The following is a 72,089-nucleotide window of genomic DNA, read 5'->3' on the forward strand; positions in this document are numbered from 1 at the left end:
CGTCCAAGTCAACGACCTGGTGGTAGTTCGTGATGAAAATGTACCTCCAAATGAATGGAGAGTAGGCAGCATCATCAAAGTACATCCAGGGTTGGACCAACGAGTTCGGGTGGTGGACATCCAAACTCAACGTGGCTTAATTTCTAGGCCGATAACAAAAATTATAATTTTACCCAATCAATGTTAATTTTATATTATAAATTCACACCTTAATAATCTTCCTTTTCGTTTAGGAAATTATTAAAAATGACGACAATCAACTGCCCCCTATGCGTAGATAGCCATTTACTTCGCTGGTGCCCAAAGTTCCGGCAGATGCCCCAAAAGTTAGGCAGAGGACCACATCGATCCACCGCTATTGCAGCAACTGCCTCGCCTCAAACCTTCAAAGAATGAATGCGACAGCGAATACGCTGCAAACGTCGCGGCAACCCACACCACACGATGTTTCATGGCATCAGTTCAGACGCCGAAGAACAAGGCGACGATGTCATTGAATTGTCATGGGCACAGCAAGTCGAGGCAGCGGAAATGGAGGAAAATTCGTTGACAATTGGCACGACGGATTCGGAGCCCTATCAGCCACGTCAACCGACGTCAACAGTCAAGCATCCGCAAAGCTCTGACCAACGACGTCTCTCCCGCATACCACACGCCCAAGATCGAGCCAGACTCGAGTCGTCTCGCCGACTTCGGCGTGATGGTTACTTTCTTTCGGATTGGCGGCATGGCAACGATCGACTGAGACTCGATTCGTCTCAGCGACATTGTCCGGACCGAGCGGAACGCCATTCATTCCGCCGGCCACCCCATCCGAAGCGAAGGCGTGGACGAGACGCTCGTCGTCAAGCCGATGCACGTCGTATCATCACGCACAGGCACGCAACACTACCTTGGCAACAAAGACATGCGCAGTCACCAACCGCATTAATAAGTGTTCGAACCGCAACGAGCTTCATAACAGTGCGGGTCATGATTAGCCCAGTCAGTCCAGCCACTGTTATCCTCGCCTCCACGATTGCACGATTGCGACTGCGTACGCATGCACGTGGAGACAGCCGAGTGTGCGAACTAATGTTTCGGGACAACCTTGGGGGAGAAACAGAAATCTCCGTGAGTGCCCAAATAGAGCGTCGCCAGTAAGGTCTCTGGAAGACCATTTATTTCAACAATTTCGCAACCTAAGAATGGCAGATAACGAATTCCACAGGGCAGCGCCAGTCGAAGTAATCTTGGGAGCGGACGTTTACTCCCGGCACATGTTGCCTGGGTTACAGCCAGCGGCAATGGGCCAACTCATCGCCCAAAATACGACACTAGGATATGTAATCTCTAATAATATATGCAGAGAAATCTTTTCTTTTCTTCCTTTTCGAAGTGTTTTCGAAGTTTTAATTAGCGCGCAACTAAACGCTAACTAAAAAATAGTTGTGCGCGCTCTCTTCTTTTGCGACCGCTCACCGATCCAGACGTGGTAAGTGCATTTCCAAATTTTTATAATTAAATATATGTATTATAAGAAACTTTTTGGTTTTTTATTTAACATCTGTGGAATAATTTGCGCCGACCGTTTCCCCAAGGCCAACCACAACTATGGAACGAGCCACACCGTGCTCCACCATCGAATTATCATTTCCTGAAAACACTACAATTTACCTTGACTTACTAGGAAAAATGGATGTAATCACATCTACCTGGGATTTGCTTATATATTATGATCTTAATTCATAATTCGAACAGTATAATATGTTGCCAAACTGCATTCAAAGAATAAAAAATCATTGCCAGCTATTATCCCAGTTTGAAAAGGCATGTAATGTCATATCATTATCACTAGGCAAATGTTACGAAGATTTAAGTCACAATCATAATTTGTTGTTGATTGTTTACAATAAAAGGCAAAAAAGAGCTCCATTAGAATGGGTCGGTTCAATTTACAACATGCCGTTTGGGTAATGGATACAGATGATCAAGAAGTAATAGAAAGTAAGTAAAACGTTACTTTCTAATCAACATCAGATCAAGAACAGGCTAAAATCTCAAATCTCTTTAATAAACTCTACAGCCAACATTATAAATAAAAATTTGAATGAAGTCAATTCGCTGTTCTTTAAAATCCAAACAGAAATAAACAAATATCAATCCAAAATTATAAAAGACATAAATCGTGATGAAATGGCGATTCAATTTCAAATGTTAGTTACTCAAATTACCATATTATTGAGTGAATGTGAAAAGATACAAAATGCAGTAATAGAATTGCTGATAGATTCAAACCAAGGAAGAATAAATCCAACACTTTTGACTCCAATACAATTACAAACAGAACTGATGTCAATAAAAAACAAACTGGCAGCAAAGTTGTTAATACCTGGACAACAAACCAACACACAACTAAGAGATGAATACAATTTGATGAAAACACGAGGATTAATTGTGGACAATAAATTAGTCATAAAGGCAGAACTACCTTTAATTCAAAGTGAATCATCGGAAATATACAAATTAATAGTAATTTCGCATGAATATAATGGAAGAATATTAAAAGCAAAACTAAGAAACAAGTTTTTAGTTTACAACTTTGGACTTAACTCATATTTTTTGATGTCACAAGCAGAATTAAATAAGTGTACAAAAAGCCTCAACAACGATTTAATATGCAGAGGAAAATCTCCATGGCAACCTGCTTTAGATCAAACATGCGAACTTTCAGCGTTGTTAAAAAGCGGGCACACCAACTGTAAATATAAGGAAGTGACTACATCAATATTTGGTCGGAACTCTTTGAAGAAAATACATGGATCTTTAAAGTGTTCAAAAATTCTACGAATGATCTAGACTGTCAAGGAATTCTTGCAATCAAAGCTGGCTGTACTGCAGGATATGAAAGTATCACCTTACTCGGCATGCAAATATTTAAAATGCAGAGCGACATCAAACCGACGTTGGGCCCTATCGTGACAACTATAAAGGAAATAGCGGAGGACCCAGGGGCGTCGCGAGGGGTGGTGTGGGGGGTGTGACACCCCCCAGCTATGAACGAGTCGGCATTTTCGGCCGTTTTAATATCATAACTAACAAGTAAGGAAGGGCTAAGTTCGGGTGTCACCGAACATTTTATACTCTCGCATGGTAAAGTGATAATCGAGATTTCATAATACGTCATTTACATATTTTTCAAATACCGTATTTTTGTAAAGTTTTATTCCGCTATCATCATTGGTTCCAGTAATATATATAATATATTATACAGAGAAGGCATCAGATATGGAAATTCAAAATAGCTTTATATTGGAAAGAAGGCGTGGTTGTGAACCGATTTCACCCATATTTCGTACATGTCATCAGGGTGTTAAGAAAATATTATATACCGAATTTCATTGAAATCGGTCTATTAGCTCCTAAGATATGGTTCTTGGTCCATAAGTGGGCGGTGCCACGCCCATTTTCAATTTTTAAAAAAAGCCTGGGTGCAGCTTCCTTCTGCCACTTCTTCCGTAAAATTTAGTGTTTCTGACGTTTTTTGTTAGTCGGTTAACGCACTTTTAGTGATTTTGAACATAACCTTTGTATGGGAGGTGGGCGTGGTTATTATCCGATTTCTTCCATTTTTGAACTGTATATGGAAATGCCTGAAGAAAACTTTGTAGACTGTGGTTGACATAGCTATAGTAGTTTCCGAGATCTGTACCAAAAACTTAGTAGGGGGCGGGGCCACGCCCACTTTTCCAAAACAATTGCGTCCAAATATGCCCCTCCCTAATGCGATCCTTTGTGCCAAATTTCACTTTAATATCTTTATTTATGGCTTAGTTATGACACTTTATAGGTTTTCGGCTTCCGCCATTTTGTGGGCGTGGCAGTGGGCCGATTTTGCCCATATTCGAACTTAACCTTCTTATGGAGCCAAGGAATACGTGTACCGTGTAAGTTTCATCATGATATCTCAATTTTTACTCAAGTTACAGCTTGCACGGACGAACGGACGGACAGACGGACGGACGGACAGACAGACATCCGGATTTCGACTCTACTCGTCGCCCTGACCACTTTGGTATATATAACCCTGTATCTGACTCTTTTAGTTTTAGGACTTACAAACAACCGTTATGTGAACAAAACTATAATACTCTCGTTAGCAACATTGTTGCGAGAGTATAAAAATTTGAAAGTTCATTTCGGCAATTCCAGTAAGAATTGCCAAGTACCCGGAAATTTGTTGTCAAAACTTATTGAATATTTTTAAGATTTTCATCAAATATATTATTGCACATTAATTTTTACGTCATATCCATTGCGAATTCACTAGCCGGCATTAACTTCAGTAAAACGCAACAAATATGTAGCTTTATAATTGCGGAAGCAAGCTTAAAAAGACACATTTTCGCAATTTCCACGAGGATTATTAAAACAATACAATGTTCGAATAACAGTGGTTGAATATATATTTTTTTAAGTTCGAAGAATTAATTTACTATCGATCGTCATTTACTTTTATATCAATTTACTTTTATATGTGCAATATAATAATATACATATAAAAAAAATCGGGCGAAGAGTTGGCTAAAAAAATTGTAGAAGCTCTTAATTCAATGGGGATTTCGATCAAAAAATTGTTTTCCAGTCCTACGATTTTGCAAAAAACATGTCTGGCAAGTATAAAGGAACCCAGCGAAAATTGTCAGAAAAATGTGAGAAAACTATCCCTTATATACCATGTCATGAACATCGGATCAACATATTTGTTGAAACATCATGCAATGCAAGTGTTTTGATTAAAGGATTCTTTAACGTTTTAGAAACACTGTACGTTTTTTTTCTTTAAGTACGAAACGTTTTCTTAGTTTGCGAAAAGAATTAAATGATATTGAGAATGCATTGCAACTGAAAAACCTGTCAATAACACGATGGACTGCTCGGGCTGAAACAGTAAAAGCTGTGTGGATTTCTTTCGAAGGTATTGTTAACGCTTTGGAAGTCATTCAAAAAGATTCAGAAAATTTCGATAACAATACACGTACATTAGCTTCTGGTCTGCTTAAAAAAATTCTGGATTTTGATTTTATAAGCTCGTTATTTTTTTGTAAAAATGTATTGTTTAAAGTAAAAAATTTGACAGAAAGTTTGGAAGCCGAGAAATTGAACGTCATTGACGCATTATTGCTGATTGAAAGCACATCAGCGTCATTCCAACAAATGAATGACGATTCACAAATTAACGCATTGCTAGCGAGTTCAGTTGCATTTGCTGAGAAGTGTCAGATCAACCCCGAAAATGACTTTTCGAAACACCACAGAACACGCCGTGCTCCGAAGAAATATGACGATAATCCCCGCAACTGCTTGTAATTTTGATTTCCAGACATTTTATAGAAAAAAATTCAAAATTGTCCTCGAAAATTTCACAAATTGTATTCAAGATAATTTGCAAGAAACTATGTCAACCTTCAAACCCATTCAAGAGATGTTCAGGATTCCAGCTAACAGAAGTACTATTACAATAGAATCTATACAATTTGTTGTGCAATTGGAACCTAAGTTCTTCAGTGAAGATCAAGATTGTATTTTTGCTGAAACACAAATTCTTTCTGATTCATGTAAAGAGTATAAATCTTTCGATGACATTTCTATAGTAGCGTACAAATTGAGAAAGGTCATTCTTTCTGCGTACAAAATTGTTCATTACATAATAACTGCTTAGTAAATTGAAATTTTTTTTCAACGATTTGCGTACAACAATGGGGGATGAGCGTTTGAATTCTTTGATGCTGCTTTCTTCTTCAAAGGCTAAAGTAGACGAAATCGATCTGCGCGCTGTTGTTAGAAAATGGTCAATGTTGAAACATCGCAGAGTGAAAATGTAACTCAGAAATTTATATTTTTTGCAATTCAATTCTTAAGAAAATCTTGTTTTTTCCCGCGTAACACGTCGCTGAACAATATATGTATTTTATATTAAGAGAAACATATTAAATGATGACTATACTAATATGTACAATACTTATTAATGCTATTATGTTGTCAAACTTCTCCGTTATACCTTATCAGAATTGAAGATATCCTTATTTTATATATATTTATAAACATATACATTAAATCGGCAAATTCTTGAAATGAGTCGGCATTTCAAAGGGACTCACCCCCCCATGATCTGGATCCTCGCGACGCCCCTGCGGAGGACCATATAACTACTCTTCAAATAAGTAGAATTGACGACAACGAACAGCAGAGAAAGCTACGAGAAGGCATTGACAAGATCAGCAACAACGAATTAAAATTAAGTGAGTTAAATTTAAGAAACCATAGCGGACATGTGTCTTTAGTGTTAGTAGTAATTGTAATATTATGCCTTTTAATACTATATATTCGTTATGAATGTAAAGCGAATCATGCTGATAGAATCATTGTCAATATTCCCAACCGGTAGAATATTAATAACATAAAAAACAGTCAAAAACTAATTTTCAATAATCATTTCTTTCCCTCGGCAATATGTTCAAATATCATTGAACATGCTTACTTATCAGCAAAGCCGAAATTCTACTAAATATAAATATCTATTTATATATTAATATACATACGTACATACATACATATATACATAATTCATTTACATGCAATACACATCTAATAGTAAAAAAAATGCATGGGGGCACAAGTCATAAATTTACAGAAGAGATAACATCACACACACACACACATGTATTAAATTGTACACTTGAAAACAACCCCATGTCAAGCAGCAATAAACAATACGGTGCAATACATATAAACATTCTCATATACACATATATTTAGTTATTTAAGATAGTTTTTAAAATTTGTATATAAGCAAGGAAAATACTAAATAAAAACCAGAATGAAAGATTTCTCACTTGATATAAGAAGTTTAATTTCCCCCCACCAGTGGTAAGGAATGATAAATCTTTGTTGAGTTTAAACAATGGGTAAAGTGTAAAAAAATATAATAAGAAACCGCTTGGAGTAAACAATCCGCAAGGACGGCGGATTATCAGAGAGCCAATACGGCTTTATAAAAAATTGATTCCCTGTTGACGCATTACGAGAAGTCGTCGATACTGCGAAAAGAGCAGTAAGTGTCAAAAGATGGAAAGGTGGCACCAAAAAATTACTGCGCGCTGATAACCCTAGATGTCAAAAATGCGTTCAACATGGCAAAATGGGCAGACGTAATCAAAGTTTTGGCTGAAATACGGGCCCTTGAATACATCATAAACAATATAGAAGGCTGATTTTTGATACGGACGAAGGTACCAGTTACTCTATCTCGAGTGAAGTACCCAAAAGCTCAGTGTTAGGCCCACTATTATGGAACCTTATGAATGACGGGGTGCTAAGAAGACAGCACCCAACAGACGTGAAACTAGTAGCGATGCGGATGATCTCATGGTGAATGCAGTGGCTAAACAATTAGCAAACCTAAGATATAAATGCAATTAGTGCTTAAAGGGACTACGCCAATGACCGTAAACGGCACCAGTATGGATACAGGCAATATATATAAAAGCGTATGCTAAACAAATAATTGCATTGCTTAGACTTTCTGCAATTCGGGTAATAAGTATTTCCGGACTATATGGAGGCTGCTATTTATATTTCTGGCCTAGGCAACACTAACTGTTGCCAGGTGCAATCTGACGTTTCCATTGGAAAGTTTGACATTTTTTAGCATAACATCTCTCAGAACGTTTTGTCATTTAATGGTGAATTGTTTTATTTACAGGGAATTAAAAAATTCATCTAGGCCAAAAAATGGAATTAACTCGTGAACATTTTCGTGCGATCATTTTTCACAACTTTCGACGTGTATTATCACGACAAGAGTGCATCGGTGAACTAAAATCTTTGTATGGCTATGAAGCACCATGCTATAGCACTGTGAAAAACTGGTACAACGAAGTCAATCGTGGCCGACGCTCGCTCAAAGACGAATTCCGTGAAGGTCGTCCAAAAACAGCCGTTGTGCCAGAAAACAACGATGCCGTACGTGAACTGATAATGCAAGACCGTCATGTAACATACCTTCAGATAGAGGCATGCCTATGCATTTCTCCCACCAGCATACATTCGATATTGCATGAACACCTGGCCGTAAAAAAGGTTTGTTCTCGTTGGATCCCGCACAATTTGACAATCGCTTAAAAAAAGGCTCGGGTGGATTGGTGTAAAGAAATGCTGAAAAAATACAATCGCGGTGCTTCAAAAGACGTTTATAAGATCGTCGTGACGAATCATGGATCTATGCGTATGAGCCCGAAACAAAACAGCAATCGACCGTGTGGGTCTTCCAAGACGAGCTAAATCCAACGAAAGTTGTTCGTGGAAGAAGCACTTCGGAGCAAATGGTCGCCTGTTTCTTCGGCAAAACTGGTCATGTGTCGACTGTTCCGCTTGAGCAACGTAGGAGGTCAATTCTGAGTGGTACACTACCATTTGTTTGCCTGAAGTCTTCGGAGAAATTCGAAAAACGAACAAGAGAAGACGAATCATTGTGCACCATGACAATGCGAGCTCTCACACATCGGCTCAAACCAGCGCCTTTTTGACCTGCCAAAACGTCGAATTGATGGGTTATCCGCCGTACAACCCTGACTTGGCACCCAATGACTTCTTTTTATTCCCACACATCAAGAAAATAATGCATGGTCAACGATTTTCGTCGCCAGAAGATGCTGTTGAAGCATTCAAAAACCATGTTTTGGAGGTGTCTCAATCGGAGTGAAAAAGTGCTTCGAAAATTGGTTTGAGCGCATGCAAAAGTGTATAAATCTTGATGGTGAACATTTTGAAAAAAAAAATAAAACCATTTTCGTTGATAAATATTCCTATTTTCATTATTAGGCCAGAAATATATATAGCAGCTCTCGTAGCAAACATCGCTTCTGAAGTATTAGCCAATGAACTTGAGCGTTTATATCAGCTGTCGGCGTCGTACACTGTATCGGCAAGGACAGAGGAGAGAAACAAGAGCACTAAAATGTGGCAGAAGCTGTAGGATTCCTCATTCAAAGGGCGCTGGACCCATCGACTTTTACCGGACATCCACTGGTAGGTAGACAGACGACATGGGGACCTAGATTTTGTTAGCGAAGCGTCAGCATTCACGATGACAAAACTGAGACTTTTTCAATAGAGTAGACGTCAGTTAGTCCGCGCAATAGAGGAGACTTAAATGTCTTATTCCTCCAACGAAGTACTACTAACCCGGTGGTTCCTTAGGAGAGTCTTGAGTTGGGAGTAAGTTAGATGCTTAGATGCTTAAGATGCTTCCTCCTACTATAAAAAAAGAAAAAGAAAGATTCATACATAAGTACATAAACAGACATATGCATTTAGTACATGCAATGCGCATACATTAATAATAAAATTGCATATAGGAATTGTAAACTGAACGGGTACACAAGTCATAGATTTACACTTTAGAAACCCAAATCAGATAATATAAAACACACACACATGTACTGAATTGTACCCTTGAAAACAACCGTGCTTTATAATGCAGCATAAACCATATGCTGCAATACATACTAACATACACATCTAAGATAAGATTCGATAAATAGTATATAAGCAATGATAATACAAAATAAAAATTGGAATGAAAATATTTCTCAACTCAGCAAGGTCTTTACTTTTCCTCCACCAGCGGTAAGAATTTAAAGAATCTTTATTGAGTTTAACGTTTTATCTTGCAAATCAAACAAAGCGCTTATATAAAAAAACTACGGGTTTAATTGCACCGGCAAATCCCGAAAACTAGAATCCTAAAAACTGCCCAGAGACACCATAATGCACAAAGGCATAAGAATCTCACACGCTACACAGCGAAACTTAAAATAGCATATTACCAGAAAACGAAGGTATATGATTGGAAATGTTCACGGTTCAGAGAACGTAACTTTTCGAGAAGCTGCTCGTCCGAGATGAGCGAGTTTCCAACAGACAAATTAAAAGCGTGTTTCACCACAGTTTTGCATGATGGGACTCGAAAATAACAGAATGTTAAATGAGAACAAGTAAGAAAGGGCTAAGTTCGGGTGCTCTCGAACATTTTATACTCTTGCAATTTGCAAGAAACAAAGCCAGGGAAATACTTTAAGGTGGCAAACCAATCAGTTAGAGCAGTGTTTCCCAAAGTGGGCCATAACGCCCCCTTGTAGGCGCTGCAGGTGTCAATGGGGGCGGTAAGAGACCCAGAAAGAAAATGGGGGCGTTGTGTAGAGGTCTAGGGGGTTATTTGTAATTTTATATTGCTAGGAGGCCTCTTAGACAACGACTACATGAGCTCTCGACTCTCAACAACAACTTGTGAACATCAACTAATATGAATTAAAAGATTGCTCAAACTCGGTTCTATATTTCTCTCCGCGTAGTTCATATATCTGTCCTATTTTATTGAATATAGAAAAAATTAAAATCATGTCAATCGGTCGCTCCGTTTCATAACGGGGCATCTCGACAGGATAGAATTTATAGAATACTAACCATGGTATAGAGGAGTAAGGAAAGTCCCATTCACCGTAGAAAAAAGAGCCATTCACAGTCCTTAACCTACCCCTCAAGTGTACGTTCACAATAAAACATCATGGCCACCTCTGGTGAATAAGGGTGGCGAGAGGTCAAAACGGGTTGCAGAAAGCGAAAATGCTATAATATAAAATTATAAATTTATAGTACTATATTTGTACATGTATAAATACTATTTTCAATTTTTGTTATAGAATGAAGTTTAATGCTGTTATCAAAAGATTTAATTATATCTTCTTGATATAAATAAATATGTTATAAATTTTTAAGCGTTGTAGTTAATTTATTCATGGACAAATTGAAAATTATTTTTGATAATGAGTGTACCAAAAGAGATAACTATTGTGGAAAAATTTGGTATTACATATCATAATAATTCGTCTGAACAGTAAAACACAATTTTTTACTGTAAGATAATTCAAGAGATAATTATAATAGCCATGTTTTGTGAATTTTAAGTATACATTTTTGTAATCACAAACTACATATACGTTTTATATGTTAGAACTTAGCTATATGCCGGCGATCAGGAATCCTACTCGTTCCCAAATGGAGTGTTTGATTATCCTAACTGATTTACCACATTGTTTTATAGTTCTAAGCTAAGTTTTTAAATAAAAAGGATTCTTAAAGAATTTTTTTTTTTAATTTGCAATATCTATATAGTAGTAAAAAGTAGTTTAAATTAGCTTACGCAACACTATTTTGCCATGCTCAGTAGCAATACTGGCATAATATTTAAAAAAATAAATGATTGTTCGAAATATATTCCCTTTGAAATTATTCAAATCGATAATAACTTGTTTGACCCAATTCAAAATACAACTCAAATTCCTTAATTTTTAATAGCGGTTCATTATTAGTCAAATTACATTTATTTGTTTTTTTTTTAAGTTTAAATATCAACTTCCACACCATTCATAATCGACCATAATTCACTAGATGTAAAGACGAATTGTAATTCGCGTAGATGCAAATGTTTCTTTTACAAATCGCTGCTTAGTCACCAACGCTGCCAACTTTCATTTGATGAGTGTTGTTTATAATTTGCGTAGTTCTTCCCGGTGTTCTATCGGTTTTGGTGGAGCTGGTTCCCCCACTCTCCCAATTCGGCATCATAATATTGCGCAGCACGATATGGTCACAATTCCCATGGTACTTGCTCTTCCATGGAGGTCAATTGTACACCCAAATTCTTCAACCACGGTATTTCCGAGGGAACGGCATCGGTAATACATTCGCGATCGATACGTTCCATATGTAGCTCACCAATAGGTTGTCCAGGACAGATAAGCTCAGTGAACTTGGCTTTCAATAAGAAGGTAGGATAGGATTTTTGTGCATAACACGATGAAACCAGCCAATTAATTCGCTCAACTGGTAACGCTTTGGTCTGCAAGGTGGGTGTTTAGTATATTAGAAAGTATGTAAATTCAATTTTGCTCAAAACCTACCCAACAGCTTGATAAACCTGACCAGCAGTATCGGGATCCTAAACGCAATTGACAATAGCTTGTATAACATCCGAATGTGCTCACCGGAGTATTTGCTCTTCAAAAAGTTACTTCCACCCTCAAACACAAAGCTCATTGGTTTGGGACTAGCGTTTAAAGCAGACAAATAATCAAACGTTCTACATCAGCTTCTTTGCTGATTCTATAAAAAAAAATAAAAATTACATGGTAAATCTTTTGAAATAAAGTTTAATTTTAGCTTACCTAGCAATGCGACGTGCACCTTCCACAAGCACGTCATTGAATTTAAAATTTTGTTTCGAATTCACGACCAACTAAGTTCGTAAATACATTTGAGTACTTCACAGCATCGCATATCGCTTTTACATCTCTTAAACCATAAAATTGGAACAGCACCTGACCCATTACGCAGCAGTATTAACGAGGCCATGTTTAGTTATTCCGTACTTTTATTGGAATAAAATCCCAACCCGATCTGTTATTTACCGTCTCAAGGGAAATTTGCACACTTCTTCCAGATTCAAATAACTAAATAAACCACCGTAAAGCATTTAACCATGAAATAAACTCAAACAAATTTCCTTGCGAAAACCTTCGTTACGATGGCAAAAATGTAAATATGGCTGTGAATGAGTATAATCTGGACCCCACTATTCGGCATGGTTGCTTATTTGTTCGTAACATTTTTCTGTGGTGAACATTTATTAACTTACCACAGTTAAAAAGAGGCATAAATAAAAAACTTAATTTTTCATGTATTAGCTCATATTGTTCTCATCTTTAAGAATATATATTAAAATAAAACGATTTTCTTTTGAAAATATATTAAACTTTTATATATAACCAATATTTTTGGGACAACTTTTCCATAAATTTTAAGAAAATAACACAATGCAACCATTTTCCGGTGAAAAGTCGGCCATCTTTGTTAAAAGTCGGCCATCTTGGATTCAAATAGAAACTCAACCTCGGACTACACTTGACGTTTCTACAGTGGCACCTCTCAGCTGTGCCTTTGTTTACATAAAATCAGCTGATAGTGACCTTACTCCTATTCTACCGTGATACTAACTGTCAAACGTATTGCTATTGCCATTTTCAAATCTGTATGCGGGCATTTGCTATCATAATATAATCATTTGCGCAAAGGTGTAGGGTAGGTAGGTTCGAGCTGATGTAGCGCATGCTTTGAGCTCTTGAATAATCTATTTTATCACTTGCGAAATGACGTCGGGTAGGTAGCTGATTTAACGCACGTTTTGAGCTTTTGAACTCCTTAAATCTTTTATGTGGAAAATAAAAAAAGGATCTTTATCCTTTCTTACAAATGTATTTCTGGGAAAAATAAGATAATACGAAAAGGATAAGATCCTTTTTTTACAAATGTGTTTCTAGGAAGAATAAGAATTCATATGTTTGGACTACTATATAATAATTGTGCTTAACCATTCCTATATAAATAACGTAATATTTATTTTATATTCATTTGTGGTTTTGCGCGCAATAGATGAGCATTACTTCCGCCTCCTTTACACTACTCGCAAAGTTAAACGTATTTCTCAAAGCAAAACAATGTCGGAAGTAAAAAAGAAGATACGGAAATGCTGCGCGGAATACATTAAATTCGGATTCATTGAAAATCCCACAAGCCCATCCTCGCCTTTGTGTCTTCTATATCTAAAAACATTTTCGAATGAAGCCTTCAAGACTGGAAGATCATTTGAATAAAATGCATCCAGATAGGGGAGACAAGAATGTAGCATATTTTCAAGACCTAGAGAAGAAGCATAATACTCAGCCAAGTGTAGCAAAACTATTTTCGGCGGCTGCTAAGCAAGATGACGACGGACTTCGAGCTTCGTACAATATCTCTTTGTTAAGTGGTCAAAAAGGCAAACCACATAACATCGGAGAAGAGTTAATATTGCCAGCAATAAATGAAGTAATAACTACCGTGCTTCATAAACCGGCCGCAGATATTATCCGAAAAATTCCTTTGAGTAATAATTCTGTGCAAAGACGAATTGATGAAATGGCTGAAAACATTGAAGAATCATTGTACGATCACCTGAGGTCAAGTCAATTTTCAATTCAGCTGGATGAGTCCACTTTACCAACTAATGAAGCATTGTTGTTGTCTTACGTGAGGTTTATTAAAGATGAGAAAATATGTGAAGAACTATTATTTGATAGAAATTTAGAGACCAATACAAAAGGCGAAACCATATTCAATATATTGGAAAAGTTTTGCGATGAGAAAGAAATTCCTTTGAAAAATATTATTTTCGTTGCTACGGATGGCGCTCCGGCTATGACAGGGTGCCATAAAGGCTTCATAGCGTACTTAAAAAATAAAATTCCAGATGTCCTTGGTGTACATTGCGTTATCCATAGACGACATTAAGTTGCTAGAAACTTAAGTGAAAAACTGTTGCAATCACTGCAATATGTCATCAAAGCAGCCAATAAAATCCGCAACAGCTCTTTGAATGATAGATTATTTCATCAGCTTTGTGTTACTAATGACGAGGATTTGTTGTTTCATACTGAAGTTCGTTGGCTATCAAGAGGCAATTGTCTGACTCGATTCTACAACCTGTTTGACTCTGTTATAGAGTTCTTGGAAACTAAAGATACAGAATTTCAAGACAAGCTCATAACATTAAAGAATGATATAGCTTACATGACAGACCTGTATAAATTGTTCAACGACATGAATCTCCAACTGCAAGGCGATAAACCAAATTTAATTAAAACAAAAAACGTCGTTGCTGCTTTCGCAGCCAAACTGCTTCTACACAAAAAGAATCTGGGCAGACGTGAGTTTCACAATTTTCCGAATTTATCAGTATCATGCAGTAACGACGAATTGTTTGCCTACTGCCAACATTTGGAAAACCTCCACATAGACTTCACCGAACGATACCAGGACATTTTGAACTTGGAAATACCAGACTGGGTGTTGGATCCATTTTGAAATGTCAACACGGCAATGTCACTTCAGTTGGAAGAAGAACTTATAGAACTGACAAGAAACGAGGAAATAAAAATCAAGTTCAAAAATGGTTACCAAGAATTTTGGCTAGAAAAACCGATTCTTGATAGCATTTCCATCGTCATATTTATGTGAACGTGGATTTAGTGCTGTGACAACACTGCTTACTAAAAATAGAAATCGTTTGCTTGTTACCGAACGTGGCGACTGGCGACTGTTCTTGAGTAAATTGGAACCTGATATTAACAAACTTATTAAACAGCATCAGATTCATCCTTCACATTAGTTTTTATATATGGATCGATTATTGCAACGAAGTTCCTTACGGCAGGCTTGGAGAAGATAGGAATTTCGCTGCGGGACCTAACTGAAAAAAAGTGATAGTAAAACCAGAGAACGTAAATTTATAGAGAAGGTCCAACAACGGACAGGCGTGTAAACTGTCAAAAGCTAACAAAATGCGATGAGTGCATTTCACCACAGCTAGGCTAAGAAGGAGAAATCTTAACAGTGGCGTGTGAACAGAGCTGAGCATTTAATGAAAATTGTGCTCAGAAACATGCATTGCTATTACAGACGTATGTTGGCCTTTTGCTTATATTTTTATATGCTCATATGCCATCTTGTTAATTGATGTGATTATCATTTTGCGTATTTCAATGAATATATGCATAATTTATGCCATTCTAATTAAATTATGCTATTTTCAAAACAATATTTGTAGTTAATGTGCAATTAAGAGTTATTTATTAAAATATTTCTTATGTTTGAGAATATATTATAATTTCATATGTATATGAATATGTTTGTAAATATAATATACATATGTATGTATATGTATATGAGATACTGTCATAATATCATAAAAACTTAATATACATATTACAATAGTATGCCATTTAATTTTCATACGCATCTACATATCAGCGCATACATAATTACATATGCACATACTTATGTATGTAAGTGCAATTCAAATTCAAATCGTAATATCATTTATCAGTAAAAAGTGTGCGCGCACAGCTCTATATGTATGTATATATGTATGTACATGCATATGTGTACGACATTGCCGAACAAATAATGTATACCAACCAACATACAAATATGAGTACACATGTAAATATGTGCGCATGACATTCCCACACAAATAATGCATACACAACATACATACTTATACATACGTTCACATGTAGATATGTCACCCGCAAAAACTACGAATATTGTTCTACAAAAACAACAATGGTTTCAAGTAGCATCAGCAGCGTCACAAGTCAATATGGCAGCCAAGTCGATGCCCAACTTTGTAGAAAAACACACAGCAACAATATTTTCATTCATGAACGCAAGCACACTTTCAACAGGCAAACTTGCTTCATTCATAAAAACAAATACCATTACATCTCCCCGAACATGCCTTTGCCAACAAGCGTCTTTTCGCGACGATGGCAAAAGCTAAAAATCATAAATTGAACAATTTCTGATATTTGTATGAGAAGGAAAAAGCGACAACCCCGCAAATATAAGTATAGAATAAAATTGACAACGTAGTTTATTTGTCGATTTTCAAGTCAAGAAATGTGCTAAAATATATAAAATATTCAATATTCCTCTGATTTATGTGTACAGTGGATCCGGGTTAAGTAGTACTCGTAGCTTATGTGAAAGCTGTAGCTTATATGAAAATCATCCCTCTTAACTGCCTATATCTTGCTGCATCTCACGGTTTGTTTTTTAAAATACATAGAAATTATTGTTTTAAGTACCACTCGATTAAGTATCCGCACTCGCTTATGTGCCATATTAAATTTTTTTTAACAAACCACAAAAAGCTGTATCTTTGATTGTGGCACATAACCGGGATTGACTGTATTTGTCAAGGAATGTACAAAATATTGTTACGCGGCTTGCAAAAATCTGCGTCGATATGTATGCAAGCTCACACACAAGCATACATATATACGCTGGTTTGCTGGTGAAGCTGGTACAGCGGCAAGGGAAGCAGTAGCAATTGGCGATCGTTCGTTTGTGTTTTCGGCACAGCTCGGATTTTCTACCAACAACACAATGTTGTGAAGCTTTGTCGTCGCGTCATTCTTTCGACACATTGATTCTTTGACATGAAAGCAAAAAATATGAGCTTCGCCATTGGTTGTCCGTGTCAACGTAGATTTCGCATGAAGCATTGAGTGTACATATGTTGCATGTAGACAAATTTACAAACATTATGCGTATGGTTTGTCATATTTGTTTACATGCACACATAATTATATATGGACAAATGTGCGACCGCTTGGTCTTTTAACATGATATCGAAAAGTTTAATGACCAAAGCAAATATTTATTTAAGTATATAAATATACATATGTATGTATGTCGTACCAAACCTATATAAAAAGCATATTTAGGTAGTAATACAAATCTTATTGAATTATATATTTGCAAAGATTATATGCAATTCATCATAAAATAGCTCAATCTTAAAATATATACATACATACATATGTATGTACACACGTATGTGCTTTCATAACAAATATATGTACATACATACATATGTATACCGATCTATAAATTATATGCAGCATCGTTTGCGCATAGTAGAAAAGGGAATCTGTAAGCGTACATTTCTAAACCTTGAAATTAACATATTTTTTCCCATTGGCTCTAATAACTACTCAGTTCTGTTATTGTCGTACCCCTGATGTTAAATGGTGAAATGCGCTAATAATTTTTCTGTGGTGAAATGCACCCATCCAAAACAGGTAATATCCCAAAATTGAAATATCCCTAAATTCTCGGCGTCGTGAACCTTCTCTATAAATATACGTTCTCTGGTAAAACCGTAAGAAAAAACCCGTAAGAAATAACCCGTAAGAAAAAGACTGTAAGATCGCTAGTTATAGCCTACCTTTAGGTATTGCAAAATAATTAGGCATGAAAATCTGTAACATTATTGTGTATGCAAATTAGTTTTGAGTGAAGTGCGGAACACATAGAGCGCGACAGACTGCAAACTACATCTGTCAAATATTAAAATACAGACGTTCTTATGGACACTGTTATTTTGACAGCTGCACGACTACACGACTGCAGGCCGACAGTTGTCGTTCCCGCAAACTTGAATATTTTCTATATTTGACAACGGCAGTAGGACGACAGTGGAGTTGACAGTAGAATGGAAGATAGAAAGAGGAGGTAGAGTGGTGATGCCACTAATATGTAAAATGCAAAATTATTCACAGCTCTAACAAACTTGACGTTATTTTACAAATTATAGCTCTATTATATCACTGGTAATAACAATTGATAATTTAAAACAAAAAATATTTACCAATTTTTACTTATTTACTTTTACTAGGGGGTCGACGCCCCGGGCGCAATGTCTTGGGGGCGGCAAAGCGATCTTCGCTGTTTTTTTACTATTCATAAAAATACTTCAACAAATTTATTTTACAAAATTTATTATAAAAGATAAAGAGTTGTACACTCACAATGTAATAATCTGAATAACAATGAAAAATATTAATTGTTACTCGAATACTCTTCAGTCTTTGAATTTGTCTTATATCTTTTGACTTATGTACATCTTTCTTAAAAATAGTCCTAGAACTTAAAGATGCACTTTTCTAGTTTTGTCTAGCGACGTGTCACTCTCAAAGTTACCCTATGCTTTGAATGTAACAAATACTTTTATTTCTCCAAATTTTCAAATATGGTATTTAAAAACTCCAATTCGGGCAAAAATTCCTGCAAATTGTGTCAAAAGTGTACAAGATATAGGGCAAAAATGGGGTTTCTTTATAGCTTTTAATAATATGTCTTGTAAATTTACTATCAATTTCCTCAAAAACCGTATTGTGAGAATTTTGGAACTTCAGAATTTGCGTGGCTTCTAGTTCCTAAATTGTATATACTTAATATCGAAGAAATTTTGTAAAAATTCACTTTTGTTCGAACCCCCTCATGAAACTTGTAGGTAGGTAGATAAAGGGGGGCGGCAGAACATCCTGCATAAAAAATTTCACTTTGAACAAAATATTAAAATTTCATTGAAGTGAAAGGTATTAGTATGGCCACAACGATATTGTGGACAGCTGTGTTGTCTTGTGTACATGCCGGCCATGCTGTCGCAGTCATTGTGTTCACCACTTGAGAATTGTGCTTGCACTAAGTACTTTTACGGGGAGTTGAATTGTTGCATATTTTTTGGCGCAGGCTTTGAGGAAATAACCCGTAAGAAAAAGACTACGAAATAACCCGTAAGAAAAAGACTGTAAGATCGCTAGTTATAGCCTACCTTTAGGGTTAGCAAAATAATTAGGCATGAAAATCTGTAACATTATTGTGTATGCAAATTAAATTTGAGTGAAGTGCGACAGACTGCAAACTACATCTATCAAATATTAAAATACAGACGTTCTTATGGACACTGTTATTTTGACAGCTGCACGACTACACGACTGCAGGCCGACAGTTGTCGTTCCTGCTAACTTGAATATATCCTACCTATATGTGCCGACGGCAGTAGCACGACAGTAGAGTTTTCTTAATACTTATCTGTACTTAAATAAAAACTAATCAGCGAAATTTTAGAGAAAAATCAGGACAACCTACATAAAATTAAGCACAATTTTTTTTTGCAAATTGTATCGATTCTATATTATCCGAAGGAACTTCGTTCCTACCTGGTGTCCCACGACAGCACATTTCTTTTTTTTTAGTTTTATTTTTAATAAAAGATTCCCTGTTTTAATACTATAAAGTTGTGTTTCAATAATCATTCTTATTGGCAGGTTGAGCCCGTAAGAGTTAACTTGAGACCTAAGCGCCGTTGTATGTTACCTACTGCGCTTAGGTTTCAAGTTGCTGGTTATAGTAAAAGTTTCGTTTAGATTTCTCCGTTAATATACATATGTATATAGGTCACAATAATTAATTTGAAGTTATAGTGGTTTTTAAAATAGGTGAAAAAAGGGGGGCGCTAAAAAAATATTTATTCTCAAAGTGGGCGGTAGACAAAATAAGTTTGGGAACCAGTGCTCTAGAATCTCATGCTACAGCACAGTTACAAGCTGTAACAATATTCCTAAAAAATCGGGGTTATGACTTAAATCTTACGGCTATATACTGTCCACCTGGATTTAAAATTACAGATAGCGAATTTAAAGAATTTTTGGAACACTAGATCAAAGATTTCTAGCAGATTGAGATTATCACGCAAAACACAAGTACTGGGGCTCACGTGTTATTAATCCGAAAGGACGACAGCTGTACTACACTATTATGAATAAGCATAATAACCTGGACATAATATCTCCTGGTACTGGCCCAGTGTTAAAAAAATACCTGACTTAATAGATTTCGCTGTAGTCAAAAATAATTATATAAATAATATAATAAAGTTATACGAACAGCCCTTGATATTCTAACTAACTGGTAGAAGTATAGAACCTTAGTATATTCTTCTTCTTTACTGGCGTAGACTTCGCTTACGCGATTATAAACGAGTTAACAATAGCGCGCCAGCCGTTTCTTCTTTTCGCTACGTGGCGCCAAATGGATATTCCAAGCGAAGCCAGGTCTTTTTCGACTTGGTCCTTCCAAAGGAGTGGAGGTATTCCTCTTCCTCTGCTCCCTAGCCAGGGTAGCCGCTGTCTTTTAATTCGCTGAAGTATGTCAATGTGGTCATATATCTCATACAGCTCATCGTTCCAACGAATGCTATATTTGCCCTGGCCAACGCGCAAAGGACCGTAAATCTTTTGCAGAACTATTCTCTCGAAAACTCGCAACGTCGACTCATCAGTTGTTGTCATAATTCAGGCCTCTGTACCATATAGCAGGACGGGAATTATGACTGACTTATAGAGTTTGGTTTTTGTTCGTCGAGAGAGGACTTTGCTTCTCAATATCAATATCATCGGCATACGCCAGCAGATCCAATAAATAAAGAAATATTAAAAAAAATCAGCGTGTTTCCCAGATATAGCGCGACTATTCAAAAATAAAAATGTTGAGGATCTCATTTCTTTATCTTTCAGGACAGTTGGTTTTCTTCAAATCAGTCGACATCGATCTGAACCAGCAAGACGTAGTCAACTTTGACGTTTGAAATTCACTTGAATTGCCTGGATTACCCATCCATCACCATTCGCAGTTAAAAGAAGAATGAGTTGTCATCATGCTGGAAACATTAATTAACCAAACCGCTCCGTTTACAAACGCTTTTAATTTCCAGTACGTTTGGTCTTTGCGATGACCATAAATAAATCGCAAGGATAATCTTTACAGGTTTGCGGAATCAACTTGGATATTCCTTGTTTTGCGCATGGACAATTATATGTCGCGTGTTCGTGCAACGGAAAACCGTCTTCTTTGTTTATTTACGCATCACATAATTAAACACATAAAAGTTTGTGAAGCTTTTGAAAGCTTTAAATTGATTAACAGACTATTAGTGTGTGTCTGTCAATATCAAATTTAAACCTTATTAGCCAATATTTCAGGAGAACAGATTAGTTTTGTTTGTTTTAAAATTATTTTATATAAAAGTTTACGTGTTTTATCTATGGATGGAGACCGAACGAAATCTGCCGGGTAAGCTATTATACATACAAGTATGTACAAATGATCACAATGATGAGAAAAATTGAAACCGGGTGACTGTCTGTCTGACCGTCCGTGCACGCTGAAACTTGTTATGCAAGTTCCTTAGTATAAAAAAAAATATCGAGTTCGTAGATGGGTGTAATCGGATCACTGCCACGCCCCCAAATCGTCATTAGCCGAAAATTTATAAAATGCCATAACTAAGCAATTAAGATACAACAACCAAGGGTACTAAGCGGAACTATTATTAGAATTGCTACCAACAGTGTGAAAATGGATGAAATGCGAAGATAACCCCGCTCACTCCCCACATAACCGTACTGTTAAAAGCTACTAAAAGCGCAATAAATCAATGACTAATTAAGCCAGAATTATTAAATTTAATCTCCTAGTATGTATGAGAAACGTTGTGAATCACATATCTCGGGATCCAACAAACCGATTTCAATATTCTTTTTATATCCCACGCCACAGTGTGAAAATGGGCGAAATTAGATTATAATCACGCCTACTTCCCATGTAACACAATTTTAAATTTCATTTGATTCTTTTAGTGTCCAGTACACAAATCATGAAGTAATTTATATAACGGGATAAAATTTTGCAGTAATAATTCCTTTAAACTATGCCACGGTATGACCAAAAGTTCTCCTAATCCAACCAGTGGCGTAGCTACAACTTCGGGCGCTCGGGATCAAGGATGTTCTGCCGCCCCCTTTATCTACCTACCTACAAGTTTCAATAGGTGGTTCAAGCAAAAGTGAATTTTTACAAAATATCTTCAATATTAAGTATATAAAATTTAGGAACTAGTAGTCAAAGCCAAAAATAAGTGCGAACAGTGGGGTGTTACTGTTATCAAGAGAATTCGGAAGAAGCGAAATATGTCTGGGGAAATATCTGAAGACGCTGGTTTTAATTCAGAAGAAGAAATGCGTCGCTCTATGATCGAAATTCTGGGTAAGCTATCAATGGAAATATCCACCCATTTCACAAATTTGGAAAAGCTTAATGACCGTTTTGGTTTTCTTCGTGATTTTGAACAAATTATAGAACTAACCAGAGACTCATGCAATGACAAACTCGTCGAAATTAAAGAAAAATGCCAGCAACTTGCCGAATCCTATCCAGATGACTTGGATAACGAAGATTTATACAGTGACATCTAAGACGTCCTACTTTTATTAAAGAGAGTGAAGAAAAACGAAGAACAAATTGGATTTTCGCCAGAAAAAGTTTTATTATACATTTCTTCAATGGGACTGGAAGCCTACAAGACGTTAGCGACAGCTTTAAGAATACTACTCAGTATACCTGTATCAGTTGCATCTTGTGAAAGATCTTTTAGCAAACTTAAATTGATCAAACCTTACTTGAGATCGACCATGAGTCAGAGTAGACTGTTCAATCTTGCGAATCTCTCAATAGAATGTGAAACTGCTTCAACTTTCAATTACAATGATATGAAATGTGATTTTGCAGCGATCAAAGCTAGAAAAGTGCATCTCTAAGTTCTATCACTATTTTTAAGAAAGATATAAGATATATAGTAAGACAAATTCAAAGACTGAAGAGTATTCAAGTAAAATTAATATTTTTCATTGTTATTCAGATTATTACATTGTGAGTGTACAACTCCTTATCTTTTATAATAAATTTTATAAAAAAATTTGTTGAAGTATTTTTCTGAATATTAAAAAACAGCGAAGATCGTTTTGCCGCCCCAAGACGTTGCGCCGAGGCGACGGCCCCCTTCGCCCTTCCCTGGCTACGCCACTGAATCCAACCAAAGCTGCTCAAGTCCCTAGGAACCGAATATATGGACCCCAGTGTCTGGAGTTGGCTTTTGATCGAAAATATCGGTCAATGTGTGAGATATACAATTGAAATTCAGAGACAATCCTATCTTGACAATAGTTATTCTGTGTATCAAAAATGGGTTAAATCGATTCAATACTTCCCTGAGCATGCACATACCTAATAAAAAGATTTTCGAACTTCCAGGTGACTTTATGCTGGATTTATCAGGCAATATTTGAGTTATCTCAATAAAATTAGGCAACATTTTAAGTCAGAACAGTTTATATTTTTGCCAAAAATAGATACAATTAGGCGAAAACTTGACATATTACCACGATTTTTGAACATTCCGCTGACTTTGCTCCATATGATTGGTGATTGCATTTGAGGCATTTTAATAAAACCCAAGAACAGTTGCTACAAAGTATAATAGTTTTGTTCACCTAATTGTTGTAGGAATCACCTAAAACTAAGCGAGATAGATATAGGATTATACTTGTATATATACAAATGATCAGGACGACGACAAAACTTGGAATCCGGTTGACTGTCAGTCTGTCCGTCTGTCCGTGAGAGCGGTAACTTGAGTAAAAACAAGAAAAAACGTCAACTTCGGCTGCACCGAAGCTAATAAACCCTTCACAGGTGCATTTCTTTTAGGAGCTATGTGTTCAGTTTGTATGGTAGCTATATGCTATAGTTAACCGATCTGAACAATTTCTTCGGAGATTACATTGTTGCCTTAGAAAATAATCTATACCAAATTTGGTGAAGATACATTGTCAAATGTGAAAGTTTACCATACAAGAACTTGATTCCGATCGTTCAGTTTGTATGGCAGCTATATGCTATGGTTAACCGATCTGACCAATTTCGGCGGATATTACATTGTTGCCTTAGAAAATAATCTATACCAAATTTAGTGAAGATACAATTTCAAATGTGAAAGTTTTCCATACAAGAACTTGATTCCGATCGTTCAGTTTATATGGCAGCTATATGTTATAGTGCAAATGAGCAGCTTCTTGAAGAGAAAATAACGTTTGCAAAATTTCGAAAGGATATCTTAAAAACTGAGTGACTAGTTCGTATATATGCAGACGGACGGACGGACGAACAGACAGACAGACGGACATGGTTAAATCGACTCAGCTCAACATCCTGATCATTTATATATATACTTTATAGGGTCACCGACGCTTCTTTCTGGGTGTTATAAACATCGTGACAAACTTAATATACCCTGTTCAGGGTATAATTAAGATATCTCGATGAAACTTGGTATGTATGTTCCTTAGTAGAAAAAAAAATTGAGCTCGTAGATGGGCGTAATCGGACCACTGCCACGCCCAGAAATCGCCATTAACCGAAACCATATAAAGTGCCATAACTAAGCACTTCATTAAGATATAAAGCTGTTATTTGATACAGTGGACCGCAGTAGCAAAGGGCACCTGTGTGTAACAACTTTTGAAAGTGGCTTGGGAGGAACTCGAAGAGCAGCCACCTCCACGCGGTGGGTTCTGGGTGACCAATACAGGTTAGCTGAGAGCTGCAACAATTTTCACCTTGCGCTGTGGCGCGCCACCTTTTTGCTCGTATCTCGGGAACGATTCGTCCTACGGCCATGATCTCATATACCATTACGGTAGCAAATGACGTGTCAAATAACTTTTGTTCTATAAATTTTGCCATGAGATGCGTATTTCAAGCGCTAGGTAGACAATTTCACGATTTTAGGCGAATTTCCGAAATTTCAAGGCCGGAGTTGGGGTTGAAGATGCAATCCGATCTCAAAACAAAAAGTTGCATAGGAATCAGGAAGTACTAAGGCAACTTTTCCGCACTATTAGAAATCCCGAATAGAAAAAAGTCCGGAATCTACCCACCCTACCGCTCACTCCCCATATACCAATACTGTTCAAAATTACTTAAAGCGCAATATATGCCTAACTAATTACGCCAGCGACATTAAATTTTACCTCCAAGATGGTATGAGAAGCCTTTATGAGAGCTGGTGTGAAAATTGTACAATGAGTATGGCACCGCCCACTTTTTTGTGAAATTACATATGTCGGGACCCGACCAACCGATTTCGACTAAATTTAATACGCGCCATGTGTGGGATATATAAGTGAAATTCAGGGATTCCCTGTCCGTATGTCAAAAATTGGTTGAATCCGGGAAATACTTTCCTGATCCCCCATATACCCAATATAAAGATTTTCGAAATTCCAGGTGACTTTATGCTGGATATATCAACCAATATTTGAGTTATCTTAATGAAATTGATAGAGCGTGTTCCAATTATGACAGTTTATCTTTGTGCCTAAAATGGATAAATTTGAGCGAAAGCTTGACATAGCCCCCTTATAACCATTACCAGAATTTTCGAACATCCGGGTGCTCCATATGATTGGTGATTGTATGTGAGGTATTTTTGTTTTTCTAATAACTTTTAAGCTGAAATTGTCGGCCAGTGTATGAGTTATATAGAGTACTAGCGGACCCGACAGACGATGTTCTGTATACACGCCTTTAATCCGAATATTGCAAATTTGTTTCCATAAGCTGTAACAATCGGGACCGTTTTGATGAAAATTATTATTAAAAAGTCATTACAATATCTAACCTCATCACAGGTTATTAGTAGTAACAATGTCAAACAATTCTTGATTATCATTCGGATCTGGAATTTTCGCTGAAATTATATTATCAATTTCAACCGATATGCGTAAAAGTTCATGGCTCTAACTGTCTTCATCAATTCCTCACCTGCAAATGAATATATTTATGAGATAAACAAAATTATTGCTATAAAAAAATTGTAAGATATAAGAATCTATAAGTAGTACCTGTAGTTGGATTCCTTTGTTTAATATTTAAATGATATCCATCAAATATTGAATATGATTTTCTTGAATTATTTGCATCGTATTATCTCTGCGTTGTATGCGTATGTCTCGACGTTCTCATGGGTCATCAGCCATAACAACACCAACTTCTTAACAGTTGGAACATTATTTTGCCTGCGTGCTCTCCATAGGACACTTTGTCTGCTTTAATGACAATGACGTCGTTTTGCAGTCTGTTAGAAAGGGTCTTGAACAATTGTACCAATTGATTATGGTTTTTCAATAACGTTTCCAAAATGTCCACAATTTATCGCTTTTCCATCAGCTCTATATGGTTGAAGCGCATGTTTATGTGATTTCATTTCCCATAAAATAAATTTCCCTTTTCATTTCCCATAAAATAAATTTGTAAAACTTTTGAATCGGCATCAGGCATTGGAAGCAATCAACTGATTCGATGGTACACTTGACCTTGAATCTTGTATGTACCAGGTTAAAAATTCCGACCATCTTCATGATGAAAAATTTTTGTTGCTCCAAATGACGTCATTTGGAAACATGAATTGAATTTACGAATTTTCCGCAAAATTAATTTCGATTGACATGTGGTTCTAGCTAAATGTGTTTTTAAAGGCTCCGGAGGTATATTGAGCGGTGGCATTGAAATTTTCCCAAATGCGCAATATAAAGCAGGATCAAATTCAAACACGAGACGATTAAGTGATGCTCGTACCAATGCTCGATTATCCGTTATTCGCCGTTGGTTATCGATGCCTTACTTTCTCAACCTCTTATCTTAAAAAATTGCTGTTTTGAGATTTTCATATCAAACGATTGCTATTTCTCTGTTCCATAACTGCAACAACTTCCTATCTCAATAAGTTGTGCCTATCGTAAAAAAATTAAGAATACAAAACATGGTATCTCATGCAATCCTGTTTTCGTAACTGCGTCAAACTCTTATCGCAATATACATGTACATATATTTAATTGAGTATTAATCATTTTCTTATTCTCCAAAAAGATCTTTTTATTTTCTTTTGCTATAGCATGAATACGTGTAGTTATGTATATTTACAGCTTAACGTATGGAGTCCCGTTGTTCGTCGGCGACGCTAGAACGAAACTTCAAAAACAAAAATTTACCGTTTCCTTGTAGTACTTGTAGTGAAAAAAGTGTGAAGTGAATTTTAGTCAGTGCATTGCAGTTGTTTATGTTATCTTTTTGCTTGGTGAATATTTATTTCAGAAGAGTTTACTTTTCATTATTAAAAAAAATGCCATACAAGGCATGTGGGAAAGAGTGTTAGTTTTAACTGAATTTAAATTCCACTTAAGCTGCACTTAATATGAATGAGGCATCAGTAAATTGCAGCACTGCGTGCACTCGAATTGAGTCTGTGACTACCCGTCTTGGTACAAGTCCAAGAGATATTTCACCTGTAGAAATTCTTGAAAAAACAATCGCCGTTCTTGATGCTGAAACCGGTAATTTTGTTATCAAGAATCAATGCCACGAACCATAAACACAACAAACTGGAAAAGACAAAGAGCATGGAAAGGCCAGGGAGATAAGCAAAACTGAACTAGAAACCGCCAAGAACATAAGCGAATGCGTGGTCGGGAATATTCATCGAAAGAACTGTGAAAGTTTGGTGCCGTTCGGAAATACATATGTGCCCAAAAATTTGGTAAGCAGTGCAACGAAATTACAGAAGAAGATAGGAAGGATATTTTTAAAGTATTTTGGTCACTGTCATGGGAAGAAAAAAAGGCGTTTGTCGTTGCTATGGTGCCTCAAAGACCGGTCACTTCAAGAACGACTGCTACTATTTCTCGGCGAGTAAACACATTAGTCTACACTTTAAAAACGTCAGGAGAGGTCAAGATTGTTTGTAAAAAATTGTTTTTGGGTACGCTGTCTCTTGGTGAATGGAGCGTGTCCAAATGGGTTACTGGCACTCTACATACAAGCAACCTTGGCTTGGTAAAGAAAAGTAAAACAGTAAATCGAAAAACCAAAACAAACGTTGCCAAAGTAAATCACGTGAACTATTTTCTTCAGAATTTGCCTAAAATGCCTTCACATTATTGCCGACAAAGAACAAATAGAGAATATGTCGACGTACAGTACAAAACTTGGGCAGAAGTTTACAAAAATTTTGAAAAATATTTGATAGATCGCAACATTGATGAAACTGAAAAAGCCACGTACAAATGCTTTTTAGACGCTGTACACAAAGCCAATATAAGTATATTCAAGCCCAAAAAAGTCCAATGTGATATCTGCTTTGCTTACAAAAATACAAATGTCCCAGGGTTCGAATATCAAATTAATATAAAAAATAAGGAGCGTGCTAGGAAAGAGAAATCCGAAGACAAGGAACTTTGTTTAAAAGGCGATATTCAAATGTTCACGGTAGACTTGCAAGCAGTGCAAACAATTCCTCTACTTTCAACTGGAGCAAACTACTTCAAAACAAAACTCTGTGTGCACCAATTCACAATTTATAACGAATTTGACAAAAATGTTACTTGCTATGTCTGGCATGAAGCCGAAGGCTTTCGAATACCTTGCAACAGTATGCAATAACTCACCATGCAGAAATTCAACTAAAATATTTGGTAGTAAGCCACACCCAAATGGAGTGCGATTCCGTACATGCCTCCATAGAACGGAAGAAGACAGGAAGAGAACTCTATGTGCAGCTGATTTTAACTTGGTTATAAACCAATCCAGATTGTCGAAACCTTATCGCGTTAATTATTTTAATCACAAGTTTTTCCGCGATTTCTCTCAAATAAATTACTTGAAGTCAATTCGAAAAGGCACTAAGAAAGGCGATCCATGCGTTGTTGATTTGCGAGCTCTCAAATATACCTTAAATGACGGAGTTCAATATAAATTATGTTTTGATGAAGAGTGGAAACTATTACCTCATTGTAAATTGCGACCACAAGTGCAGCACAATGATGACTTAGTAATACCAGGCCTCTATAATCAGCAACTACCGATTTCTAAAAGAAAATATGACGACTGATTTCAGCTATCATTCATTTTATGACAACTTGCCACACCAATAATAGGATTAAATTAAAATAAATTAATATGAATTCTGTTTTTTTATAATATTCTCCATACAATAAAACATTCATTTCAAACAAAATATTGTTGTCATTAAATTATTTTGAAATATCTTCGTTGTATACATATAAGTGCAGCAAACGAGTATCTTTTTAATCAAGTTTCAAAAATGAAAATGATTTTTAATGCAGTAAACTCGTATCTTAAAAAAATCGTTTTATGCTTAAACTAAAAGAGATAGGTATATTATTTTTACTTATGTACATCGCCTTAATTCATTCCTTAATAACTGCATTTCAATTTTTGCATAAACAGTGACGGTAAATAAATAAGCAGTTTTTTTTCTTTCCTGAAAAGTTACCTTTTTTAAGATGCGAGGTTGAGAAAGTAAGGCATCGTTATGTTCTCTATGTGCGTTGGTCGCTTGTTGACGTGCCACTCGTTGTCTTAAGGTATTGGCACAAAGACGTTGAGTGCGTTACCCTGAATTTCATTGCACGTGTACGTGCAACTTGATTTCTTAAATTTATATTATCCCCCGATTGTCCTTCACCTGATCTATTAAAGCGACGATCATGGATCAATTGCGCGTTCTGAGTACGTCGACTTCTTGCTCTTCCACGAAGACTTGACAGTTTTCTGTAAAAAGATGAAAGTTTTAAAAAATACACACCGAATATGAGTTACTTCTTGAAGATGAAATTTTAATTAATTAACTAAGAAAATTTATTATAACAATATTTGTGTAAAAAACGTGTTATCTTATTTCTTTGCTTTTTTATTTAATATTTCCAAAAATTAATAATTTTTTATAAAAACAAGAATAAATAAGAAAATACGTTAACTTCGGCTAATATACCCTTCACAGGTGCATTTCTTTTAATAACTATGTGTTCAGTTCGTAGGGAAGCTATATGCTATAGTAATCCGATCTGAACAATTTTTTCGGAGATTATATTACTACCTTAAGCAGTAATCGATGTCAAATTTCGTGAAGTACCCTCGTCAAATGCGAAATTTTTCCATACAAGCCCATGATTCCGATCGTTCGGTTTGTATGGCAGCTGTATGCTATAGTAAGCCGATCTGAACAATTTCTTCTGTTATTACATTATTTCTATGAACAATAACTCATACCAAATTTCGTAAAGATATATCGTCAAATGAGGAAGTTTCCAATGAAAGCATTTAATTCCGATCATTCAGTTTGTATGGTAACTAAAGCATATAAATTAACCGATCTGAAAAATTTCTTCGGAGATTACATTGTTACCTTAGAAAATAATCTATACCAAATTTCGTGAATACATCTTGTCAAATGCAAAAGTTTTCCATACAAGAACTTGATTCCGATCGTTCAGTTTGTATGGCAGCTAAATGTTATAGGGGTCCGATATAGGGAGTTCCGGCAAATGAGCAATTTCTTGAAGAGGAAATGACGTTTCCAAATTTCAAAACGATATCTTAAAAACCGAGGGACTAGTTCGTATACGAATTCAGGGTATACAAATTCGTTATGAAATCAGTGAGCTATACAAATTAATTTGTAGGCTAGGATAGTTGTTAATGAACGCAATTTAATAAAAAAAATTTATAAAAAATACACTAACATCGATTCCGCACTAAATTCGCAACATGTATAGTTTTTTCTTCACACTTCAAAACTTTTCGGACACTAATTATATTTTGATATAATATGTTAATTAACTAAAATTTAAATAGAATGAAATTGCATATTCGATAATGCGATGGTAGCGAAGTCTGCTGGAATACTCTTTCCAACGGTACCTTCAGATCGCGGCGCCAAAGAAATCGGAATTGTGCCATTACGGTATATCGGCGCGCCATTCGTTTCTTCTTTTCGCTACGTGGCGCCAATTGGATATTCCAAGCAGAGCTAGGTCCCTCTCCACCTAGTCCTTTCAACGGAGTAGAAGTTTTCCTCTTCCTCTGCTTCCCCCGGTGGGTACTGCGTCGAATACTTTCAGAGCTGGGGTGTTTTCGTTCATTCGAACAACATGACCTAGTCAGCGTAGCCGCAGTCTTTTAATTCGCTGAACTATGTCAATGTCATCATATATCTCATACAGATAATCGTTCCATCGAATGTGATATTCGCCGTGGCCAACGCGCAAAGGACCATAAATCTTTCGCAGAACTTTTCTCTCGAAAACTCGCAACGTCGACTCATCAGTTGTTGTCATCGTCCAAGCCTCTGCAACGCCACGAAAGTGTCAATAGTGGTGTTGGTGGTAAGCACATAAAAAGTCACAATGTGAACGCAGGTACGAATCTCGACGGACTTAGTCTTTAATTTTTGCATTTTAACATCGTAATACTATACTAATAAATATTTTTCTTACTAATAGAAATGAAATTTATCACAACAATATACCTAATATACATATACATAATATTGCTGTGATGAATTTAATTTCTATTAGTACGAAAATTATTTATTAGTGTAGTATACGATGTTAAAAGGCATACATCTTTCTATCCTATCTTGTGTATCTGCACATGCTCATATGAATGCATATGAATGTATGTATACGCATGTGCGCGTTCGGAAATTCAAAGAATTCGCACAAAAAAAAGAGAGACGAAAGAAATAAAGTCACATAAAATAGTTGAGAATTCGCAAAAATGAAAGACAAACGAAAGAAAAATAATGCGCACGCATACAAAAGCATACTGTACTTATTGACAGCATTATTTTTGCGTAAAACCTTGGAATTTATTCATTAAAATCACCACTCAGAAGTCGTTTTATCCGTTGTAAGCCAGCGATTTTCGAAGAAACATCATTTCTAATATGCCACAACACAATATTAGAAATGAAGTTCATAAACCTCACGCTGTCAGATAAAACGATATACCTCGTCATCGCGGGTCGATTTCCGAAAAATTTAAATGAAGACTAACTACAGAAATGATCCTGTAAAGTATAGCCTTAATTTTTCAACGGCCAACGCAGAGTATTTCAACCAAAATATACGCAAAATAGTTGAGAATTCGCAGAAATGAAAGACAAACGAAAGAAAAAGAAGCATAACTTCAATAATGCACAAGCATACAAACATACATATGCGCAGCAGCAACAAGGAAAGAGGTAACAATCGGCGATCCATTGTATATTTCTTTCATGCATAACCAAACCATAATTAGAACAACACAATACAAGTGTCAATGGTGGTGTTGGTGGTAAGCGCTTGAAAAGTTACGACGAGCACGTAGGTTCGAATCCCAACAGAATTTATTTTTAATTGAATATATCACCAATCAAAAATTGAAATATTGTTCTGCAAAAACAACAACAGCATAAGCATGGCAAAATTGGGTTGTTGGAAGAAAAGCCGAGCTGTGCCGAAAGAAACGAACAAACGATCGCCGATTGTCACCGCTTCGCTTGCTGCTCGAACATCTTCGCAGACAAGGTTGCGTAGATTCATATTGATCAAGGTTGCGCAACCTGAATCTATCGCAACCTTTTCCGAACTCGTATAAGAAGTATAACTTCAATAACCTCCAAACAATAACCACCACAAAAAAATGATTTTTTTTCCATGTAATTTATATGGAAAACAGAAAATTTGAAATAGGCACCTCTTAATATTAATATTAAGAGCTCATCTTTTGAGTGACTTTCTTTTTCACATTTTCGTAAGTTTTTAGCCTGTTTTTCAGTTGAAAAAAAAGGTTGCCTCAGAATGACACACCCTAGTGTATGTATATAGTATGTTATGATACATATTTTTATACCCTGAACAGGGTATATTAAGTTTGTCACGATGTTTGTAACACCCAGAAAGAAGCGTCGGAGACCCTATAAAGTAGATATATATAAATGATCAGTATGTTAAGCTGAGTCGATTTAACCATGTCCGTCTGTCTGTCCGTTCGTCCGTCCGTCCGTCTGTATATATACGAACTAGTCCCTCAGTTTTTAAGATATCCTTTTGAAATTTTGCAAACGTCATTTTCTCTTCAAGAAGCTGCTCATTTGTCTGAACGGCCGATATCGGACCACTATAACATATAGCTGCCATATAAACTGAACGATTGGAATCAAGTTCTTCTATGGAAAACTTTCGCATTTGACAATGTATCTTCACCAAATTTGGTATAGATTGTTTTCTGAAGTAACAATGTAATCTCCGAAGAAATTGTTCAGATCGGGTAACTATAGCAAATAGCGGCCATACAAACTGAACACATAGTTACTAAAAGAAAAAGTGAAAAAAAATTCTTTGTATAAACTAACAATAATAATGAAGGGTATATTAGCTTCGGTGCAACCGAAGTTAACGTTTTTAATACGCTTTTATTAGCTTCACTTGTATGTATGTATGTATGTATGTATGTATGTATGTATGTATATTTGTAACTTTTTTAAGTGGTACAGAAACCTCGAGTATTTGAGCGGCACTGTAGGAAGACGATAGTAAGTTTAAGCAGCTCACCAAAAAGCAGTGCTTAAAAGTATGCAACATCTATATAAAACTAGTTTTGGTGACATTTTAATAGCATACTGAGTTGGGTGTCGACCGTTCATAAGATTCAAGGTTGTATAAATTTATAAATATACGTTCTCTGGTTATACAGTAGATCATGCAGTACTTTACCACGGCTCTCGACTGTTTGCTGCTGGACAAGCTTATGTAGCACTTAGTCGTTGTAGATCTTTGGACGGTATTCGAATTGAAGAACTCGACTGTTCAAAGTTGACAGGTAAAACCCCACGTAACAGTGAAGCTTTAAAAGAAATGTTTCGGTTAAGAAGTAATAATTCGTAAAATCGTCAATAGAAATTTTGGTGACATATTTTTCATATATCGAGCATTCCACGCTTTTCTCACAATAATGCAGGAAATTTTGCTTCATTATTATTGTTAGTTTATACAAAGAATTTTTTTTTTTCACTTTTTAGTTTGATATGTTTTAAAAGCGTGTTTTTTAGTTTTTTTAAACTATATTTATTTCTTGTTATGTTTACAGCTGATAAGGATTTGTTGATATATTTGGGTTCGTGAGTATGACAAGGATTGTTATCTTCCTTAACTCTCCCCTCTATTAAAATGAAATGTCCTTATTTCAAAGGCGCTGTGTTTGGAGTCGCTGTACTTTCATTTCCACCTGCTTGAAAGTTCGGCGTTTTTTGGCTTCTTGTTTAATCTGGTAACATTTACATGCCTTTACTGAGGCGTATATAAATAATCCTGATATCATCAGAGTTCGCAAATACTCATCACTGAGGAGTAAAATTTTTATCTTCCTCCTCACTACAACACAATTGAGGAGCAATAAATTTTGATTTCCTCAATTGTGAGTTCAAAGGAAAGAGTGCTCTTCTAGAATATTTCTCTTTAATACTTATCTTATCTTTTCGCTCCAATATTTTCCGCATACGTACGTGCTCCTCAAAATAATACTCCTCACAAGAGCGCTAAGTTTCTTTTTCTCATCTCAGGTTTTATCACTCAGTATTTTGTATCGCTGATAAAGTCAGTTATGCAGCAGAGAGTGCACTTGAGCAATTTCTTATTCTCTTAGAGAGTATGTATATTTATAAATTTATGTTAAAGTTTAATTGTTGTTGGTGGGGTTATGTAAACAAAACTATAATACTCTCCTTAGCAACTTTGTTGCGAGAGTATAAAGATGAGTTTTATTTTTCGCATCACTTGAACACTCAGAGCGATAAAAATAAAGATGATGCGTTAGGCAAATAGTTATCTTTTAAAAATGCTCGCTCATGCTAATATATGAGTGAGCCAAATACGTGAGGAGTTTTTTGTGATGAGAATGTTAGTTAAGCTTGCGCTCCTGAGTATTTGAAATGATGTTCTCTTGCAGAATATTACTCATCAGAGCAAGAGCGTATTTTGATGGTTTTACGAACTCTGGATATCATTACTAAGAAAAGCATAGCTTAAAAATTGTAAAGGGCGTTCCTCAACAGGAATTAGGTATTTGTTCATTTCTTGTATGTAGGATAGCCCTTCCAAATAAACGCACTTGGTTCAACTTTATAATTAGCATACACTTTTATTTAAAATACATAAATGTTAATGTTCATGTACAAACTGAATATGTGAAGTCCGTCCGTTTGACCGTCCTATATGTGTGATGACTGTTTATCGACTGTGCTTTTGTCCTGTTTGTTAAGTTGGTTGTGCCCTATCAGTGCTGCCTATTGTCATAGGTCAGGGTTGCTCTTTGTAAGTGAGGTGAGTATGCGTACGTATAAATAGGTGTGCTCACTACGTGTTGTCTTGTCATCGCTTCCCACAATCGGCCATCCTGCAGTTTCATTCGACCCGAATGAAGGATCAAATTTTTTCATGAATTCCGCGTCGGTAGTCGTGCGTCCGGGTCCTTCGTGATCTCCAACTTTCACAACTTCGTATCTGCCATGTTTCAACTGCTTAATGATCTTGTACGGTCCAAGATATTTTGGCTTCAGCTTCAGCCCAGATCCATACTGTGTACGTTTGATTGCTACCAGTTCATTAATTTTCTACTCAACTTCAGCTTTACGACGAACATTGTAGGTCTTGCGATTTTCTTCTTGTAAACGAACTATGTTCTCTTTCGCTTGAAGACGGCTTTTCTCACGCTCTGAGTCAATTTCTTCTGTTGCGAAGTTTTCTAAAAGCTCTTCCAGATTCGGCATTTCAGCCACTCGCATTTCTAATCCAGTTAATATCTTAAACGGCGATATTTTTGTACTACGAGGTGGAGTGTTGTTAATAGTCTGTTGTACGCGTTCTACATGTTTGTACCACTCACCAGGACTTTCGTGGCATAATTTCGATGTCATAGGTATCACGATTTTGTGTATTCGCTCAGCCTGTCCGTTCCCCCTTGGAACACCCGTGGCAATTGTTAGATGCTGAATACCTTCTTTCACACAGGACTCTTTGAAAAGCGGAGCTTCTGTCGCTGATTATGCGCTTTGGATTTCCAAATACCGACGACTGCTTTCTAAGTCTGTCAACTACTGCCTCTGCTCCCGTGTTTTTTGTTGGATAAGGCAAACAAATTTGGAAAATGCGTCGACAACCACAAGCAAATAATTATAAGATTTCTTCGACATTTCCATAGGTCCAACGTGGTCGACGTGGTATGTACCTAAAGGACAGTCCTCCTTGTTAATTGGATTCAGCCAGCCTTCCTTTTTCCCTACTTTATTTTCGTTTACCAAACATTCGATACAGCTTTCCACTACGCAAGATGTTTTCGCTTTCAACTGTGGGATATAATATGTTTTCTCCACTATGTCTTGGGTTTTCTTACTGGATAAGTGACCTTGTTTATGTGCAATCCTTATCACTTCCTCCTCCATGAGTGAAGGTACTACTATCAACTCTTTGATGGGGTCCTTTTGTAATATGTCGTATTTCATATAGTAATCCTCGTATTCGCCCTTTTCTAAAATCTTCCGTACAGCTCTAACCCAATTGTCCTCTTCTTGAGCTTGCTTTAACCGGTGTCGCAATGAATCTTCCATGAGTAGACAGGAAACTCTGCTCAACGCGTCTACGTGCCTCATTTTAGTGCCACTTCGATGCTCTATTTCGTAATCAAAATCCTGTAAATACATTGCCCAGCGCGAAACTCTTAAGGGTACGTCTCGTTTCTTCATCGTCATGGCGAACGCATTAAAATCGATTACTATTCGGAATTTAATACCTATCAGATATACACGCCATTTCTTGAGTGCTTCGATGATGGCTTAGACTTCGAGTTCGTACGAATGGTAAAACTCCTCACACGGTTTCGTCTTCCGACTCATATACTGGACTGGATGAAATTTCTGATCATCTCTATTCCTCTGCAATAGTACTGCCCTATTTCCGAATTTCGATGCGTCTGTATGCACCTCTGTTACTGCTCGCGGATCGTATAACGTTAAAACTGGCGCATTGATTAGTGCCGCTTTTAGTTGCTCAAATGCTAATAGTTGCTCATCACCTAGTTCATATCTGATATCTTGTTTCAACATTTCTGACAATGGTCTCGCAATTGTTGCGTAACCTTCGATGAATCGCCTAAAGTACGAGGTTAGTCCAAGGAATCGTTGCATAGCTTTTTTATCACGTGGCAGCGGGAATTGTTTGGTGGCGTTCGTCTTCGCCTCGGATAGTTTTATGCAACTATTCTTGATAATATAACCCAGGAACTCAACTTTCCTCACCAGAAACTGACACTTGCTCCAATTGATTCGCAATCCACTAGCTGCAGCTGTCTTCAGCACAACTTCCAAGTTCTTGATGCCCTCGAATTCATCTTTGGAAGGAATTATAAGGTCATCCATGTACGCAATCACGATCCCATCTTTTATCAAATCTCTGAATACGGCTAGAATGAATCTCACAAACACTGCTGGTGAATTACAAATTCCAAATGGTACATACAAAAACTCATACTGTCCGGTACCCGTAACAAGTGACGTATATTTTGTTGATTCGGCGCTTACGGGCACGTGAAAAAATCCATTTACCAAATCAAGTGTCGTATATATCTGGGCACCTTGCAAACACTCGACTACTTCATCCATCAATGGCATCGGGAAATTGTCCCTTAGTATTTTCGCATTCAATCTCCTATAATCGCAGCATATCCTCTTTTTACCGTTATTTTTAGGTACCAGAACAATTGGTGATGCATATTCCGATGTGCTGGGTTTAATGACCCCTTCTTCCAACCATCGTCCAACTTGCTCATCGACCCAAATCTTATCTACGTAGAATACTCGCCTCGGCCTCTCGTATACCGGCTCTTCGTCTTTCATTACAATTTTCATCACGACAGACGACTTCACGTTCTTCGCTGGTCGATACCCGGTTATCAACTTATCTATCATCACCGCATGCGTGTGACTGAGATGCTGCAGATCGATATGTGATGCTACACTCATATCAGAAGCCAAAAAGATGTCTCCAAACTCGCCAATCAATTCATTAATCCGATTCTCATCTTGTTCCATACTGTTCCTCTTCACAGCGCATACATCGGCACTTCCGTATAATGACGTTGATGCCTCGCCACGCTTCATACTATCAGCTACTTGGGCTCGCTTATTAGTTGTTGACTCTGCAACTAAGCGCTCCTTTACGCTTACGCTGTACTTTTCTATTGTTCCACTCGACCTTCTCCCATGTTTGCGAAGTCCACTATCTTCTTCCACGTGCTTCTCTGACTCTGATTCTCCTCCGTACCTCTTGATAGCACCATCCGACACCTTGCTGTGTCCACGCAGTTCTCTGACTGCCCTCACGTACTCTCCAGTATCACCATTCTCAGGTATGTCGTGCCTTCTATCGCACATCACGTGTTCCTTTGAAACACCCTTCGACACCTCACAGCGACCACGCGGTTCATTAACCACGTCCACGTGCCCCTTGGCACCAACTTCTTCTCCACACCCCTCAGATGAAACTTCTTCGGTACAAACACTTCTGCCAGTCTTCTGCTGCACTCCCTTTACCTGCTTCGACCCTTTCTTGCAAAATTTAACGTCTTCCTCAGTCACTATCAAATCTACTTGCTTCTGGATATCATTCCCTATCACGGCATAATAACTTAAATCACGCTCATTTGCGACATGAAACTTAACTTCCAAAGGTATATTGTCTATAACCATTGATATCGTAAAACTGCCCATGGTTACCAATTTGCTGTTGCCAATGCCAGCTAAATACTTCTTTTCGTTACTTAATTCAACATCAAACCGTAGCATCAACAAAGCATCATTCCGAATTAGACACAAATCGGAACCAGTATCAATTAACGCAGACATCGCTTGGGGCATCCTATTAGGTGCCGTAAAAATCAAATCTTTGAATAATAAATTGCTGTTCCTGCTTATCTTCCTCATTGTATTCATACACCCTTTCGCACCCCTTTCTGGCTTGTTGACTTTGACGAAAGTTTTGCATTCCGATGCTTTATGTCCTTCTCTTCCGCAACTGTAGCAGGTGAATCTGCCCTGTGGACAATCTTTAGCCATGTGTGAACTTTCTCCGCATCTAAAATACTTCCTATCTCCGGGATTGAAATTCGATGTTACTCTGTTTGACGACGATGATTTCAACGGATTTGCAAATTGGAATGGAGGCTTTCCAGCGTTGATTCGTTCGTAAATTTTGATCTGCTCTTTGAGATCACCGATAGACCTTGCTTGGTATAAATTTGATTTGTTTACTTTAGAATCCGGAATACCATCGACGAAATACTCTATAAGGCTGTGGTCATCTAAGTTTATAGGTTTCCCGATTTCCATCAGACAATATAGGTATTCACGCATATCTTCGTTCTGTCGTTTACGTCGGTTTCTCAATGTACGATGTACATCAATTGCTGATACGGTGGTACCAAACTCGCTTTTCAATGTTGATTTCAACGAACTCCAACTACAAATACCAACTTGACCACGTACGAACATCTTTGCAGCTCCCTTCAGTAATTGCTTGGCATAGATATATTTCTGTAGTTCATTCCACTGTACAGCTTCCGCATTATCTTCGAAGTCTTGTAGCCATTGTTAAAAATTAGGCTGTCCTGAACCACTAAATGGAGTCATGGAATCTTCCACATCACGAAGTGTAAACATCGATCGCTCTACAATCGGTGTATTCACGCTACGTCTACTACCGGCGTCATCGGCCTCATCCTCCTGTTCCAGCAATCTGACCTGCAGTACGGTTTTCCGTCCACTAGCTACTAATCCCAACCTTTCCAAGTTTTCCCTAAGTCCGTCCACAGTCAATGCTAATATCTGTCCGCGGTCCATTGTCTTACAATGCTCTTACCAATGCAATTACAAAATCAATATCAATACAAATTAAGGAAGAAGTGAAATATTACAAATTTTAAATTTTATATACGTATTAAAAAAATAAAATTCCGCAAATTCTTAAAAAATTTTACAATATGTTACAAAATGAAAATGATTACAAAGTTTATTAAAATTATGTCGAATAATAATATTGGAATAATATTTGTAAAATGAAATTGAATTACAAAATTTATTAAATTGAATTTGAATTATAATATGAATATAAAATTATATGGCCTTACTTTATTCGCCTCAACTGTACTTGTGAATTGTTTTACAGTTCTCCTCTTTTGGTTACCGCTACTGTATTTGTTCACTTCTCTGCTACTATACCGCTACCAACGCTTTGCTCCTGCCTTCTCTGCTACGAACGCCTAGTTGCTGCCTTCTCTGCTTTACTCCGCTACGAATGCCTTGTTGCTGCCTTCTCTGCTTTACAGCGCTACGAATGTCTTGTTGCTACCCTCTCTACTTCTACCACTATGGACGCCGCATACGTCTGCGTTCCTGACGCTCACCTTCATACTCTGTTTCTTTATATTCTTACCCTTTGCAGCTATGTTGCTTTACTTTATTGCTGCTTTCTGGATCTTACTTGTTGCTGACTTGATGGTCTCGTACAAAAAATTTACGCTGCTTAAAATTTGCTGCTCATCCGCTACTTTGCTTCTAATCACTGCATTCACCGCTACGTTCTAGGCTTTTCTAATAGGCGTCCGTTATACGTCTGTATGTTTCTTAACACCGTTACTTTTGCTTTTATATGTAAATATGTATATTTTGCAAAAGTACAGTTCTTTTCGCACGTTTTATACTTTTGATATAAAGTTAAAATTTTCACATTAACGGGTACGTTTTTATTTATCTAATAACTTTACGCGCACTTCACTTTTGAAATATAAAAAATGTCAATTTAAAAGTTTTTTTTTCGCGGGGCTACCATCTCACTCTGACACCATATTTGTAGGATAGCCCTTCCAAATAAACGCACTTGGTTCAACTTTATAATTAGCATACACTTTTATTTAAAATACATAAATGTTAATGTTCATGTACAAACTGAATATGTGAAGTCCGTCCGTTTGACCGTCCTATATGTGTGATGACTGTTTAACGACTGTGCTCTTGTCCTGTTTGTTAAGTTGGTTGTGCCCTATCAGTGCTGCCTATTGTCATAGGTCAGGGTTGCTCTTTGTAAGTGAGGTGAGTATGCGTACGTATTAATAGGTGTGTCCACTACGTGTTGTCCTGTCATCGCTTCCCACATGTATATTAGAAAATTTACAATTCGATTTGGAATCTAATAGTTTCATAATTTTGATTTGTTCATTTTTATGACGGTATAATATTATATTTTTTTATTTCTTGGTCATGGTTAAAATACCTGTATGTCTTATTATCTAAAGTAGTGCTAATACTAAACTGAATTAATTTTGTGCCTGTAATATTTTGGCCTTTTCATATACATATGGCTTCCGTTAATTATAATATTTCCGTGATCTAATATTATTAATGGGACATTGTTTTCTTGAACAATATCACATTATGCTTTGTCCTTATTTTGTAAAGGGATCGTACAATTACCTTGCAATTTTTGTTTACAAAAATTTATTCCTATATTATTTTTATACTTAGATACTCTTATAAATTTATTTTCACATTTTGCTATTTTTCTTTCAATTTGAAATTTTCCATGTTTGTAGGCTAACGGAATTAACTTGTATAAACTACATTTATTATTAATAATAGGGTATTTATTTATTGTGATTATCGCATTCCTGTACATACAAACGAGGATATCCGAATATTCTAATATACTTATGACAGGAACATCAAAAATTTCATTTGAAATCAATTCGTGAATATTGCCCAAGTATAAAGTTCCAGAGTAAAAATTTCCATTTCTAGCAAAATTAATTGTATTTGTACCTTCCTCTATCTCTTTGTAAACTTCTCTGATTACAAATTCTTCTACAACAATTTTCGAATCTAATTTTTCTAATAATTTTAAATAAAAGAGTAAAAAAATTCTGTAGAGCACACGCTCTTAAATAAAAATGAATTTTATTTGTATTTTAAGAACTTGACGAAATTATAAATTTTAATGTTATAAATTTTGATGTTATAAATTGTAATGTTAATATAAATTATTCTCGAAAAGCGGGCGGTGAGTATAAATTCCGATAAAGTTGACACGCACCGGCTGTGCATTATGCGTCGGTATTCTCACCGAATTATGTTCAATGGGTTGATGTACAAGTGTGGTGAGTTGTGTTGTGTAAGACTGTGATGTTATCGATTATGGGCGTTTCCAATTTGTTCCTAGATGCGGTGTATTGGTGATCATGTGGTGTATACGGTGGTTTGGTAAGGGTGCGCCATTTATCCCGGGTGGAGTGGGGGAGGCCGAACTCATTTAAACATCCTGGGACCCCTAGGCGAATAATTTGCCCAGTATTATACTTATATATTGTCAGATGTGTTTCGGCGTACTGCTGGTGGAGCAGCCGAAGCACGGAATACGTTCTGACAGCAAAAGTATTTGATAATGGAGTTGTAATCTACTCATTTTGATTTAAAACATACCACATCTATTTGAATATGCATTTTAATATGCGGGTATGTGCTTAAGGATGGAGCCATGTGTAGAAGTTCACGCAAGTGAGGAAAGTTCTCTGATCGCCATTCACTTGGAAGTGGCCAGAAACGATTCTTTTACATTTGGCTCAAGCAGCTCACGACTTCCGGTCTTTTACCAAGTATCTTCTGGGTAGCCTAAGAACATCTGTTTTAAGGCGAGCTAAAGTGAGAAGACGAAACTTCCCCCACACAGGGTTGTGCGCAGAGTTTGGATCAGCCTCGTAAAAAACAGCACCAATAAAAAAGAACAAAAAGCCTCGGATGAGAGACCCCCCTTTTGATGACGACCATCGAAAACGAATTAAGGACTACGATTTCAAAGCATGTACCTGGAATGTCCGGTCCCATAATTGGGAAGGTGCCGCTGCCCAGCTGGTTGATGCCCTCATTAGAGTGAAGGCTGATATCAAGCCTTCTTGTCAAGGCTGACAAGAAATGCAATGGACGGGACAAGGACTAAGACGAGTAGGTCCTTGTGGTATTTACTACAGTGGCCATATAAAGGCGCAAATTCGGTGTAAGATTTGTGGTCAGAGGGAAACCGAGTACTGTCATTCACCCCGGTGGATGAACGTCAGGCCACAATCCGCATCAAAGCGAAGTTCTTCATTATATCGCTGAAGAGAAGGACGGTGTGTCCAAAGATGCTTTCTATGAGCGCTTGGAGCGCACCTATGAGAGCTGGCACTACGGTCCGTAAATTCAGCCTCCATGACGAAACTTCCCCAAATGGATGGAGTTTGATCGACTGACTTCGCAGGGGCCCGAAATATGGTCTCTGGAGTTCTAGACGTGCGTACGCTCCGAAGTCCTAACATCGACTCGGACCACTATCGTGTTGCAGCCAAGATTCCCACTCGCTTCTGTGCAGCAAAAAACGCATGTCAGCAAACACAAGGAAGGTTCGCAGTTGAGAAGCTGCAATCACAACAGACGGCAGAACGATTTTCTACTCGACGTGCACTCCTGCTCTCTGAGAGCACTCGTCAACAACTCGGCATAAGGGATCTGTGGGACGGCATTTCAAACTACAGCTGCAACCGAAACCATTGGTTTTCGGAAAATGCAAAAGAACAGCTGGTATGGCGAGGAGTGCCATGTCGCACAGCAAAGAAAACAGAGTGCCTTCCTCGCAACGTTACGATCGACTACAAGACGTGCCGGATGGGATAGATACCGAGAGTTGAAGAGGGAAGCGAGACGCATTTGCAGACTGAAAATGAAAGAGGCCGAAATGCGTCAGTATGAAGAGCTTGATAAGCTGGCCGACAGGGGTAATGCTCGAAAATTCTATTAAAAAATGCGGCGGTGGCTTACAGAAAGTAAGTAAGGAGCATACTCCCCCAAAGGTGATTAGCGACCGATGTCCAGAGCATACTTAAATTATGGACGGAACACTTCTCCAGCCTGCTGAATGGCAGTGAAATACAACGCCAGGAGAAGGCGAACCCGATTTTCCACTCCTTGACGATGGAGCAGACGTTCTACTGCCCGACAATTCAGAAGTTCGAATAGCAATTACCCCCCTGAAGGACAACAAGGCGGCAGGGGGCCGATGGATTGCCGGTCGAGCTATTCAAACACGGCGGCGAAGAACTGATAAGGAGCATGGCCAGCGATTGGAATTTAAGTGTGCATAAAAAGGGAGACCCCACAGTCTGCGCCAATTACCGTGGGATAAGCCTCCTCAATATCGCATATAAGGTTCTAACGTGCGTATTGTGTGAAAGATTAAAGCCCCCGCAAAGCGAATACGGCTATGTAAGCTGACGTTGAGCAACACGAAAAGCTCCGTCAGGATCGGGAAGGACCTCTCCGAGCCGTTCGATACCAAACGAGGTTTCAGACAGGGCGACTCCCTATCGTGCGACTTCTGCAACCTGCTTCTGGAGAAAATAATTCGAGCTGCAGAACTTAATCGAGCCGGTACAATCTTTTATAAGAGCGTACAGCTGCTGGCGTATGCCGATGATATTGATATCATCGGCCTCAACACCCGCGCCGTTAGTTCTGCTTTCTCCATACTGGACAAGGAAGCAAAGCAAATGGGTCTGGCAGTGAACGAGTGCAAGACGAAATATCTCCTGTCATCAAACCAACAGTCGTCTCACTCACGACTTGGCTCTCACGTCACTGTTGAAAACGTCCGGTGTGTTTAACTTAAGTACCTGCTGACGACAGCCTTACCCCACGGTACTCAAACGTACAACGGATCAAATCAATGCGTTGATCAGCGCCCTTAAAATGCCAAGCATTTTCAGTACCAATTTGCAGTGCGGAATGGACACACTTACCATCTTGTAGGGTTCGAGGCCCATCTAAAACCTCTGCCGTGCTTTGGGTCCGGCACCCGGTTACAATGCAACTCCACATTGAGTGATCAAAACACTCTGCCCGCATTTGGTTATAAACCACAACCACCACGATACTCCCCGAGGGGCCAGTCCGCATGAGCAAGTTGGAGCGAACTTCAAGGGCTCCTGCTCCCCGGGGTACCAGAATTAAGTCTGCGGTCAGACCTCGTATCCGAAACTACTACTAGTTGAACTTCCATACTGCTCTGGACTGGTAACTAGGGGTGAGACCCCATACTCCCATTCCATGCACCCACAATCTCACTTACCTAACCTAACTTAATCTAACGTTTCAGCTAATTGTCTTCGCCGCCTAAATAACTTACGCGCAAGCTTTTCAAACGTCCCTAACAGTTCGGTATTCCAGCTAGTGGAGATCACACCGCTCACATCTAACCGTCCTTTTATATAACTGATCCCCATTCTCTGAAAGCTCCTGCTATTTGAGTACATTGCGCATTCTGCAATGACATGTACCCAATCCTCATTGCGTGCTCCACACACACATTCGGGTGTTTTTGATAGATTCCGCCTGGTCTTATCAGGGGAAGAGCCTTTGCACACTCACTCCAAGTTGCTAACAAGGTGTCACCAACACGAAGAGAGGTTATATCATTACTTCTTATATATTTATAGATCTGCCCCCAGTGGTCGTTTCTATTTTGCCCCAAGAAACTTCTCCAATCTTCTTCTTTGATTCTTAGAAGCGTGTCTTTGTACTCTCTCATCTCGGTACTAAGATCATGCCGAATCTGGGGCAGCCTATCAGAATTGGATCATCTAGCACGTTGAAACTTCCGTCTCAAACGCCTGACAATCCTCCTCTTCAGAGTTAGCTCGGGCGTCCATCATTTGAGTTTTTTGCCGCTGTAGCTTTCGCCTTTCCACAGCAATCTATTATTTACACCCCAAACTAAGGCCTACAGCTGAACGATTTTATCGTCAGTTCTTCTTTAAATGGGTTTGCAATTGTATAACAAACACTAGTTTATCAAGAGAAAACAACACTCATACAGCCGGGTTCTTAAGAATTCCTAGGAGTTTTTAGGGGCTCGACCGGCAGTAGCTTAAGCGAAAGTTTGGGCTACAGGTCACACCAAAGACTATAACATGGTACCACGAGGAGCAGTAGCCCCTGGAGTTCGCTTCAGTCTGCTTATTGGGTTTGGCCCTTTGGGGAGATTCGTGGTGGTTGTGGTTTAAACCTAAATGCACGCAGGGCACTAGTCGAATGTGGAGTCGCACTGCGGCCGGGTGCCGGACCCAGAGTGCGGCAGAGGTTTTAGATGGGCCTCGTACCCGACTAAGGTGGCTAGGGTGTTTCTTTAGTTTCCACCCTACCAATTGGAACCAAAGTGTATGTGTGTGTGTCGTCACTCATGCCTTGGTTCTTCCAGAGTGTAGTGTGGGTGCACACACTTACACTTTGGGGCGCTGATTAACGCATTGTTTTGATCTATGCGTTTCTAGCAATAGAAAGCACCGTGGATTTGAGCCTCCTAAGGCAGATACCCACGTAAAACACATTGTATTCTGTAGCTTTGGTATCCAGACGAATGCCGGGATACCTTACTAGTCACTGTTGACAGTCATAACATTGAAGTCGTAGATAATATCGTCCATCTTGGAATCAGTGTAAACACCACCAACAATGTCAGCCTGGAAATCCAACGCAGGATAACTCTTGCCAACAGGTGCTACTTCGGACTGAGTAGGCAATTGAGAAGCAAAGTCCTCTCTCGACGAACAAAAACCAAACTCAATAAGTCACTCATAATTCCCGTCCTGCTATATGGTGCAGAGGCCTGGACGATGACAACAACTGATAAGTCGAGGTTGCGAGTTTTCGAGAGAAAGGTTCTGCGAAAGTCCTTTACGCGTTGGTCACGGCGAATATCACATTCGATGGAACGGTGAGCTGTATGAGATATATGACGACATTGACATAGTTCAGCGAATTAAAAGGCAGCGGCTACCCTGTCTAGGTCATCCGCCGGGGGAAGCAGAGGAAGACCTCCATTCCGTTGGAAGGACCAGGTGGAGAAGGGCCTGGCTTCGCGTGGAAAATCCAATTGGCACCACGTAGCGAAAAGAAGAGACGACTGGCGCGCTGTTGTTAACTCGGCTATAATCGCGTAAGCGGTGTCTACGCCAGTAGAGAAGAGGATGAAGTATGTGCTTAAGAGAAGCAACTTTATTTTGTAGTATGTTTATTTGATTTTACTGACGACTTATTGTATTTGCGATTTTTTTCTTTTATCGGTTTATTATGCGTATTATTTATTATTTGCCTTTTCTATATTAACGCAATTGTTTGCATTTTATTTATTCTCGGCTTATGAAGGATAGTAACTCCACTGGAGTTAGGACTGTAATAATAGAGGGATCTTGCTAGAGAGTGGCTGGGAATGGAGAACGGCTCGCCTCTTGAAATAGAGAATTCTTTATAATTAATTTGAAACTTTATGCAGCTGATTCCCATGACCTACCCAAATGAGACGCGCTTGGATAAATGCGATAAGAGCGACCATTGTCTTTGGAAAGTGTTGGAGCGTCACTGTATGGCTTTGGGAATTTGGTGATCTCTTAACGTTACTTTTGAGTTGTCCAATATCGTATTACAGGCGTCGATTTTGTGACTTTTTGAAAAATTTTGTATATGTAATATTTAAGTGCGTAGGCACTAATTTGACAAGTAGTAGTGCCCCATCGCTCAAGGATTGTTCAGGATTGTTTTTTCATTATTGGCGAAAGCCATCCTGCGGGGTCGAAAATTGGTATGTGTTTTTATACTCTCGGAACAAAGTTGCTAAGGAGAGTATTATAGTTTTGTTCACGTAACGGTTGTGTGCAAGCTGTAACTTGAGTAAAAATTGAGATATCATGATGAAACTTGGTACACGTATTTCTTGGCTCCATAAGAAGGTTAAGTTCGAAGATGGGCCCAAAAAATCGGCCCACTGCCACGCCCACAAAATGGCGGAAACCGAAAACCTATAAAATGTCATAACTAAGCCATAAATAAAGATATTAAAGTAAAATTTTACACAAGGGATCGCATTAGGGAGGGGCATATTTGGACGTAATTTTTTTGAAAAAGTGGGCGTGGCTCCCTACTAAGTTTTTTGTACATATCTCGGAAACTACTATAGCTACGTCAACCAAACTCTACAGAGTCGTTTCCTTTAGGCATCTCCATATACAGTTCAAAAATGGAAGAAATCGGATAATAACCACGCCCACCTCCCATACAAAGGTAATGTTGAAAATCACTGCGTTAACTGACAAACTAACAAAAAACGTCAGAAACACTAAATTTTACGGAAGAAATGGCAGAAGGAAGCTACACCCAGGCCTTTTTTTAAAAAGTGAAAATGGGTGTGGCGTCGCCCACTTATGGTCCAAAAACCATATCTCAGGAACTACTTGACCGATTTCAATGAAATTCGGTATATAATATTTTCTTAACACCCTGATGACATGTACGAAATATGGGTGAAATCGGTTCACAACCACGCCTTCTTCCAATATAACGCTATTTTGAATTCCATCTGATACCTTCTCTGTATAATATATACACTAGGAACCAATGATGATAGCGGAATAAAACTTTACACAAATACGGTGTTTGAAAAATATGTAAATGACGGATAATGAAATCTCGATTATCACTTTATCATGCGAGAGTATAAAGTGTTCGTTGACACCCGAACTTAGCCCTTCCTTACTTGTTAATATTGGGACTATCAGAGGTAACTCTAACTTTATGTTTTATACAAATTTTTGAAAATCGTGGCTTGGGTGGTAGTCGTACGACTTACCGGCCATTACTTGATCGAGTAGTTGTGGCTTTAGAGAAGTAGTCACAATACTGATCTATTATAGTTTTGTTTGTTATTGGAAGTTTCCTTACCTTTTGCAATTCACCTAAATGTGAATTAGGGTATTTGTTCTGAACTTGAGTTGGTATGGCAACTAAATTTTCTTTTGCAAGTCTTAAGATTGTGTGTATGGGACAAGGAGTTTGTACAGAGCCTTTTTGACCTGACAAAATTATTTCGTTCGTTAACTTTTAAGTTTTTAAACTTCTCGCATTATATAAATTTATACCCTCTTTTGCATAGTTCGCATGACGTTTGTTTTCTTTGTTTGTGAACGTTTGTGTTTTGTAAAAGCTTTTGTTTAAATTTTTGTTGCTTCTAGCCTGGGGTCTATTAAAACTGCTTTTTAGATCGTTTTGAACATATTTTGATTTAGTTCGTTTTTTGCCTTCTCTTTCAGCGATTTCGTATTGGGTAGTTAGAAAATCATTAATTTGTTCTCACGTGGCGCACTTTTTTCGTGATGGAAGCGATTGCTCCCATAGAAGTAACGACTTTGTTAGTAATGCGGCGGTGCAAATGTTTAACAGAATTGGGTCCCAGCTGTCTGTGGGAAAATTTTGTGTCGACAGAATCGTCAAACAATTAGAAACAGTGGATTGTAGCCTTACAAATTCTTCACTTGTTTCTTTTTTAATTTTAGGCAAGTTTAATAGTGTCTCTACTTCTTTATCGAATCGGTGAAGAGGCAAATCTAGTGCGGTATCTTGTTAAACTGTTACGTTCTGAAATAAATTTAGCAACCTGTTTTGAGCGTGTAGCTCTTTCAGGTGTATTTTGATTGTTATCAACATTCATCGTTTTTTTGTATATTAAGATATTTGTCAAAACGAATTAAATTTTCCTCATTGTAAACTGATTTATGTATATGAAGCGCTACAGTACTCGTATAATAAACTGTGTACTCTTTTAAGTACATAAGAGTTTCTTTTTTATTTATTTATATTTTAGATTGAAAATATGTTAAATTTTATTTATTTATTATTGGTATGTTTTTCCTAAAACCACACTTTTAATTTATTATATCTTTTATGTCCTTATGTAAGTATGTAGTTACACCCTAATAATTGGACTTGTATGTACGTGTTGTTGTGCAATTGAAAGCTCGTTGAAGAGATTAATGTGCCTTGTACATACTTATGTATGCACGAATTCTTTGTGCTAATGTATGTGTGCAAAGAATTTGCTGTAACGTTTTGTGCAGACCTACTTGTTTTTGTTCGACAAAGAACAAGGGTATTGCTGAATAATGTATGTAGTTATATACAGTTTTATATGTACCAATATCTGTTGTTTTTCTATTCTTTATTTTGTTTAAATGATTTTTATTTGTTTTAGTTTAAATAATTACTTTCTAATACCAAAGTAAACACTGTTACTTTTCAGTATTGTTTAATTATTTTAAATTAATTGAATTAATATTACGATAATTACCCTTTCTTGGACGCACAAACCCCGTCTGGAGCGTCAACAATCTCTCTCGGGCTTTTGTTTTTTTTCCTTGTGGTTAATTTGAGTCTAGTCGCTCAACTCTGCCTTTCAATATATTGCTCGAATAGCAATAAAGGCAAGCAGCAATAACGCAGCTGCAGTTTCGCGAGTGCAAACAAAAAAAAATTACAAATTTACAAGTGAAGTGAGAAATTAGAAAAAGTGAAGTGAGCGACAGCAAGAAAGCCAAATAGCTAAGACTAAGCAACAAAGGGAGAGCAGCACCGGCAAAGCAGCACAGGCAAACAGCAAAGGCAAAGACGCACAGGCAAAGCAGCAAAGGGAGAACAGCAAAGCAAAGCAGCGCATCCCAGAAGGACAGCAACAAACAGAATAGTGTAGTGGGGAATTCGAAAATAACCCCGTGAACAAACGTGAAAGTGAAGTGCTTGTGAATTTTATTTATATTTGTATTTGGATTCAAATAAAACAACTAAGCACAAATCAATTTTTGTTTGTATACATAGTCAAAGACTAGACGTGCAAGTGCATTGGGACGATTACCCAGCAAGCACATTCTAATTAAATTCAAAAAAATACTTTGAGAAAATAGTTTACTAAATTTATTAATTTTTTTTGTGCTTTCGAAAAATTCACTCTTCACAAAGAAACAACGCACTACTTATCATCAACTTAATTTTTAGTTTGTCCGTGAGTGTTTCTGTAACTTTTGAACTTTTTGCAACATATTTGCAAATGTTTTTTAAATTTTAATTTAAAAGTTTTAGATCCTTTTTTGTGCAACATTTTTGCAGTTCCGGTTCAATTTTCGAAAACAATGGAATCCATCAGAGCTTTCACCACAGCTGAAGACGCTCTACTGGAGTTTGAGGAGTCTCTTACTTATACTGCATAACCTCACGGCTTTCAACCAAAGCCCTACTTCGAATTCTGCAGTGATTCAACCTGAACGGTTACAACAAACGGTAGAACCCGTGAGGTTTTCCATCAATTTACCGCCATGTGATACAGAAATATTTCATGGCGATGTTTTACAATGGCCGTCTTTTAGGGATTTATTTGCCGCCATTTATGGGAATAACCCAAGGCTATCTCCGGTATAAAAGTTATTCCATTTCAATAAAAAAACGCGAGGTGAGGCAAAAGCTATCGTTTCGAAAGCCCCACTGACGAATGGCGGATTCGCATTGGCTTGGAATAATTTGTTGTGTAGATATGATAACAAGCGAATGCTTGTCAACACACAATTAAATTTATTATTCAAGCTTCCGCAAATTTCCACAGAATCTGAGACCGAACACAGAAATTTACAGCGGGAGATAAATGAATATGTCAAGAATCGATTTTTAATCGACTTCGACTACTGAAGATCGATTCTGAAAAATCGATCATTTTACGAAAAAACTCGATTTTCGAGTAGAATCGGAATCGAGTTTACCATCCCTACTGGCATATAATAACCTCCGCACAATAACCACCACAAAAAAAATGATTTTTTTTTATGTAATTCATATGGAAAACAGAAAATTTTAAAGAGGCACCTCTTAATATTAATATTAAGGGCTCATCTTTTGAGTGACTTTTTTTTTACACATTTCGAAAGTTTTGAGCCTGTTTTTCAGTCGAAAAAAGGTTGCCTCAAAATAGCACACCCTAGTACTCAACCTAATATTAAGTCGGCTCATGGTGAAGGTCGGATACCAACCTTGCAGTCAGAGATTGGATCCAAGCCCATAAATTCCCATCAGACCAAGAAAAACAATATTTAATGTAAACCGTGCTCATCTCAATCGCACATTTTGAAAAATTGTCAAATATTCATTGAGATGCAGCCTAACGCACGGTAAAATGCTGTCAGAAAACTCCACGTCTGCCTAAACTGTTTATCGGACTCACATGAAGTCAAAAATTGGCCTCTATTAAGGCTAATATTTCTAATGTGCCTACCATGCTCTTAGGTACAGCCATGGTGACAATATGTCACAACGAGAGCACCTTCACTGTCAGAGCCTTGATTGATTCGGGATCTGAAGCCTCCTTCGTAAGCAATAGTCTACAAAAATGCTTACATCTGGCAAGCAAAAAGGTCAGCGCGCGAGTTTCAGGATTGAATAATACCGTATCAGGACTAGTTCAATAGGTATGCTCGATCACAATTGGCTCGCCCCGTAACAAAAGTTTAAGACTAGAAGCGGAGGCATTGGTACTGCCAAAATTGACTGGACTGCTTCCATCCAGTTCAATAACCCCTTCAATTGTTAAAAGGTTACCCAATATCCCCTTAGCGGATAATAATTTCTATACGAGTCAAAAGGTTGACTTGTTGATCAGAGCAGATCTTTACCCGAAAATTATACAAAATGGGGTAAAATCGAAAATTTTCGGATCCATCGCTGCACAACGTACGGTGTTCGATTGGATTTTAACAGGTTCCATTCCCTCCGAAGAAACAAAAATAAAATCAACAATATCAACAACAAAAACAAAATCATTTTTGTAGTGTAAAAATTACTAATTTTATACCTAAACAACAACAACAACGAAAACATCATCAGCAGCAACAACACAATAGCAATCAGCGGAATATAAATGCTTTGGCAGAACCAGAAATAACCGTCAGACCGCTATCATTAGTAAACCAATGGAAAAAATTAAATGCTTTAAGTCAGCACCTTTGTCAGAGATGAAAGACCAAGTACTTAAAGGAACTTCAAAAACGAAAAAAATGGAAATATTCCCAACAGAACGCCCAAGTCAATGACCTAGTGGTAGTTCGTGATGAAAATTTACCTCCAACTGAATGGAGATTGGACAGGATAATCAAAGTACATCCAGGGTTGGACCAACGAGTTCGGGTGGTGGACATCCAAACTCAACGTGGCTTAATTTCTAGGCCGATACCAAAAATTATAATTTTTCCCAATCAATGTTAATTTCATATTATAAATTCACACTTTAATAATATTCCTTCTCGTTTAGGAAATTAATGAAAATGACGACAATAAACTGCCCCTTATGCGTAGATAGCCATCTACTTCGCTGGTGCCCAAAGTTCAAGCAGATGTCCCCAGAAGTAAGGCAGAGGACCACATTGATCCACCGCTATTGCAGCAACTGCCTCGCCTCAAACAATTCAAAGAATGAATGCGACAGCGAATACGCTGCAAACGTCGCGGCAACCCACACCACACGATGTTTCATGGCATCAGTTCAGGCGCCGAAGAACAAGACGACGATGTCATCGAATTGACATGGGCACAGCAGTTCGAGGCAGCGGAAATGGAGGAAAATTCGTTGACAATTGGCACGACGGATTCGGAGCCTTATCAACCATTTCAATCGACGTCAACAGTCAAGCATCCGCGAAGCTCTGAACAACGATGCCTCTCCCGCATACCACACGCTCAAGATCGAGCCAGACTCGAGTCGTCTCGCCTACTTCGGCGTGCTGGTAACTTCTTTTCGGATTGGCGGCATGGCAACGATCGACTGAGACTCGATTCGTCTCAGCGACATTGTCCGGACCAAGCGGAACGTCATTCGTTCCGCCGGCCAACCCATCCAAAGCGAAGGCGTGGACGAGACGCTCGTCGTCAAGCAGATGCACGCCGTATCATCAAGGACACGTACGCAACACTACCTTGGCAACAAAGGCTTGCGCTGTCATCAACCGCCTTGATTAGCCCAGTCAGTCCAGCCACTGTTATCCTCGCCTCCACGATTGCACGATTGCGACTGCGTACGCATGCACGTGGAGACAGCCGAGTGTGCGAACTAATGTTTCGGGACAACCAGGGTTGAGAAACAGAAATCTCCGTGAGTGCCCAAGTACAACGTCGTCCGTTACCACCCACGCCAGTAAGATCTTTGGAAGACTATTTATTTAAACAATTCTGCAATCTAAGACTGGCAGATAACGAATTCCATAGGGCGAAATAATCTTGGGAGCGGATGTTTACTCCCGCCTCATGTTACCCGGATTACAACCAGCGGCAATGGGCCAACTCATCGCCCAAAATACGACACTGGGATATGTAATATACGGAGTCGTATAGTATCGGCACAATAAAGTGCACTGGCTGCCAACGCCTCTCACATTTACCGCCTACCCAGGATCGAGTTAGACTCGAGTCGTCTCGCCGACCTTGGAAGGTGGTGACTTCGATGCAAATTGGCGGCATGGCAATGACCGACTGAGACTCAATTCATCTCAGCGGCATTTCCCGGACCGAACCAGACTCGATTCGTTTCGTCGGCCACCCCATCTGCAAAGCAGACGTGGAAGAGGAAGTGCAGGAGCCAGTTAGTTAAGATAGCTTTAAGTAATTTATTGTACGTAAACTGCATTTGCAGTAATACTGCAAGGCGGAGAGAATGTTGACGCCGAACCCGCCCAATTTCTTTTGCCACGTCTGTATCGGCAGAGAAATCTTTTCTTTTCTTCCTTTTCGAAATTTTTTCGAAGTTTTAATTAGCGCGCAACTCAACACTAACTAAAAAAGTTGCGCGCGCTCTCTCCTTTTGCGACCGCTTAGCGATACAGACGTGGTCCAATTTATTATATTTAAAGTACATATATTATATGAAACTTTTTGGTTATTTTACTTAACATTTTGTGGAATCATCTGCGCCAATCGTTTCCCCACGGCTAACCACATCTACGGAACGAGCGAGCACCGTGCTCCACCACCCGAAATATCAGGTATGTTTTTCCTAAAACCGCACTTTTAATTTATTATATTTTTTATGTCCTTATGTATGTGGTTGCACCCTAATAATTGGACTTGTATGTACGTGTTGTTGTGCAATTGAGAGCTCGTTGAAGAGATCAATGTGCCTTGTACATAATAGAATAAGGGTATTGCTGAATATTTGCCAGTGTGGACTTTGGATATATATAATGTATGTAGTTACATACAGTTTTATATGTACCAATATCTGTTGTTTTTCATTTGTTTACTTTGTTTAAATGATTTTTATTTGTTTTAGTTTAAATAATTACTTTCTAATACCAAAATAAACAGTGTTACTTTTCAGTATTGTTTAAATATTTTAATTTAATTGAATTAATATTACTGTAATTATCCTTTCTTTTGGAAAATTAATTAACATTTATAATTTTAATAAAGTAGGATGTAGTACACGGTGTAGGGTATTAAATTACAGGCAGATTTTATGCCGTATGAGGATTGAGTCATGTGTAGAAGTACACGCAAGTGAGGAAAGTTCTTCTCCCTTCACTTGGGAGTGGCCAGAACCGATTATTTTACATTTGGCTCAAGCAGCTCACGACTTCCGGTTTTTAACCAAGTATCCTCTGGGTAGCCTAAGAACATCCGTTTGAAGGCGAGATAAAGTGAGAAGGTGAAACATTCTCTATATAGGGTTGCCCGCTATGTTTGGGTCAGCCTCGTAAAAAACAGCACCAATAAAAAAGAACAAAAAGCCTCGGATGAGAGACCCCCCTTTTGATGACGACCATGGAAAAGGAAATAAAGACTAAGAATTGAGGGCATGCACCTGGAATTTCCGGTCCCTTAATTGGGAAGGTGCCACTGCCCAGCTGGCTGATATCCCCGCCGTCCAAGAAATGCGATGGACGGGGCGAGAACTGAGACGAGAAGGCCCTTGTGGCATTTACTTCTTCTTCTTCTTAATTGGCGTAGACACCGTTTACGCGATTATAGCCGAGTTAACAACAGCGCGCCAGTCGTTTCTCCTCTTCGCTACGTGGCGCCAATTGGATATTCCAAGCGAAGCCAGGTCCTTCTCCACTTGGTCCTTACAACTGAGTGGAGGTCTTCCTCTTCCTCTGCTTCCCCCGGCGGGTATTGCGTCGAATACTTTCAGAGCTGGAGTGTTTTCATCCATCCGGACAACATGACCTAGCCAGCGTAGCTAGGAGGAGCTACTGCAGTGGCCATATAAAGGAGCGCAAGTTTGCTGTGAGATTCGTGGTGGGAGAGAGACTCCGTCGCCGAGTACTATCATTCACTCCGATGAACGAACGTCTAGCCACAATCCGCATCAAAGCGAGGTTCTTCAACATATCACTTATTTGCGCCCATGCCCCAACGGAAGAGAAGTATGATGATGAGGTATCTTTGGCACTACGGTCGGTAAATTCAGCCAGCACGACGAAACATCCCAAATGGGTTGAGGCTGATCGACTTCGCCGGTGCCCGAAATATGTTTATCTGTAGTATTAGATTCCAGCACAAGAAAATACATCAAGCTAGCTGGCTGTCTCCGGATCGAAAGACTACCAACCAGATCGATCAAGTTGTGATAGACAGAAGACACGTCTCCAGTGTCCTAGACGTGAGTACGCTCCTAGGCACTAACATCGACTAGGACCACTATCTTGTTGCAGCCAAAACTCGCACCCGCCTCTATGCAGCAAAAAACGCACGTCAACAAAAATAAGGAAGGTTCGACGTCGAGAAGCTGCAATCACAACAGACAGCCGAACGATTTTCTACTCGGCTTGCACTCCTGCTCTCTGAGAGCACTCGTCAACAACTCGGTATAAGGGAACTGTGGGACGGCATTTCAAACTCCTTACGTACAGCTGCAACCGAAACCATTGGTTTTCGGAAAATGCAAAAGAACAGCTGGTACGACGAGGAGTGCCGTGTCGCAGCGCAAAGAAAACAGTCGCAACGTTACGATCGAGGACAACACGTGTGGGATGAGATCGATACCGAGAGTTGAAGAGGGAAGCGAGACACATTTGCAGACAGAAAAAGAAAGGGGCCGAATAGCGTGAGTATGAAGAGCTTGATAAACTGGCCGACAGGGGTAATGCTCGAAAATTCTATTAAAAAATGCGGCGGCTTACAGAGGGTTTCAAGACCGGAGCATACTCTTGTAGAACCACCAAACGTGATCAAGTCGCCGATGCCTAGAGCATACTTAAAATATGGAGGGAACACTTCTGCAGCCTGCTGAATGGCAGTGAAAGTACAACGCCAGGAGAAGGCGAACCCGATTCCCCAATCGTTGACGATGTAGCAGACGTTCCATTGCCCGACCATGAAGAAGTTCGAATAGCAATTACTCGCCTGAAGAAAAACAAAGCGGCGGTGGCCGATGGATTGCCGGCCGAGCTACTCAAACACGGCGGAGAAGAACTGATAAGAAGCATGCATCATCTTCTTTGTAAAATATGGTCGGACGAAAGTATGGCCAGCGATGGGAATTTAAGTGTGCTATGCCGAAAAGGAGCTGCCTTTATGCCTCGATGTCTGAATTTGCTATCCGCGTAAAACTAATGCGGCTGTGTAAAGTGACGTTGAGCAACATAAAAAGCTCCGTCAGGATCGGGAAGGACCTCTCCGAGCCTCGAAACTAAGCGAGGTTTCAGACAAGCCGTCTCCCTATCGTGCGACTTCTTCAACCTGCTTCTGGAGAAAATAATTCGAGCTGCAGAACTAAACAGAAAAGGTACAATCTTTTATAAGAGTGTACAGCTGCTAGCGTATGTCGATGATATTGATATCATCGGCTTCAACACCCGCGCCGTTAGTTCTGCTTTCTCAATACTGGACAAGGAAGCAATGCAAATGGAACTGGAAGTGAACGGGGTCAAGAGGAAATATCTCGTGTCATCAAACAAATATTCGCCGCACTCGCGACTTGGCCCTCACGTCACTGTTGACAGTCATAACTTTGAAGTCGTAGATAACTTCGTCTATCTTGAAACCAGCGTATACACCACCAACAATGTCAGCCTAGAAATCCAACGCAGGATAACCCTTGCCAACAGGTGCTACTTCGGACTGAGTAGGCAATTGAGAAGCAAAGTCCTCTCTTGACGAACAAAAACCAAACTCAATAAGTCACTCACAATTCCCGTCCTGCTATATGGTGCAGATGCCTGGACGATGACATCAATTGATGAGTCGACGTTGCGAGTTTTCGAGAGAAAAGTTCTGCGAAAGATTTATAGTCCTTTGCGCGTTGGCCACGGCGAATATCGCATTCGAAGGAACGATGAGCTGAACGAGATATACGACGACACTGACATAGTTCAGCGAATTAAAAGACAGCGGCTACGCTGGCTAGGTCATGTTGTCCGGATGAACGAAAACACTCCAGCTCTGAAAGTATTCGACGCAGTACCCGCCGGGGGAAGCAGAGGAAAGGAAAACCGCCACTCCGTTGGAAGGGCCAAGTGGAGAAGGACCTGGCTTCGCTTGGAATATCCAATTGGCGTTACGTAGCGAAAAGAAGAAACGACTGGCGAGCTATTGTTAATTCGGCTATTATCGCGTGAGCGGTGTCTACGCCATTAAAGAAGAAGAAAAAGATTATATGTATATGTATGTATGTTCGCACTGGGAAGATGGTGCGAAAGCGTGCTCCCATATGCACTGTATGTATTATATATTTGTCAGTTTGTAAGACATATTGTCTATTATGCACTTTGTTAATGTTGCTGATATGAACATATGTATATGTAGTATGTATGTATGTATATTAAAATTATGCATAGAGAAGTAAGAAAATATGCATATGTTTTCTTTCCCTAGCTTTTTTTTTTGTTTATGCCTGTGCTTATTTAGTTTTTGCAATCCTGTTTATTGTTTTGTTAAACATAAGGTTTAGCTTAACTTACAGGCATTCGATAAATATTCTATTTGATTATAAATAGTTGGGTATATGTATATATTACTTACATATGTCAACTGTTTTTTAACCGAATTAAATTGATAAACGGATTTGGTGTTACATACATACTAGGGTGTGCCATTTTGAGGCAACCTTTTTTTTCAACTGAAAAACAGGCTCAAAACTTTCGAAATGTGTAAAAAAAAAGTCACCTAAAAGATGAGCTCTTAATATTAATATTAAGAGGTGCCTCTTTCAAATTTTCTCTTTTCCATATAAATTACATGGAAAAAAAATCATTTTTTTGCGGTGGTTATTGTACGGAGGTTATTATATGTGCACGCGATGGTTGCCAGTAAGGATGGTAAACTCGATTCCGATTCTACTCGAAAATCGAGTTTTCTCGTAAAATAATCTATTTTTCGAATGTCAAGAATCGATTCTTAATCGACTTCGACTACTGAAGATTGATTCCGAAAAATCGATTATTTTACGAGAAAACTCGATTTTCGAGTAGAATCGGAATCGAGTTTACCAGCCCTCCTGGCAGCCATCGCGTGCACATATGTATAATAACCTCCGTACAATAACCACCACAAAAAAAATGATTTTTTTCCATGTAATTTATATGGAAAACAGAAAATTTGAAAGAGGCACCTCTTAATATTAATATTAAGAGCTCATCTTTTGAGTGACTTTTTTTTCCACATTTCGAAAGTTTTGAGCCTGCTTTTCAGTTGAAAAAAAAAGGTTGCCTCAAAATGGCACACCCTAATGTACATATATGTATATGTAAATATGTATCTATTTGCGCCCTTTATCACCAATTCCTCCTTCCTTCTTCCAGCTGCTTACGGGGTTCTTGAGAGTATTGTTTGTGGGTTAGTTTATTAAATTGGCGCTCGGTTGTTTATTGCATTTGGTTTTGTTTGTTGGTTTCGCGCCCGGTTGTGTGTGTGTGTTTTTGTTCCTTATTCTGTTGTTTTTGTTAGTATGATTATGTGTTTAACTTTTTGTTTTAATGTTCGCGACTGCTTATTTTCTTTTTACTTTCATTTTATGTTTGGGGTTTCGCGCCTTGTTTGTGGTTTAGTTCAGGGATGGGCACGTTTTTAGCCCGAAATTTAGCAAAGTGCACACGAGGGCTAGATGAGGGGAATGTGAGTTTACGGAGGGAAGGGCATAAAATGTTGCAAAAAAAATCAATTACATTCCTCCGTAACTTAATGTTCATCGCAGAATGGTTGCGGCAATACTGACATTGTACACCATACATGGGCGTTTTGACTCATATGAGCAGTTACTCTCAGCACACGTATTCTTACGCTCTTATTTCAGTCGCTATTGAGAGCGAAAGAACCAGTTTTGCACTGTGGGATAATCAATTGATTTTCCTGCCAGTTGCGCTGCAGACAGCAACGAGGTAACGTAGGTAATCGGTATGTTGATGGCTTTTTATGCCCTAGTATATTTTTGCCCCATTTGAAATGTATAACATAAATAAATGTTATAATTTCAGATACCTTTGGTGGGGTGAATTGGGAGTTGACTACTTTTACTAGCAAAATAGTTAGCGGAAATTTTAAGATAAAGGTGAAATTGTGAAGAATTATCTCTGTTAATACCCTCATATTTCTCAAAGTATTTAATAATGCGCGTAGCTACAGCAAATGAAATAAAACCAAACATAGAATTTATTATGTCAAATAAACTAAATTAAATGCTGTTATAAAAACATATTAAAAAACTATTACTAAAATAAAATATTTATTATACTTTTTGTTATTTGTCTTACATTTTATAAATTTATAGTAGTTACAAAGAAACTTAAAATTGTTCGGCAATTTTACAGTTATTACCCACGGTGCAACTTCCCATATATGCGCGAGTAAAGAAACTTGAGTTGCAGTTTCTTGATTATTACTTTATTGAATAATAATATAAAATTGAAATACATGGCTTTTATACAAAGATTTTGCTTAGCTCACTCATTCATAAATTTTAACGTAAACATCGAAATAATTTCGGAGTTCAACCACTTTTAATTTGTTTGTAATCAATAAAATAATGGCAGAAACAATGGTACAACATATGTTGATTTGTAACATTGTTGTGGCAAAGAACAATAAGCAGTAGAATGCGATATCAATTTCGACAAAGTTGCGACAAAGCAAATGTATGTAAATAAAAAATAACAACTACTGTGGTCGTTTTGCGATATATTGCTTAATAATCATTTTATACATTAAAGAAGCTAATTGAACGGAATATCAAATTTCGTATTTAAAATAGCTTGCAGTGGATTGTACTGATACAATGGGTGGAGTCTCTGGCGTAACTTCTCCCCCCTTTGTTTTAAGACTCTCCTGAGTCGTAGAATTTGTATTTGTAATATTAATGTTATGATTTCTTTTACCGTGAATGAGTGAGGCAATAAATACAATAATAACTATTAAAAATATAAAAAATATTGATAAGTATATGTAATGTTGTTTCCTGATAAAGCTTAATTCGTTCATTCGTTCATTTGTTCAATGTTTTCAAATTTTGATAATAAAATATCATCGAACATTAATTTTTCATTTTGATTCTCTATGTCTTTAACATCATAGATATTTTGTATAGTTTGTTTGAAACTGTTATTATAATTTTTCCATACCTACTCTATTTTGTATTTCAATTGAACAATTAATAAAGGATATTAGGTAATTTCCAGTTAGATTAAATATGTTTGTATTACATGTATTGTTTATCTGGTTGTTTTTAAAATTTTTTAACAATAATATACCATCATTAATTTCAATTAAATCTGTTACATTGTTAAATATATATATACAATTATTTTTATATAAACAATTTTTCATTGGCACAAGTTTTCGTAAATCTTTATTTTCTTCATAAAGTAAAGTATTATTTTTATTTTATACTTTACGACTTTCAATGGTTCAAACATTAATTCTCTATTCTTGCTGTTTGTTAAGGGCATTATCATAGTAATCGGTAATTTTATTGTATGTCTTGGGATTCTTACAACAAATATGAGTGTTTTCATTACTTGTAATTAGTGTTCCCATTTTTATATTTTCTAATTTATTTATATCTATATTGTAATGATCAATTTCTCCATTTGTTAGAATGTTACTATGAAGTAATCCTATTTTGGAAGCTGCAATATTATCTTGAATATGTTCCACGTTATCTTGCAGAATTTTTAATTTAATTATAAAATCAGTTTTAAGAAGTTGTATATGTATTTCACTCATATCTTTTTTAATACCATTTATTTCTTTTGCTATAATTTGCCTATCATGTAAAATAATATTTCTTAATTTAGAGAAAGATTCATTGAAATGGGAATTTATGTTAATTTGTTTATTAAGATTTTTTATTAATTGATGATTATTTGTCTCAATTACTTTTAAATGTTCTTCGATTTCCTTTCTATCCTCATTATCCATTGTTCCAAATAGCCATTTCTCCGCTGTGCCTATGAAATTAATTAGACCTCTTTTATATCTATGTGGTATTAATGTTTTTGCCTTTTTCCGTATGATTTCCAGTTGCATTTCTAGTGGTTTAGAATCTGCCTCAAGTCCTGACCGTTTTATATTTAGTTGTAGTTCGTTAATAATAGTTAATATTTCTTGAGGGTTAATTATATGTAGTGTAGTATCATAATCTTCTACAAAATCGATATTTTCAACCGTAATTTCAAAGTATCCAGATTGACTTCCAATTTTTTCAACGTTCATCAGACTGTTCGTCGTCGGGATGACCATTATTGCCAATATCACTAATATCAAGTTGATCCGCAAATTTCGTTATTCTCTTAATATTTATTGGATGTATATTATCGAGTTTCATTTTTCTGTATCTGGGTTTGTGCCTAACTGCTTTATAATTCTTTACATATCCCTCCTCCTTATTACTAATAAAAACTGTCCTATTTTCGTTTAATTTCTGAATTCTATGAAGTTTTGCCTCTAACATTCTGTTGTTGATTTTGTTTTTATCTTCTTTTCCTTCCATTACATCTATCGGCCGTGCTTTTGTAATAGAATGAATAGATTTATTATACCATTCTATAGCTTGAAATACTTTTTCCTGTATGGATATTTGAGAAATTTCTATTTCTAAAATTCTTACTTTTTCGCTAATTGTGCTGTGTAATCTTTCTATATCAGCATTCCCCGTATGACTATTAGGTTTAGTAAAATGAATATCTATTTCTTTTTCTCTCAAACAATTTTTCACATTTACTGAATTAATCTCATTATCCAAAATCATAAGTTTAGGTTTACCTCTTATCGCAATATATTGTCTTAACTTTTCAATAATTGTAATGCTATTTCTATCTTCTAGGTTAAAAGCAATTACATGTTTTGAAAATCTATCTATAGCTGTGAGGAAACTATGCTTTTTATTAATATAAATATCAATGTGTACTTTTTCATTTATGTACTTCTTTTGGAGTTTCGGTCAATTGAAATTTTGGCTTCAATGGATTTCTTTCATATTTTGCCCTATTACATGTGTCACAATAATTAATATATTTTTGAATAATAACTTTCAATTTTGGAAAATAAATTAATTTTTTAATCTCATCATAACACCCATTAATTCCATTGTGACCTGTTTTATATTTATGATAATTATGTATTTGCTTTAGAGTTTCATCTTCACTAACCATATCCTTTGCTCGAAAACTACATTTAACAAATTTTACATTTTCTCTTTGACTGTAAGATTCTAAGATTTTCATTTGTAACCGATTATAGTCATGGTCATTCAGATCTGAGTAGATTCCTACTTTACCCGATTTGATATGTCTTCTCAAAATATCTGGCACTAATTCATTTTCCAAATCTTTTAGAGTTATATATATCACCTTATTGCCAAATTTTGTTTCGAATTCAGTTTTCTTTGAGTTCGTAAAAATAACTTGGGTTTTAAAACGGTATGAGCAAACTCAACGCATATGAATAAACTCACTGTGCTTGAATAAAAGCGCCGTCTCCTTAAGCGATTTGCAGCACTTACATACATACAGACATATGTATGTATATGTTTAAATTTGAAGAATTTTTTGGCAAATATTTTAAAATATTGTTACAGGATTGGCAGTATATATGTAAATCCATTCCAAATAGTGCCATCCTCTTTAATAATTTCAGATAATATATTCCAAACATGGCTCCTTCCCTTATGTCGGGCTGACAATGTGTAGGCGTTTGTACGTATTTTTTCTAAAATATCTTCTTGCTCCATATCCACGGGATGACAAATACATACTAAAATATAAGTTGTGTACCAAATTCTTAGTGCAATGCATGTGACACATAAGCTGATCGCGAACAAAGCATACTTCTATTCAATTCCAATCACTGAGCGAAAGTGAGCTAAACATTTCGTAAAGTGAGCGAGCATGAGCTAAATATTTCGTGAAGTGAGCAAACGTGAGCAAAGCATTTCGGACCGAAGGCTCACATTGTACGCGAATGAGCGATTCGGCAACATGAGCTGATTTTTACTCAACGCTGTGTTTCGCTCAGTGATTGGACTTGAATAGAAACTTTTGCGTATGAGCTGATTCAAGGAAAAAGTGAGTTTTGCAGTTCTCTGGTTCACACCATTACATTGTGTTTTTGCATGAAGCCATTTAAGTGGTTGGTGGTCAGTTTGTAAAATTACTTTCATCAGTTATTAATTTAAATCGCTTATTAAAATCGGGATACTTCAAAATTGGTGCTTCTGTCAATAATCGTTTCAATTTTTCAAATGAATTTACATAATTAATATCTCTCGTATTAACTTTCATATCTTTTTTCAAATATGAAGTCATAGGTTGTGCAACTTTGGCATAATCTTTTACAAATTTCCTGTAATAACCGGTAACTCCTAAAAATGCTTTAATTTGCTTTTTGTTTTCGGTAACTTAAGTTCCACAATGCTTTTAATTTTTTCGGGGTTTACTTTAACACCTCGGGGTGTAAGTATATGTCCCAAAAAATTCGTTTGCTTACAACAAAAATTGCATTTATCTAATAGGATTTTTAAATTGTGTTTTTTCAGAACACTGAAAATTTTATGCAAATTATCAATATGTTCCTACAAAGATGTGCTAAAGACGAGAATATCGTCCATATAAACGACACATATTTTATTGATGAAATCCTTTAGGACAAAATGCATCATTCTTTGGAAAGTTGCCGGTGCGTTCTTTAAACCAAAAGGCATTCGTACGAATTCGTAATGACCGAATGGTGTAGAAAATGCTGTTTTTGGCCGGTCTTCCTTTTTCACAAGGATTTGATGGAATCCTTTAGCCAAATCAATTGTAGAAAAGTATTGTGACCTTCCCAATTTATCTAAAATATTTTCTATATTAGGAATAGGAAACTTGTCGTCGATCGTATTTTCATTTAACCTACGATAATCGATCAGTATTCTCCATTTCTTTTTACCCGTACTATCAAGTTTTTTTTGAACTATCCACAAAGGGCTATTACATGGAGAACGATTTTCTGTAATGATGCCTAATTTTAACATATCTTGAATTTGTTTAACGATTTCCTTCTCATGAATCTGTGGGTACCTATAAATCTTGGAATACACTGGGTTATTTGTTTTAGTTAATATCTCATGTTGTATACTTTCAGTTGTTGTTAATTCCTGTCCTTCCTGGTAAAATAAACAATTATTTTCTTTTATTAGGCTAGAAATGGCTTTATTTAGATTTTGTAGTAATTTTTCAATTTCCTCCCGATTAAGCTCATAACACTCAAATTTATGGCTATCGTTCTCATTATTTGGATAAATATTAATTGTTCTATTATTTATCATAACAGTATTGTTTCCCATATTTATTATAGCTCCAAATGGTTTCAATAAATTCTGGCCTATAATTGCATCAAATTTTTTATTATCAAATTTAGCTAATTTCCAAACCATGTCCGCATCCTCATTAAATTCTTGAGGTAGGTTTGTGATTATTTCCTTTTCCACTATTATTTCGTTTCGTAACGACTTAAGTTTAATTGGGTGTTTTAATATTATTCGGTTACATGACTTCAACTTATTACTATTCATAAGTGAAATCGATGAACCTGTGTCGATTAGACATTTAATTATTTCATTGTTAATTGTTAGCAATACTATGGGTAATTTTCCGACCTGACTCCAAGTGAAAATTTACTTCCTCATTGTAATTGGTGTCCATTGGTTCTGGACGGGAATATGATTGATTCGTACGAACACTTGCTCGAACTGTATTTTGACCATACAAATTAATATTATTATTTTGTCTAAAAGACTGCCCGAAATTCCGTGTTTGTCCTGAATTTCTTGCATAATTTTCCTGCTTTTGAGGACAATTTTGTCGTTGTTGGATTTGCCTATTATTAGCTTGAGCTTGCTGCAGATGTTGCCTAAAATATCTTTACGATGTCATACTAGAATTATGAATATTTTCGCGAATTAATCCCTCAGCTTCCAAAATAGACAATGCTTCTCTGATACTTGTTGCATTTTTATTTAACACTGCCGATGCTAAGTTTGCTTTTATATTGCTTAAAAAAGCCCTTAACACAACTTTTTCATTATTTTGTGGCTTAAACTCTATTGGTTTATTTTGACCTTATTCATATTTTTCATTAAGTTTTGATAAAATATCTGTTAATGTGATAAAATATTGTCTCAGATTATAATTTCTTACCGAAAATACCTTCTGGTATAGAGAATGATAAGACTCTTTAATTCCAAAATTTGCAACCAGTGTTTGTTTAATTTGCTCCCATGACATATTCTCACCAATAGTCCTCATTACGTCTAAAGCTGGTCCTTAGATTTTGTTAACAATTACCCTTGCGAAGATATAGTTCCTTGCATTTTGATCCCGTACAAGGGGCAAAAGTGTGTCTACCTCTCTGATGAATGACGATAATGAGATCGTTCCATCGCCTCTGAACTCATTTATACGTTGAGCATCCTTCAAAAGTTCTTGCACTGTTGGTTGATACTCCATGGTATTTGATTTTTTTCTTTTTTTGCTTAATTTCAGTGATTATTATAGGTGAGGAAACTTCTATGTTTTAATTATAACTGTTTTTTTTTTCATCAATATCACTTTTCCTTCTAGAATGTATTAATATTAAAAAGTTTATGAATCTTTTACTTTCACTTCACCATAAATGTCATTATTTTAAATAGTGGGTATATAGTTTATTTATTTAATTATATTGAGTTTTTGTTTGAAATATCCCTTTTTTAAAAAAATGATAAACGATTCGTTTTCAATAATTCTTAAGAATTATTTCGCGACCGACTGCGCCAGTAAAGAAACTTGAGTTGCAGTTTCTTGATTATTACTTTATTGAATAATAATATAAAATATACATGGCTTTTGTACAAAGATTTTGCTTAGCTCACTCATTCATAAATTTTAACGTAAACATCAAAACAATTTCGGAGTTCAACCACTTTTAATTTGTTTGTAATCAATCAAATAATGGCAACAACAATGTTACAACATATGTTGATTTGTAACATTGTTGTGGCAAAGAACAATAAGCAATAGAATTCGATATCAATTTTGACAAAGTTGCGACAAAGCAAATGTAAATAAAAAATAACAACTACTGTGGTCGTTTTGCAATATATTGCTTAATAATCATTTTATACATTAAAGAAGCTAATTGAACGGAATATCAAATTTCGTATTTAAAATAGCTTGCAGTGGATTGTACTGATACAATGGGTGGAGTCTCTGACGTAACTCGCGCGCCCTCATTTGTAAATATGGAGTGGTAAAATACGTTGCACTCACTTCCCTCTTCATGTTTGCCCGCGATGATCCCCTCATCTAGCCCTCAAAATGTGCACTTGTGTCCGAGCGGACAAAATGCCACTGAGGGCTAGTATGCCCACCCCTGGTTTAGTTAGTTAAAACGTTTGTAATATTGTATTTTTTGTTTTTGGGAAGAACTTTAAATATCTTCTTTTATCCGTAGTTACTTTTGTATTTTTTGTAACACCACTTTTTGTTTAACTGAAATGCTTTTGACACTACTCTTTTTGTCGGTATGTATGTGTATACATATATATTTTTTTGTTTCTTTCACTTCACCTCTTCTCTTTACTTTCTTCAAATTTTTGTTACCTCACTGACATATGTAGGTATATAGTAGTATATTAATATGGTAAGTTATTTTTTTTGTTCTGTTTGTTTGGGTCACTGCGTTGTTTTTATTTTTTTGTTCGTTAAATACGCACTTTATTACTGAACATAGTTTTGTTTTTTGTCACCACAATTTATTTTTATTATAATTAAATGTTATATATTTTAATATAACTTTATTTTTATAAAAATCCGAAGATGCCTTTCGGTAAGGCTCGAAGGACCATGAATAAAAGAGTACAAAATTTCTGTAGAGAACACGCTCTTAAATAAAAATTAATTTTATTTGTATTATAAGAACTTGACGAAATTATAAATTTTAATGTTATAAATTTTGATGTTAAAAATTGTAATGTTAATATAAATGAATGTCGAAAAGCGGGCGGCGAGTATAAAATTCCGAAAAAGACGACAGCCGGTGCGTGCATTATGCGACGGTATTCTCATCGAATGTGTAGAATTTGCTCAAGAGGTTGTTTGGGTTGATGTACAAGTATGGTGAGTTGTGTTGTGTACGAGTATGATGTCATCGACTATGGTCGTTTCCAATTTGTTCCCAGATGCGGTGTATTGGTGATCATGTGGTGTATACAGTGGTTTGGTTAGAGTTCGCCATTTTATCCCGGATAGAGTGGGGGAGTCTTAACTCATTTAAACAAATTTTCAAGCTGAAAGTTAATCTTTTTTGTTTGTTATTGTTTTTGATTAACTAGTTTAAGACTGTTTTTATTTCTATTAAATCGTCATAGTCTGGTGTCCCTGTGACGAATTTTATAATTGAGCCTAAAAAGTGTAGTGAACGTCGTGCCATATAGCTTGTGGGCACTAATTTTGATTTTAAAACCTCTATTTTACTGACGAGAATAGCCTCTTCTTCATTCGGATTTGCATTTTACCTGTTCCTCATAATATTTTCGTACGGTGTAAGTATAACCATTAAATTGGCTTCATGGTACAAAAATTATGTGTCTTCAAATAAATATACTATGTCTGTCTCAGTCTAAACAAATTTTCTATTACTGAGGTCAGTCACTAAATCTGCAAAAGGGGAGTAAATTGTAAATAATATTATAATACCGCCGTACATGCTGTAGCCTGTCTTCGAATGCTGTCCTTATGGATATTTTTTCCTCTCTCAGTTAGAATGGTTGCACCGCGATCTTCTTTTACAGTATGTTTGTTATATTTATTGGCACTTTTATTCCGTCTGTCTGTTCGGAAATTAATTACATCACCTGACTTTTATGTAATTGTCTTTCTATCTTTATTGTGATAATTTAATACTCTTCCTTGAATTTTGAGTAAAATATATTTTATTTCCGGATACTTTTCCCGATTGAAGAATACGTCTTCCGATTTGTATCCTGTAAATGAATGGATAGTTTTATTGTACTGTCTTCGCCATGAGCAGTTTTGTTTTCGCTAGCTAAGCTTGTCGAAACTTCGACAACCATTTCTTGTTAAATGGTGTATTGGAGTCAATGGATGTGTAATTTGAAGTCTGTAATACACTGCCTTCGCTGCGTTGTCTACGAACACATTTTCGTTATCAGTCATAAGATGTTTGGCGTTGGGGTACACTTGAGATAATATTTCCTCTATGTACTCATAACAATTTAGTTTGTTTTCCAGTTTTGATAAGTATGTAACATTATTTTCAGTACTTATCAACGGAGCTGATGTATATATTATTGTTCTTGTGAAATATGTATATCCATTTGTATGTATTCCCCAACTTTTGTTGGAATTGGAGTTTTTCCCATAGGTTATTTGTTTGGATGTCTTTCATACTTGTGCTGTAAACAAATTTCACATTTTATTGTTTCTTTCCTACACATTTCCTTCACGTTGGGTCAAAAATGTGTAAGTAAAATTTCTTGTGTGTTACTTTTATAATTGCGGTGTCTGTTCGTTTATATTTATACATATATCAATAGATTTGGTGATATTACAAATGTGCAAGTTGCAAATTTAGCAATAATGTCATCTTATACTTGAAATAATATTTCCTCGTCTATATTTAAAGCGTACGTAACAGTTGGTCTTGCAATTTTTTTTAAATATACCCTGAGCAGGGTTTGTCACGAAGTTTGTAACACCCAGAAAGAAGGATTGGAGACCCTATAAAGTATATACATATACTTGCTGCGGCCGCGACTTCGTCCGCGTGGAATTATGATTTTGGGCTTCGTCTTTATCTTCGTCCGCGTCAATATCTGTTATCAAAGAACTTCTGCGTAAATTATATTTTTTGTTTTATTTTCTGGTGGCAGAAGAACATATTGATTTTTTCCGCAACCTGATCTTGACAACGCGACATATAATTGGCCATGTGAAAAGCAGTCTTGGCGTAAATCGATCCCCACGTGTTTAAATGTTTGCCCCTGCGATTTTTTAATTGTAATGGCGAAAGATAGCTTAAAGTACTGTTTGACCGACTGCTGGACCAGTCAAAACGATTGTAACGATCACGTTATTGCGAAGAAATTTGACTTGAAGTCGGGTCCCGTTGCATAAATTATTTGGTTTCAGATTTCTAAGTAAAACTATTGGGGCGCCTATTTTTAGCTTAAGGGAATGTGGAGGAAGGCCACTTGGGTTCAAAGAATTTAGGAACTCCTGTGGGTAATGGACCACATCTTCTTGATCTATTACATTATCAATAGATGTGTATGTGACTATATCTCCTTCAATTTTATTTAAAATTATGTCATTAATTTCGTCCACGCTACTGTTTCTCGCCGCCAATATTGCCCTTTGACACATCCATTGGTGATCTTTATTTTCTATGTCTCTGATGTCAGGGTAAACTTTTGATGTTAAATCCTCAATGTTACCTACTCTTACTCCTAAATCGCGGTCAATTTCAATTTTATTTTGAAAATGAGGTATTTTCCCGTCTCCTACTAGAAGTAATTTTGAAGGGAAAGTTATACTACCTCCCCCCAAATGGGCTCTCATATTTGTCCATAATTTTAAAATATTTACAAACTTCCATAATGGAGAACTTTTAAGGCAAGACTTTACAATGTCTGCTCTAGCTCCGCTTATTATTAGGGGTAAAGTTTGTCGAAAGTCCCCAGCAAACATAACAGTAATCCCACCCATGATTTTATCACAGCTTCTAAGGTCTCTAAGAGTTCTGTCTAGAGCTTCTACGTGAGCTCTATGGATCATGGTACATTCGTCCCAGATTATTAAACTGACATCTTGTAAATCTTTTCCCAAAGGGCCATTTTTACGTATAGAGCACACGCTATCTTTCTCTAAAGAAACAGTTAGGGGAACTTTAAAAGTGGAATGAGCTGTGCGTCCATAAAGTTGCAGTGATACCTGACGACGCTACTGCTAAGGCTAGCTGTCCCTGAGACCTTACTTTTGCTAATATCGGGTGATTTTTTTGAGGTTAGGATTTTCATGCATTAGTATTTGACAGATCACGTGGGATTTCAGACATGGTGTCAAAGAGAAAGATGCTCAGTATGCTTTGACATTTCATCATGAATAGACTTACTAACGAGCAACGCTTGCAAATCATTGAATTTTAATACCAAAATCAGTGTTCGGTTCGAAATGTGTTTCGCGCTTTACGTCCGATTTATGGTCTACATAATCGACCAAGTGAGCAAACAATTAATGCGATTGTGACCAAGTTTCGCACTCAGTTTACTTTATTGGACATTAAACCAACCACACGAATGCGTACAGTGCGTACAGAAGAGAATATTGCGTCTGTTTCTGAGAGTGTGGCTGAAGACCGT

The 72,089-nt window shown here is 37.1% G+C and overlaps 1 long non-coding RNA gene and 1 pseudogene across 2 annotated transcripts; both read right to left on the reverse strand.

The window, feature by feature from the left end:
* Positions 1 to 11,429: 11,429 nt before the first annotated feature.
* On the reverse strand, positions 11,430 to 13,066 carry LOC120780207. 2 transcript variants are annotated; one of them, XR_005705837.1, is made up of 3 exons: positions 12,267 to 13,066; positions 12,003 to 12,204; positions 11,430 to 11,941 (listed from the first exon to the last, which is right to left on the reverse strand). It is a non-coding gene; the product is annotated as an uncharacterized LOC120780207 (long non-coding RNA). The 2 variants fall into 2 exon arrangements; XR_005705836.1 differs by having other exon boundaries at positions 12,003 to 13,066.
* A 19,056-nt stretch (positions 13,067 to 32,122) lies between these two features.
* Positions 32,123 to 32,325, reverse strand: LOC120780209 (annotated as a pseudogene).
* Positions 32,326 to 72,089: the final 39,764 nt, after the last annotated feature.

The sequence above is a fragment of the Bactrocera tryoni genome, unplaced genomic scaffold (assembly GCF_016617805.1).
Source record: "Bactrocera tryoni isolate S06 unplaced genomic scaffold, CSIRO_BtryS06_freeze2 scaffold_232, whole genome shotgun sequence".
Lineage (NCBI taxonomy): Eukaryota > Metazoa > Arthropoda > Insecta > Diptera > Tephritidae > Bactrocera > Bactrocera tryoni.